This window comes from Rhopalosiphum maidis, chromosome 4 (assembly GCF_003676215.2).
Source record: "Rhopalosiphum maidis isolate BTI-1 chromosome 4, ASM367621v3, whole genome shotgun sequence".
Lineage (NCBI taxonomy): Eukaryota > Metazoa > Arthropoda > Insecta > Hemiptera > Aphididae > Rhopalosiphum > Rhopalosiphum maidis.
Window position 1 is genome coordinate 17,511,172 of NC_040880.1, and position 67,240 is coordinate 17,578,411.

At 29.0% G+C, this 67,240-nt stretch overlaps 5 protein-coding genes across 9 annotated transcripts; 3 read left to right on the forward strand and 2 right to left on the reverse strand.

The window, feature by feature from the left end:
• The first annotated feature begins 408 nt into the window (after positions 1 to 408).
• On the forward strand, positions 409 to 9,996 carry LOC113550341 (protein kinase C and casein kinase substrate in neurons protein 1). 3 transcript variants are annotated; one of them, XM_026952093.1, is made up of 9 exons: positions 410 to 919; positions 6,846 to 7,224; positions 7,369 to 7,557; positions 7,643 to 7,869; positions 7,933 to 8,053; positions 8,249 to 8,362; positions 8,540 to 8,670; positions 9,001 to 9,179; positions 9,271 to 9,994. In XM_026952093.1, exons 2-9 carry the CDS (start codon positions 6,862 to 6,864, stop codon positions 9,378 to 9,380), a joined length of 1,434 nt encoding a protein of 477 aa, XP_026807894.1. In that variant the 5' UTR covers positions 410 to 919; positions 6,846 to 6,861; the 3' UTR covers positions 9,381 to 9,994. The 3 variants fall into 3 exon arrangements, with proteins under 3 accessions (XP_026807896.1, XP_026807894.1, XP_026807895.1); XM_026952095.1 differs by lacking the exon at positions 8,249 to 8,362 and having other exon boundaries at positions 409 to 919; positions 9,271 to 9,996; XM_026952094.1 differs by lacking the exon at positions 410 to 919 and having other exon boundaries at positions 6,862 to 7,224; positions 9,271 to 9,995.
• A 3,134-nt stretch (positions 9,997 to 13,130) lies between these two features.
• LOC113560994 (peroxisomal membrane protein PEX16) lies at positions 13,131 to 18,345 on the reverse strand. The gene is made up of 6 exons (XM_026967155.1): positions 18,095 to 18,345; positions 17,764 to 18,034; positions 14,859 to 15,022; positions 14,628 to 14,728; positions 13,763 to 13,866; positions 13,131 to 13,671 (listed from the first exon to the last, which is right to left on the reverse strand). Exons 1-6 carry the CDS (start codon positions 18,219 to 18,221, stop codon positions 13,425 to 13,427), a joined length of 1,014 nt encoding a protein of 337 aa, XP_026822956.1. The 5' UTR covers positions 18,222 to 18,345; the 3' UTR covers positions 13,131 to 13,424.
• On the forward strand, positions 16,346 to 17,416 carry LOC113560995 (mpv17-like protein 2). Of its 2 annotated transcripts, XM_026967156.1 has the most exons (4): positions 16,346 to 16,459; positions 16,569 to 16,770; positions 16,831 to 17,165; positions 17,232 to 17,374. In XM_026967156.1, the coding sequence occupies exons 2-4, from the start codon at positions 16,698 to 16,700 to the stop codon at positions 17,364 to 17,366; spliced, it is 543 nt and encodes a 180-aa protein (XP_026822957.1). In that variant the 5' UTR covers positions 16,346 to 16,459; positions 16,569 to 16,697; the 3' UTR covers positions 17,367 to 17,374. The 2 variants fall into 2 exon arrangements, with proteins under 2 accessions (XP_026822957.1, XP_026822958.1); XM_026967157.1 differs by lacking the exon at positions 16,346 to 16,459 and having other exon boundaries at positions 16,466 to 16,770; positions 17,232 to 17,416.
• Positions 18,346 to 28,723: 10,378 nt separating the features above from the next.
• Positions 28,724 to 41,410, forward strand: LOC113560701. Of its 2 annotated transcripts, none has more exons than XM_026966735.1 (9): positions 28,724 to 28,902; positions 29,302 to 29,423; positions 29,501 to 29,724; positions 30,614 to 30,879; positions 30,967 to 31,169; positions 31,246 to 31,370; positions 35,302 to 35,471; positions 35,596 to 35,797; positions 37,441 to 41,410. In XM_026966735.1, exons 1-9 carry the CDS (start codon positions 28,824 to 28,826, stop codon positions 37,772 to 37,774), a joined length of 1,725 nt encoding a protein of 574 aa, XP_026822536.1. In that variant the 5' UTR covers positions 28,724 to 28,823; the 3' UTR covers positions 37,775 to 41,410. The 2 variants fall into 2 exon arrangements, with proteins under 2 accessions (XP_026822536.1, XP_026822537.1); XM_026966736.1 differs by having other exon boundaries at positions 35,596 to 35,836; positions 37,441 to 37,523.
• Positions 41,411 to 45,319: 3,909 nt separating this feature from the next.
• On the reverse strand, positions 45,320 to 54,670 carry LOC113561174 (transcription factor MYB120-like). The gene is made up of 2 exons (XM_026967447.1): positions 54,078 to 54,670; positions 45,320 to 46,523 (listed from the first exon to the last, which is right to left on the reverse strand). The coding sequence occupies exons 1-2, from the start codon at positions 54,364 to 54,366 to the stop codon at positions 46,378 to 46,380; spliced, it is 435 nt and encodes a 144-aa protein (XP_026823248.1). The 5' UTR covers positions 54,367 to 54,670; the 3' UTR covers positions 45,320 to 46,377.
• Between the last annotated feature and the right edge of the window lie 12,570 nt (positions 54,671 to 67,240).

The window sequence follows — 67,240 nt, forward strand, 5'->3', positions numbered from 1 at the left end:
ATATTCCTTAGAAACTTGCAAGGTTCGGGTCTAAAAAAAAATTTCCTCACTTTTATAATACGGATGTCGTATACGGGATGGTATATAGTATATGCTATATATATATATATATCGAGACACCTGTCCAGAATAATATTACCTATCTATGCTAAAATCACGGACATAGATACTATATAGTATCTATAGCCGTGAATTATATACAGTCGTTGGTAAAGCGTATGCCGCGTAATTCACATTTTCAAAAATCCGTCGGTAGATGGCGCGCGCGATTGGCAAAGACGTCGGAATCAAGTCGGCCGGCAGAGGAAGGAATGAAGGAAATAAAAATGTTTTAAAAAATACCTCCGTACCTCGCGAACGTGTCCACGCATCATCATCCAGCCGCCGCCGCCGCCCGACCGCCGTCCCGTCCGTTCGTTCAGTTTCGGCACTACTCGGCGTCACCACAGTCGGTCCGTCCGTCGTCGTGCTTCGTACCTCGAATTCTGTATTATTTTACTGGTATATTGTAATAATTATTAATTATAACTGTCGACAGTTTTTTTCCTCGTTACGCCGAGCGTGTTGGGTGTCGTTTTTTTTCAGTTTTTGATAGTGAAAAAAAATAAGAATGTGTTAAAAATTACAGTTATGTTTTTAATGTTAATAACAATGCCATAAAATAACATGATATGCCGCGACGACGTGAGGAGGTACCCCACACCTGTGCCATGTCAATAATATTGATAACGGTTTGATAAAGAAGAGTATCGGAACGTCAAATATTTTTATGACCGTTTTATTGTCGTACTAAAAGCTGTTGTTGTTTCCAAGTAAAATATCATAATTCCCAATCGACCGTCCCGGATCCCTGACGCTGGACAATCGGACCATCAGCAAAGCCGACACGGTCAACGTTCAACGACGCTTTGCGCACCAGGTAATAATGATAATCTTATAAAAAATTATCTGCTACCCGTAAACCAGCTACGTGTGTATTTCGATAGGTGTATCTATCTAACACAATATTCGCTACTGTGTAATTTATAAATGAGAGTAGAGACACGATTTCCGTCCAAAATCTTGTATGCGAACATTGCGAACACGCTTCTATTAATATTGGCTGTAGTTATATGTAGGTATAGTGGTTTTTTTTTTTTATTATTACGTGACCCGACAAAACGATAACGATGTATTATAAAAAATATTTGGTAACTGATTTATGAGCGGAAAACTTATAAATCGTTTATAATATGGAAAATTGGCTTAAAACTTATAAGGTAGTACTATCTAATTGTTAATATTGGTTGGAAAGAGAATAAGTACGAAATAATATTTGTTACTATTAACTAAAAGTTTACCATCCATAAAAAATACCTGAGATTTTATTTTTTAATTTATGCATACATTTCACATCGATCTGTGACAAATTTGGATTAAGTAAATTGTATAGAAAATTGTTAGTGCATTTATAGAATCATAATAAGTAAAATACCGCATAAATAATGTAAATATTGAATAGTTAAAATTATAATTAAAAGATTAGTTTATTTTTGGTCATCCTTGTCACTTTAACTTTTTACCTAATCCCAATGAGGTACTAATTAAACAATTGAACAAAAAAAAATTTCAATTTGGCATGTTAAATATTACTTAGTGTAGAAAATCTATATAGAAAATAGAAATACAATATTACTTACTGCCCAGTTGAGAATTGGTATATTTTAGTCAATTTAACTATGTCAAAAATTGGATTACTTGTTTAATTATGAATATATTTTTTAATTTATATATGTATACACTATTCTTTTTGCACTGTTGTTCCATTTAGTAAGTCAACAATATGCCTGGACGTGTTAAAAGAACACTATCCAGTAGTTCAATTAGAATATAAAAACAAATTGTTTGTGTTTCAACTACATTTAATTCATTATCTTCATAATTATATATAAGTTTTTATTTCATTGATACTGTATAAGTGTGTTATTGTGGTTAAGATTTATTTTTGAAAATAATGTTTACTTTTTTACTTAGAATGTAATATGATTTAACCATTTAATTTGAGATACATTACTCATCCATTAAATTAAGTATTTGGACTTGATTTAGCTAAATTGATGTTAATATGAAGTAGATAGGTACCTAATGTTCTTATATGTATTCTAGCAACTTAACCTTTTAAATTATATCTTTTTTGTGAATGCTAGTTAGATACTTACTTCAAAATCTCCAAAAACTTTAATTACATTGGAATGTGTACACAGGTGTACAATGAGCAAATAATTGAAGTATGACTAAGTAGGAATGTATAAAGAAGAGCGTGTGTGTTGCATTATTTATAAATAGTATATTAATAAATAATAATCATTTAATATTTGTATTTAAATATTATTCATTAAAATACCCGTTTTTTATACTATTGTGTTTAGTGTGATCTATCATATTATATACTTAATAAACTATTTTTGAATTTTATTGGAATAAAAAACAACCTGATAACACTTATACAATATTTAATTATTGTTGAGACTATCCTGGATTAGCGTTAATAATATACAATTTTGATAATTATTCTCTTTCAAACAAAAATTATAGGTAGTTAACATGTAGGTAAACATAATTTATATTGAATTTAAATATTAAAAATTATATATAATTTATTACTTAGTATCCAGAAAATATTATATTGTTTATACAAAATATTATATAACTAAAATTAATTGTATTTATATTTATGATTTATGAATCTATTATGATTAATTTCCCATATAATTATGATAATTAATACATTGCTTGAATATTAAATAAAATGATTAAAGATTAAACAAAATTTTTTAATTGATTCAATTTTATTAACTGTTTTAAAGTAAGTTCCAAATAAATTAATTTGGGAATTTTACAGTTATAATTTCTTTATAATTAGTTAATAACTTACTGTAACATTAACTATGTATATAATATTAGTTTTATTTCTATTATATTTAAAATTTAAATAATTGTTATTATGTGTATGTTTTTGAAAACAATCAATAAGGTCAACACTGGTGTGTAAAAAAGAAGACCTACAAAACTTTTGCCAATTGAAAGGGTATCCCCATATTAATAGTTGACTTGTGTAAGACCATACTTAAAGTTTCTAGTCTGATAAAAAAAAATATATATAATAGCCATATCACATTAACCCTAGTTGTTTGTATTAGCCATTGCTGATGAAGACTTAGTGTCTTAGTCCAAATGTTATAGGCAGAGTCATTGAAATAAAAAATGAATATTGTTATCATTAAATGGTATCTTGGTACCAATATAGTCATTTACACGTGCAATATCATCAATAAATTGATCTGTATTTGCACATTTTTTTATACATTGATATAAGAAGAGGCCTCTTCATGTACACTAGACTGGGTGTGGCCTAAAGGGTCAAGGACCAAATATGCTGCAAGCTAATCAACATTCCACCAAGGATCATATATGATAATATTCTTCCTAAATACTATTGATACTATCTAATTTCTAATAAATTAAACTAATGTTATAAAGTTAACCATTTATTTAATTAATCAGTAATATTAATTAATATTTATTACATTTATTTAGGAAAATACTATTTATTTGTTTTTAGTTCATATTTATTTAACTTTACTATTTAGTAATCGCATAAAATAATTATATGTAAATTGTTTTTCTATTATTTTTGGTGGTCCCAAAACCCAAGACCCTTAAGGTGTAATTAGTTTTTGAAATCAATAGTTGTTAATGTTTTTGTAATAACTTACTCTTACAAATTCTAATTTTTTTATTTTTTATAATATTTTGTTAATAACTGATATATTATTATATTACAACATATTTTGTTTAACAAAATATATTTCAATTAGGGTTATTATAATTTATAAGGTATCACTAATTATTATTTTTACTTCTGTTTCCCCATTAAGAATACGATTTCTTTCCCCCTACTTTTGCAATCATGAAAACCAAAAAGTACGTTTTGTTATATAACATCACATTAATATATATTATTAATATTGGGTTTGGTTTGGTTGACAATTATTATTATATTAGTTCTTCTTATCTAATTACAATTTACATTATTTTCGTGAAATTTTTTATTGTCTTAAGATTTCCTTAAATAAATGGTTTTATCTTTCATAGAAATGTTATTTTTATTTGTTAAAATCAGAAAAATATTTCTTAATACGTTTTATGATAGTCTTTGCATGAATTAGAATATTTTTTATCATTAATAAGACAAGGAACGTTCATTTTTTTTTTATTCTGCAATTTATCATAAACTAACTAAATATTTTGAACTATATTTCTATTTTAATTTCTATTTACCTAATTTTGATGTTGGTATAGGTTTTCTTTTAGAATTTTAAAATAGGTATTTTAATCCTGCTATTAAAGGTGAGCATTAATTATAAATCAAAAATCTCCATTTACATGGGAGGTATAGTTTATTCTAGCGTATTACGTTTACATTTCCGTTATCATTTATATTTTATTATGAATTATGTTATAGATATATATTATATATTATATTGTATAATACCTACCGGTATACTTTGTTAGTTTGTTACCATTTCAGTTTTCGTAGTATATTTAACAACGGTATGTTTGTTTTCTCACGATGAATTATTAGTTAACGATGTTTATCTGAACTCTACAGGGAAAAAATATTGAGTTTTAGTTATGTTACAAAATGTAATGTTTTATTTTTCATAATTCCTATAATATATAATTTATATAATAACATGTACCTTACTATGAAATATAGATATTAGATACATATATTTTTTTAAATTATGATTTTTATGGAGTTAGGATCATTTAGTGTATTATTCTCATAGTTATTGATAATAAACTTTTACGGCGTCATTGTTTATATAATACTTTAAAAAATATTGAAAAGCGTTGGTCTTTGGTCGTCATTGAATTTTTTTTTATACATTTATTTACATTAACCTATGTTTCCTATTTCGGCTGCAATATTTACATTAATGTATATTATGTGTAATATATAATATACAATATTATATAACAGTTTTTGCAAGAGTTTGATGTTTATGATTGTGAACATCCCATTAATATTTAACATTGACCTACGCAAATTAACAGGAATATAAATAATGCCTTCCTCTTAGTGGCTATAATAGTATTGGTTACTGGCCAGTTCTCTACCTATATTATGTTGATTTAGACTAGTTCTAGTAAATAATACACAAATGATATAATTTTCAATAAACTCGTTATTTAAGTAGCTATTATTGCACCTATGTACTACATAACTATAGGTACTTAATAATACTATATGTAGGTTGGTGATGACTTTTCTACTAGAACAAAAATATAATTTATTCACGAATTTACAATTGTGTAAAAAATAGGAGCGTGAATTGTAATAATCGTATAAACAATTGTATGATTATTAAGTACTGCCTATAGTAGTAGGTGGCGTCACGTAGTTTGTAAAATATACATTTAGCGTACTACTAACATGATGTTCTAGTATTGCAACACTACGAGTACTCATACGCAAAGAAGTATCGCATAACAAAATGCTGACGGTATATCCAAGTTGGCCGTAAAATTATTTTATAAATTTAATCTAACATTATGTTAAGATATCGTAATCTCATTTTGATTAGGTTTATTTTTGATACACTCGTGGGTATTTATGTATTTATGTTATAAATCATAATAGATGTTCGTTTTGTTTATTTAAATCAAACTCAGGCGTTCAAATTTCAATTCGTTACCTATTTTATATGTATAAACGCGCTTATGTACGTAATATTTATTATATTATGTGATAGTGTCCAGAAAACATCCATTACACGACGTAGGTAGGTAACCTCCGGTCTGTCCGGTCGTGAACATTGATATCGTATTTAATAGTATTAAATATTAATAAATAAAAACTTATTATTCTTGCGCCGTTCAATATTATATTAAAAACGTATCAGCAATACCGTCAAGTTACGATCGTTATTATTATATTGTGTTCGTCCTACCGCAATGTCTCCGGTCGTCATCGTTTTTATGCTCGGTGGGGATGAATGAATAGAATTGAATATGCCATCATAATATTTCGTGCTGAGAAAAGCTACCGTACCCATATAGCATAATAATATTAACGGTCTAATTGCCAAATGACATCATTCGTTATGATGATGATGATGATATTGTGTGTTATGTATTTATGTATTACCATATGGAGAAAACGATTTGATACTTTAGCTAGTCAGATGGCCAAGAATATTTTAACACACGTGTATCAATAATGAATAACACCTATTGATTCCTTTTAGGTGTTTGACGTTCGTTACACGTTACAATTATATTAAATACGTTGTTATGCTCACCGTTGTTTTTTATAGGTACACAACGAATCGCGAACAGTAGTACCTATGTTATATTACAGAGGTTGCATCTTCGGTTAATGTATTCATATTTTTTTTTTTAATCATTTTTAAAAGTATACTAATAAAATTCGAGCACGAACAATTAAATAATAAATAAAAAAAAACCTCGTAACACTTAAAAACTGCGAGATGTTAATAAATGTTGATACGTTTTAAAATTTAAAATTAATAATTTCTCATTGAACCCAACATCTACATAATATAATATAATTACACTTCACCGTTAAAACTTTAGATTTAAATTTGTCATATTTATACAATTTATCATTATAAGTGGTTATTAGCTGCATAATTGTTTATCCCTCACTGTGTAGTATGTTCTTTGGAAATGATTAATTTTATAATGAAGTAACTAACGATGACTCGCTATCAGTTTCAAGTACTCTGAATCATATGTTATTTATATAATGCATTAATTGAGCATATTTTTGTGTCTAGATAAATATCAGTAAAAATGTCACATCACAGTGATGACAATATGTTAATAGCAAGTAGTGATTCGTTTTGGGAACCCGGCAATCACAAACGCACTACTAAACGTATCGAAGATGGTTATCGGTTATGCAATGATCTTATTACCCTCATACAAGAAAGATCAGATATTGAAAAGGCATACTCTAAGAGCTTAAAAGGATGGTCAAAGAAATGGAACGAAATTATTGAAAAAGGTCCAGAATATGGAACGACAGAAGCAGCTTGGAAGGGTGTATTAGTTGAAGCTGATAGACTTTGTGATTTGCACATAAGAGTTAAAGATGACTTGTGTAATGATATAATGCAACAAGTAAAGACGTGGCAAAAAGACAACTATCATAAGGTTTGCACATCAGTACATTTTTATCACACACATAATTTGTTTTTTTACTTGATTATATTAGTAATATTAACTTAATACAAAAATAAAATGTGATGGTACATTTTTATGCGCTTTTACTCATTCAATTTATATTGTTTGCTTTAGACTGTTTTGCATATAAAAGAACGAAAAGAAATGGAAGAATCATTTAAAAAAGCTCAAAAACCTTGGTGTAAACTATTGACTAAGGTTAACAAAACAAAAAATGAGTACCATATTGCATGTAAAGCAGAAAAATCAGCAACAAATCAAGAACGAAATGCATCTGCTGACAGTTCCTTATCTATGGATCAAGTAAAAATATAATTATTGATATTTCATTATTCGATTAATTAATATATTTAATTAAAACTCAAAATCTAACTTTATAATTATTTAGGTGAAAAAAATGCAAGACCGTGTAGCTAAATCGAAAGAAGAAGTGCAGAAAGCCAAAGAAAAATATGAAATGGCTCTACAAGAATTAAATGCATACAATCCAAAATATATGGAAGATATGACAGTTGTATTTGACCGATGCCAAGAAACAGAAGCTAGAAGATTACAGTTTTTTAAAGATACCCTGTTTACAATACACAAGTGTCTAAATGTTTCTCAAGACCCCGTGTAAGATATGATAAATTTATTTATTTGATTCCAAATTAAGTAAATTTTTTTTTTTTTAATTAGGTTGCCACAGATTTATGAAGAGTTTTATCATACTATCAATAATGCTGATCACGAGAAAGATTTACGATGGTGGTCAAATAACCACGGTGTCAATATGGCTATGAATTGGCCCTTATTTGAGGTTTGTAAAATTACAAAACAATTATTAGTATTATTGCTTGGTTATTTTAACTGTAGCAAGCCATTTGTGATTTATTTACTAGATGTATATATTATTTCTTTTTGGTTTTGCCTTGATTTAATTTTTAATAATAATTGTAGTTAAGTCAAAAAACTAATTTGTGTGCATGTGTGTTGTCGTGTTATTCTTCTATAGGATTATATAGAAGAATTCCGGGATATATCCAAGGGAAAAATCAAGGAATCTATACCTGCTGGAACAATAACATTAATCAATCAACGATCAGTCGGAGAAGATTTGCATGTAAATGTTAGTGTGCATTTTTTCAATTTTTTGTTTACTTATTATGTATTAGTTAGATTATTATTAGCGTATGAGACTTATATTATATTACTTAAATATTTATTAATAATATTAACTTGCTTCTTTTTTTTTTATTAATTTATTTTATTTATTGACATTTTTGTTTATTTGTAATCTTTTTAGGATTTACATTCAACTCATCCAAAGGTAAATAGCAAAAAGCAAACTGTTACATTATCACGATCGGATGATAGTACTGACGATCATAAGCAATCTACAGAAAAATCAAATGGAACAAAATCGCATCCTATAACGTGAGTTACTTTATAAAATATATATTTCAGTTAAGCAAAACAATTATTATTTTTTATAAATGACACCTAAATGTCGTGTCATTTAGATTCCTAATGAAGGGGCCGTGCACCGGACCTTACATACCTGTGTTAATCGGTAAGAACGATTACACATGTTCCATTTTTCCTTTTGTACTTAGAAATTCCTTTTAATTTGTAGTTTCATTAGATACAATTAAGAAACCTTACATTTTATGTTATTGGTATAATTCTATTTTTATTAAGTTAGTGATTACTTTCCTGATTATTATTATTTTATGTTTTTATAATAACTTTTTATAAATTGAATAGCAATGGAGCGTCAAACAGCCAAACACCGGACTCAAACCCTTTTGAGGAGGAGGAATGGGATGAAGAAGAAGGAGTTGGTCCCGATGGTGCGCTTGTGGACAACGGTGAACCCGGTGTACCTGTAAAAGCACTGTATGATTATGAGGGTGCCGAAGCTGATGAGCTCAGTTTTAAACAAGGTAAAAATAAATAATTTCAAGAACAAATTGAATAGATTATTTATTTATCAAAATAAATTAGTTGTAATTACATTTTTATTTTATTTTATAGGAGAGTTATTTGAAAAATTAGAAGATGAAGATGAACAAGGCTGGTGCAAGGGACGTAAGGATGGTCGAGTTGGATTATACCCAGCCAATTATGTAGAATCAGTATCATAAACAGAATGATTAGTTTTAAATATCAAATAGTATGTATAATATTTAAAAATGAAAACAACAATGACATATATGGACTACTATGTACTATGTCTGTTCCTCTGCCAAAAAAAGATGTTGTGATCCAATTAATATTTTTGGAGTATTGGTTGTTTTTAATTTAAATTGTTTGTTTATTTATATTTATTTAATGAAAAAAAGTTTATTGTTATATTGAGGGAACAATTGGTAGATAGAAACAGATATTTTTATTTGAAACAATTTTTTTTTCTTAATACTCCATTAATTTTAATAATAATTTATATACTGGCATTATCTACTCTTATCAAATGTATACTAGAGAAATGTGTTGATAGTTACATATCTACTTGAACAGCATTTAATTAAAATCAGTAATTTATTATTATTATTATTATTATTATTACTATTATTATTTACACAAAGGAGTGATCAACGCATTGAGCATTGAAAGTATGTTTTAAATCAAGATTTTATGGATCAAATCAAAATCTGAATCAATAAATTGAATAAAATGAATAGAATAAACAATTTTACTAAATACTTTTTAGTATAATGCATAAAGAACAATTAAACAATTGTAAGTGTTTAATTATTTTATTATTGAGCCAGATAAAACATGTAGTTGAAAATATTAGTCAATATTTAACTTGATTTCAATTAAATTATTTATTTCCATTTTGTTATGTTACTAATTTTATTAAAATACAATAGTATCTGTTACTACATGAATGGTAGGCTATTGTTATTTTCTTAATGGAAATGTATTATTGATAATAAATTGTTGTTAATTGTATTTTTTAAAGAAACATACTAATAATACTTATTATTTATTATTATACAAATATTAATTTTGCCATTAGATTGTAAAAAAAAATACTCTGTTAACTATTTAATATTTTTTTAGTTATGTTTTGTACATAGAATATAATATTAAATATAATATTAATAGCATTGATTCATGTATGATTTAATTATAATTAATTAATTAAATTTTGTCACATGTATTAATGTAAAATTAATTAAAAGTACTAAAGGTGATTTAAGAAAGTGTCAAGATCAAAGACCAAATATATGATACGAATAAATACTGAAAAAATTTATTGGAATTCTAAACAACAGTATATTATTGTTGATAATGGAAAATTATAATAAAAAGAATATGTAACTGTTTGTTTAAATTCAATAAAAAAAAAAGCTCATTTTGTCCTAGGTTCAAAAATATTATATAACATATTTCTTTAATGATACATTTCAAGTTTATTTCCCTATTGTATATTTGGAAATAATACAAAGGAAATAGAAATAATTTTTGCTATTTTTTTTTATAGTAGGTATATTTTATGAAATTTGTATTTTATTTTATAAAATGAATAGAAGTTGTTTACTTTACAAATAAAACAAAATAATGTTGCTGATTTTTCCCATAACCAACTTAAATTTTGATTATTATCTTTTCAATGTTTAATCTTCTCTAAAGTAATAATTATATGTTCAACATATGTAAAAACAAAACAGAAATCAGAAAATTTGCAAAAATAGGTAATTTTTACAAAGTTAATTATAAACATTGTGCGTGCATTTATTTAATTAAATATGTGGACATAATTTATCTTTTGATAATATTACTATACACCAAAGATCATTAAATATTTTTTATATCTCTTATAATATGTTTTTTTTTTTTTGATACATTACTGCAATGAATCTCATATGATTGAAAGAAAATTATTACTGTTATACTACCCTTGTATTAAGAAAAAAATGTGTAAACATTATTAGTATATTATGATCATTTTTACAACAACTTATTTATAAAAATTGACCAGTTATGAAATTAAACGATTGTTAAGAATTATTAAGAGGATAAAGTACTTGCATGTGCTGTTTTGCTCATACATAACATGCCAATTTATGTATCAGATTCTTATGACCATTTATTTATAGTTAATATTAGTCAAATTTTTAGGGGAGAATATAAGCTGAGCTCAAATACAATTAATAGTCAGTATTTTTCTGATATTCATTATAAATTTACTGTAGATAGAATTAGATATATATATGTATTTTTGTGCACAGGTGGTCATTAACTAGTTTTAGTTAATTTTCTAATTAACTTCAGAACTTAACTGCATACATTACTACTACAAAGTTACATTGGCTGTTGAAATAACTTGATTTTCTGTTTATTTAAAAATCAAAAATTTTTTACCTTTGTTTTATTCATTAAGTTACTTTATACATGGATTTGTAAAAAGAAATAATCTAATACTTTAATAATAGTTGTAATACTATAATTTTTGTTATTTATCGATAAAAAAAATGTTTATTTCTCACTAAAAATTTTGTATTTACTTCAACTTCATTAATTATATTAACTTTCTAACATTGTGTGCCATTCACACACTACAACACATGTAGGTACAATATCCTTTTAATGTTAAAAAATTATGAATTATGATTATCAGTGAAAGCATTCCGGTAAGTTTATCTCATATACATGTACAAAAAAAGTTAAAATATGTAACAGAGTAAATTGAAATTTGCAATTCATATTTTATTCCAAGGTCATAGGTTTAACTTGATTATGAACAAATGGTAGCAATGTAATACAATCACAATAAAAATTTGTTGTTATTTTTTTTTTTTTTTAATTATTATTTGTCCATAGTATAGTTTAGAATGTTTAGATTAGATAAAACCTCATAGCTAAATCACAAACCTCAAGTTAACTCACGTATTACGGCTTGTTAGTTCTTAATTATACTTAATTAAAAAAAAAAATTCTTAAGACAAATTTTTCTTATATTGATGCTCTATTATCCATCAATATTACCATTGTAATTTAATCTGTTATAGATTTTAATTTTTAGAAGTAATGAACAATGAACGTATATATAAATATATTTAGAAAGGAAAAAATATTTCAAATTAAATAACAAATTATTCTTACTTAGTCATGTCAAAAAGAAATAATTTTTGAAAATATTTTGGTGTACCTGGGACCTGGGTGGAGGGGTTGAACCTAACCTTGGATTTTAAAAATCAATAACTGAGCTCTACACTTGGCATAATACGTTTGTGGTTTATAATAAGTGTTTGAATTGGGAAAAAATTAATAGAGGAATGTAAATATAAAATATGTGTGTATCTGAATATTTAAATGTCTTATTGATTAGGATATAATTAGAAAGAGTATGATTGATATTTTTTTTAACTCAAGAGAGATTGCCTTCCCTCAATTATTCATTTTTATACACAATATCTGAAAAAATATGTAATATTTTACAAAGTATATTTAATTATCAGTCTTACTTTATATATTATATACATGCATGGATTATGTATTCATGTACTTGGCAAATTTATAGTACTTAGTTGAAATCAAAACCAAGTAAACTTCTAATTTATTCACCATATTATATAATTATAATAACTTATAGTACCAAACTACCAACCTATATAAACTGCATCATAACTATTCATCATGAATTAAATATATATTTACTATTTATTTTAATTTATGCTTTGCAACAAAACATCTTTAAAATAACTAAAATGATACTCAATATTATAGTATTGGAATATTTATGTTTAACTGGTTTTTAGAAATATCACATCATAAAATTATAAAGAGATTTATTCTTTTACCTCGTTTAATTAAGTGAAGAAATTCAATAAATTATCTTAATTAATACATTTTGTTTTCTAGTTTTACTAAATAATTAAAATATTATATAAAGCACTTAAACCCTGTCAATGAAAATAGTAGGTACCTATATAATATAAATAGTAAATAATTACAAAACTTAAATGAATAAATTACATTGTAATTGAGCGTTTCCTACAAAACATTTATATTGTAGTATAAATATAAAAAAAATCACCGTGTACAACAACGCATACCAAAACAATTAAACCAATAAAAAAAAAAAAAGATCAATAATTTAATAGTTACCCCCTAAATATTGTTTTTTTTTTAATTTATAAAAATGTGTAAAACCAAATAACATAGTCCCCAATAACATGTTAGACAGACCAAAGATAAAAATATGTTTCCTGCCATTGTTTCATGTATTCTAGGAAAGGGCGCATTAGTGGACCAACCAACGGCACAGAGTTAACAAACCAGTGTAGGAATAAACGGATATGTTTTTCTGAATAGTTCTCGAAGAATGGTGATCTCACAATATACATGGCCAAATTTAATGATCGTTTTGACAACACCAAACGTTGTTGAGGTGATAGATTTTTTAAAGACTTTAATCTCTGCAAACTAAAACACAGAAAAATAAAAATTACAATCGAAACATTTTGATTAAGTCAAATATCTGCAAGTACTGTCCATCAGTTAACACAACTATTACCTAATATATTCAATTGTTATAGAAATCAACCAAGGCTTCCATGATTGCTCACCAAAAACACACATACTGCCCAAGTGAACTATTGGTTTCATTATATACATTGTCTGAAATAATAAATAATAAAACATTTAAAACCTTGATTATTATTGCGCAAATAGTTTGGAATATTTTTTTAGATTTAAATTAAATTGATTTACTAATTAACAATGATTAAAAAAAAAAAAAACTAAAAAATTCAGGGTATGAAAATGAGTATTACTACACTCAACACCTTTTATACAGCAAAGCGAATTAACTAGTCTTTTTTTATTACAATTATTTTACTATTTTATTTTTAATATTCCCAATATTATTAATTTCAAACATGTATGGAAATAAAATAACGTCAAGAGATAATATGATTTATAATAGTAGACTCAACTGTTTTTAAATGGCCTTAATATATAGGTAATTTATATCTATAATTAAAAGTTTTCCCATGGAGGCATGGAACCCACCCCATTATTTCATAACATATTTTTAACATAAAACACATAAATTATTATTATTCATTGGTATATTTTGAGCCATAAATACGATTGTGAATTAATTTTATATAATGTTGCATGTTATTGAATATTTCCTATTCTCAAATCCACAAGAGTATATTATGTATGTATGCATTTTTAGTGCATTAAAATCGCAATTCTGATTATTATTATAGTCCCACACAGATAATTGAAGTTGGAAATGATCAAAATTTGTACAAGATTAAACTCTAAAACCTCTCTTTGAAAATAGAGTCCAGCCTGTGCCAGATTATCATAAATTCATAACGATCAAAGATGATAATAATACAATAATCATGTATTGTACTACGTAGTACCTCCGCCACGATGTGTCTGTCACTCAGAGTTCTACCGGGAATGCCGCCGAGCTTGTCTGCCCTTGGGGGGGCTTCCCATGTGCGTCGGTTCATCGGAGGGGCTGAAAATGGAAACGGAAAACAGTTAGTATTGAGAGCGTCATCGATCACGTCGATCCGAGTCGGATCGAAACCGAACGGAGTACGAGAAATCACAATATGATTTGACAACGGCGTATTTTATTGTATTACCATTGTCCAGTTTGCGGATGGTCCGTCCCGACGGCAGCGTTATGACACCGTCGACAGTGTCGTTACATTTGAGCCCCACAGATTTTCGATCCAAAGGTTGTATAGGAGGCGATTCGAGTATGTGGAGCTTGTGCACGTGCAACAGGTACAGACGTGCCATGCATCTGTAAAATAAGTCGTAACGAAAAGCGTTAATAAAACAATACTAGCGTTTATAATCAACGGTACAACGAATACAAATATGAAATATTTGTTAAACATAAGTTATTAATTAATTTTTTATTTATAATGTACTACACAACCGTCACAACCTACAGAGACAATAATGAACAGTTTCGACGTGTTTAATTTTTCTATATTTTTATAATAATATGGTTTAATTAAGTTTATCTTGCCTAACAATTACTGTATTGTTTCGACCTTTCCAATAATGTTTGACAACGAAACAATAAACAATAATTTATAGCAATTATATCTATGGCAATATAATTACAAAATAATATTAGGCATGTTTTTTTGTGCGAACTACGAGTCGAATTACCCGAAACGGAATTATTTGCCTACCGAGCAGGCACATACACGGAAAGTCGAAAACCATTTCGGAGATGAGTGAGGTAAACTAATGTATATAAATTACAAATTAAAAGTTATTAAGTTATAATATTATATAAACATAATAAGTTTTCGTAGACATTTTTTTTTTTTTTTTTGAGAGGAGGAGTTAAACCCCAGCAACTCTCGATACGTGCCAGTTGTGTGTCCTTTTGAATGTACACTATGGTAAGATAATAAAAATAATAAAGGATAAGTCAGTTAAGTTCGATCTCTACAGGAGACCGGAATGATTTAAAAATAGCAGACTATAGCTGATAGCGCAATAAAAATATTATCATGTAATATTTAAATATTGAGACTAATTATACTAAATTATACTAAATAACATAGTATGAACTACTAGACAAATGACAATAATTATATGTCTTAAGTATAAATATCGATATCTAATAACAAGTCAATTTTGAACCATTGACGACATTTCTATGAACATTACCTTATTTGTTAATAATTTAAACAGGCTAAGATGTATTTATATAATATGTAGTAGGTTGTAGGTGTGTATAAAAATTGAATATGCTAGGCGTGAGTGTAAGAACGAATATATTATCGAGTAGATAAAGTAAAAAAGAATATTCATAAATCATAAGTCATAACATTTGGTAGATACATTAGTTGATGTACACCTAAAACCAAAATGACTACCTACAATTGTCCAATGTATAAATAACTGAGGATATTTCAAAAACGAAATTAGACAACATTAATATTAAAAAATAATATCTATAAACATCCCACGTGACATGTCAATCATAATCATAACTGAACAGTGTTGTTAGTTATAAGCGGTAGTATATTAGTATCATTCGGAACGCTCTGTACGCGCTGACAACGTTTTAGATAAGACAAACAATTTTATCAACCGGTTACAACTAACAAGTAACAAGTTGCAATCAGAACGGTTTTGAATACAATTATCAAAACCGTGAATATTGAATTTTGATTAATAGGCAAGTTATTGAATTAAAATTTGTGGTAACCATGTGGTAATAATCTACTAAATATCTATCTTTACATCGTTTTAATTGACTAACAAAAAAACTGTAACAAAAAAAAAATTGGAAAACTATTAATGTTTAACTTTGATCTGCACAGGTGATTTAAGCTATTAAAATCGAAATCAAATAAGAAATTGATAAAATCAAACATAACGCAGTGAAAACCAACAGTAATCAGTCTTCATATTGATAGAATACAAATCATAATCAACAACTAACACTAAAAATGGCATCTTTTCTTAAATGGTACAGATTTTACAGCCACACATATCCAATACGGACCAATCTCGTTCAAACAGGTATGTAATCAGTGTAAAATTGTGTATAAATATAATTATTATTGTCATTACATATGTTAGGTATATTGTTTGGTCTCGGGGACTTAATGGCTCAGAGTGCAGTAGAAAAGCGTAAACCCGATGAAATCGACTGGTTACGTACTGTTCGCTATGCATCTATTGGGTGTGCAGTCGGACCAACACTTACTATGTGGTATAAATCGTTGGACAGATTAGGAACTAAAAACACTATACCAATAATAGCTAAAAAAATATTAGTTGACCAAACGATTGCATCACCTATTATAAATGGAGCTGTAATGATAATGAGCAGAGTGTTCAGTGGCGATGAATGGCCACAAATTCAAAATAAATTAGAAGACAACTATGTGAAAGTTATGCTTACTAGTTACTTGGTAAATACGTTGAATGTAATTTATTTTTAAATATTTTATCCTACAGTTGTTTTTTTATTTTTTTAGATTTGGCCAGCTGTACAGATAATTAATTTTTCCATTGTTCCACAACAATACAGGGTTCTAACAGTACAAATAGTTTCATTAGCTTGGAATACATATCTTTCATTTATGAGTGTGGGTGGTGAAAAATCAAAATAATCATAAAATTAAAAAATATGTATCAATGCATCTAAGGATGTATAATTTTGTTTATAAATTTAAATTTCTAAGTATATTTTACATATCATTTGATGTTTGAAATATATATAAATATATAATTTTTTTTTTTTAATATGAATCTAATATTTTCTTATATTATTAATGTGGAAAACTATGAACGTATAGTTTTAATTTTAATTGTATATTATCATTTATGTTATTAATAAAATTGATTGAGTCTTTAATCTTTTTTTGTGTACAAATTAAATTGAATTATGTGTGTAGAAATATGAAATAATTTCAACATGAACTATACAGCTAAGAACTCTGTATTTACAGAAAATCTACAATCATAAAGAGGTAAATAGAAAAGCTTAATAATTGAATAGGTAATTACTTTACAGTCTGCAGGAGTACAATTATAATCCATCGTCCTTTGTTGCCCCATAATTTTTTAGCAGATACTTCTATGAACACTTCGATATAATCCACGGTAGTAATAAACCGCTTGATATTTTCAGAGCTAAATATTTTTTTCTTTCCTTTATCACTAACTGTTACAGGGTTAGGTTTGGTAGTACTTAGTATGATTTGATCATTGAATAACATCATGAAGTTGGACATGGAGTATATGAGCTCGGACAGCAATGTCGAGTTGTTGATTCGACCTGCAATCATGCGCTAAGCTATAGTGAACAATTGGATTACACGACTAATAAACAAAATACCGGCTAAAAAGTATGATATCCATTTTATTGAAGCTTCCAGATCTGTTGTCCGTTCTGGATGTGCACTGACCCAGTTCACGTAATGTTTATATAGAACTCTTAACGTGGGTATAGATAAATTTTCCATTTTATATTGATTTAGTAGTTCGGCAGCCGCTTATGTTGGCGAAAAACGTAATCAGCAAAAACAAAGGAATGTAAAATGTAATTCACAGTACGAATTGTATATTGTTATTGTACATTTTTTTGAATCTATGTGGTTGACGTTGTTGATAATACAGTACGTGCTGAAGTTAGCAATAATGCCAGTTATTATTGATAAGGAACTCTCATATCAGCGATGGCCTAACGGTACGATGAGTTGCCTATAGCATGCCCCTGACCAAAATGATGCACAATACATAGAAAGAAATCCCGAACGAAAATAATATTATTATTATTCGATTATAATTTATAATATTTTATAAATTAAGTTCAAGCTAACAATTGTCCAATTTCTAAAGGCGAAGCGAATAAATAAAAAAAAATAAAAATGATTTATGGGTATTTTATTTAACTTTCAAAGGTAGGTATTTAACATAATAGACTCGCGTTACAATAATAAATTAATTTTTTTATAGTTATTTTTACTGAACAAATCTTATGTTCTATTGTATGTTAACCTTCTTGATGTTACAAAAATACTTGTATATAATTTTAGATTTATCCCTGGATAATAAACCTTAATCGTTAAGATTTAATTTTGTAAATCATGTCACATGTTTTCGAACATAATATTTTATTTTATTCATAATGAAAAGAAAACTTTTTTCTTAGAAACACAACAACAAAAAACAATTTTATTAAAGGTTTACATGTATTAAATGTGATATATTTGAACACCATATTGTACAATAATAATAATATATAGTAAAGAAATAAAGGATTTTTATTATTTAAATGTCAGTTGCGTCAGTGCGAAGCATGTCTTCAAAATCAAGCTATATACCCAGACACCTGTGGGTAATTAGATGATCGATAAACTAATGCTGACTGAAATAGATACTTTGAAAAACAAATCGAATACATTATTGGACGATAATTAATTGTCTTTGATGGACAAGAAGAGCGTTGATTTTATTATCATTATTGTATCAGATGTGGAAATGCTGAATAATTCGTATAAGAGGTTGAGCAATGAGCATCAACGTGCAGAACCTTAAAAAACAACTAATTTCCCTTGGAAATAATAAATAATAATATGATTAAATTATTCATAAAAAAACAAGTATAAAATATGGATTACGCAATTCCGTTTGTTTAGGAAACACGGAGAAGCCGGTTCAAAAATATGGAACGCTCAAGACCAAAATTGAAATCCTTGACAGCAATAAACTTAAAAAATTTTATGTATAATTATTATAAAGTAATTATAGTAATATTAATATACATAGTTATATAGTAATTTTTACTAAACACGTGGTTGCGTGTGTGCAAGAAATGCAATGAAGAGCTCAATGCTAATTGAGCTAAAAAATGGGTCATTGATATCGGACATTGTACTGGTGAGGCTGCAAAGAGTGCCAAGTTTTAGACTGGCAGTTTTCTCACGTTCCGACTAGTCCGGATTCATTCCTAAAACGCTATCCGATACTCCATATTCACCGGCGTTGGTCGGTGTGTCACATAAGTAACGGAGTCTTCTCCTCCCCCAAACATTGAAAAATCTATTATCGTACACCGAATTATTGAAAGCTGTTGTCTTAAAGCATCGTGGATAGCGAAAAGTTGGAAAACTGATCTTGGATCATAAAATAAAAGTTAAAACGACTTATTATTAGTCATAGAAGAATGAATTTATGCGTGTACACGTTTACTATATCATTGTAATTAATAATTAATAATTGATAAACACGCCATTTGCGACAATGAAATAATTTCAACAACAAAAATAAATATATTAATTATATTTGTTCCTGTATATAAAATAATACTAAGGTTTATGCGTGTTTCATGTGCAAAACATTCATGTTACCATCAATTACTAGGATTTTCTATACTATATTTTTATACACAGTTTGTTGCTAAATGCTAAAACACCTGTTCATATACAATATTTGCGATTAGTAAGTTGTTGTCATTTGCACCACGAACGACCAATATTGCAACATGAATTTATATAATTTATAATATATATTGTTATATAACAATCGTATTTTTATAAGTCATTATACTTGTGTATTAACTATTATTATATTATACGTAATTATCGAATTTTATAGAGTATTTGCGACATTTGTATCATTATAAAGTCTTTGAATTTAGTATCTATCATAATAAATACTTAAAAAGTTCTGAAATCTCAGACAAACTAAAATAAAATTTTTTAATTTCGATGTTTTTACGAAGTACCTTTCTATCTTTTAAAGTCTACTTATTAAAATTGTTTTAAATATACGGATTGACGATCAACCACAAGATTTTTTCAGAACATTGGTTAGTATAATTGGTTAATTAGTAACATTGGTTGGTAATTATGGAGATATTTAGCTACAATACATAGTTTTTTACGACTGTCATAACATAAATTTGGTTTTGTGGAAGTACTTCCATTACTAATATATGTAATACGTATATATATGGGCATTATAAGTGAACACAATAAATATATCACGTTCGCGACCAAAACACACTTCACCCCTTTGACTTGAAAGGACTAATCATGGTTAAATACTATTTGATATTATCAAGTTCGATACCCGATATTACTGCTAAGGAATAAGGATAGTTATACATAAATACATTGTTAATAACAAACAATATTGTATTTAATACGATCATTATAAATATAAAAAAAGAAGAAAAATTAAAATTTATGAAAAAATGTCAATATTTATTATAATTTCTGTAAATGAAAATAAAATTGTCAAATAAAAAAAATGTGCCTCTTCTTTTTATTTTGTGATAAATGGTTAGGTATATATCTTACACGGTTTAAGATATACATTTATATATCTTAAACCGTGGTATCTGTAACCGTGACAACCATGGCTGACCGGCTTATTCGGCGCAACGTATAGGCAATTTAGCTACATCGCTGTGTAGATCGACAAAGTAATTATAAAATGTGTAATCAACACGTAATAACTGAATATGATAATATTATATTTACAACGAGTATAATAATTTTATTATTTGATATCACGATGTATTGTGTCTATATGATTAATGGTTTCAAATTGTGACATAGCGTCACAGAATGTGTATAAAGTTACGTATATTTACTTTCCGAACGGATTTGCATAATATACATCATAATCTGTAATGGTGGCTCTTGGGAGAGTTGTATTTTATGGCAGTGGTGCAAAATAATAAAACACAAATAAATATTTGTTATAAATTGAATAATATCCAAATATGTTATATAAAATCGTTACAGTATAATAATAAGTTATTATTAATAACTAAGTTAGTTACTAGTAAGTTAATAACTTATTAACATTCACATTAGCTCATTGAATTACACATTGTATTTAAATATTCATTTTTAAAAATAAAATGTGTCATGAATCTACTTAAAAAAAAATAGTACATTTTAATATTATTTTTTTTTTTTACCTGAAGGGTTTCAGTTGAGTACCTTTTAAATACTTTAAATCTAATGTTCTTGAATTCCGAGATAAATTTTGTTTTACATTTGTCCAACAGCTGGAGACATAATTGAGTAATCAATGTAATCAAACTATGAAATATTACACTCATAACGTAATAAATATTTGTAAAAGAGTTTTTGTGTAGTAGTGGAGGTAAAATAACTTAATGTGCATAAACGCCAACGATTCAAATGTTATACTACTTAGCATAGCAGTCAGTCTTGTAAAATAAACAATACATTCGTATAAGTATGGTCGGTATTTATTGGCTTTAAAAAACGACGGAAGTAAAGAACGACTTCTGCACTACTATACAATACATCGTATCGTGTATCACGTCACTTTGTAGCAGATATTTTATTTTTATTTTTGGACAAAACATTGTTTAAAATAAATTAAACAAAATATTATGCAAAATAAATAAACAAAGAATGGTATTGTAACAAAACATAGTATTATTGTTGTAGAAAGTGGAGTGGTGCATAATAGTAATATTATGCTCTTGTTCACGAGTCATTACTGACTATTAAGTCATAACATAGAGTCTATTTTTTGTATTACACATTTTAGTACAACACAAAAACACTTAGTAGCGATGCGGACTATTATATTTTTTGAAACACAGTAGGTATATGTTTTGACCCATAACAGGACCAGACTTAAAAAAGGTAAATATATAAATTTTTAATAACGAATATTTTACTACTTACTGACTTTCACTTTCCTGGGCACCAATCTATCTAACTTCTACAAATTCTAGAGTGCCGGGCATCAAAGAGATACAAATACTCTGCAATTGCGAACATGTAAAGGGAGGAAGGAGTTTTCCCATTTTATTCAATTAAAAATAATCATTCGACATAGGCAATATAGAATGTTTTTTAACCTACATAGGTTATGTATAGTCAGTTTTTGAAATGTACGTATATTTAATCCAGACAAACCTATATAGTACGTATTAGCTGGTAGTTAAAAGCTAATCTGATACCGTGGTCTTAACACACTTTTTAGTAAACTATTTTTCATTCCATTTCAATTTGATATTCAATCTTTGTAAACAGGTACAAATTGATTTTGCATAAATATTTCTGTTTTTTTTTTCGTTTTTCTCGATTATTATCTATTGAATTTGTAGATTTTTAGAGAATTTATACTTCAAAAATAACTATATCCCAAAATGTCAACTAGATATAAGATCAAAAACTGCCTTCGAAGTTGAAAATAAGAATATTTTTTTTACTATAAAAAGTGACTTACAACACACGTAAATAAAAATATATAATGGTACAATAAACAAAAAGAAATACATGTATAATAACTGTAAAACCAATTCATTTATGCTCTTCTAAAAATTTAAAAATCATCATAAATATTATTGATTAAATTATAACTTTTATATAGATAAATAAAATGATGTGATTTATGTCCTAAAAGCTGATTAAGTACGTACGAGTATTGAATAAGCTCTAGACTTTTAACAAGAAATCGCAATGTGAATAGTACCTATAAAAGTTGAGAATTTATTGAATAATTTCATGTTATTCCGCTATCCCCTGAAAGTATTTTGACTATAATACGCGTATTGTATAATAGTTGATCGTATACAGGCCAAAGTAGACGTAATAACCACTCATCGTTATATGGCCATATTAAGCTAAAGTTTAAGCCAAAAAAAAAAAGCAATTCTTATGTGGCATGTTGGTTTTTATAGGCGTAGGTATATACAAATTTATTTATTGCCTGTATTTGTATGTATTAACTATCAACTAATGCGGTATGGTTTTTTTATTTAGGTCGAAAGTACGTATTTTAATTATTATAGACGAGTGTCGAATTCACTATGACTGCAGTGTAAATATGACTAAAATTATATGGGTAATAGCCAATAAGCATTATACTTCAGTACTTTTTTTACTTCGGTAAAACATCATTGAGGTAACCTCTACCTTTTCAGTTTTCAAATATTTTCACGAAAATATGTAACGATATTATTAAAAAATATATTGGTAAGAATATTTAGGATATTCGTGGTAGATGATAGTAATAAACTAATAATAAATAGAAAATATAATATAATCATAAGTTACCTATATTTTAAAGTTTATTAACAATGTAATATACGATAAAAGTAATACCTTTTTTTTACTTTTTTTTTTTTAGTAAACATTTTTAAGATGACTAAATAAACGGTCTAAATTAATTTATTATATCATTAAATTATCGTTTGTATATAGAAACTTGCTAATCGCTATATAATCTATATAATGGTTAATTCAATTTTATACTTAACCTAATTCATAGTTGTTTAAACGAGAAGAATTTTAGCTGTCTATATACTTATATACGTTTTTTAAATTATTTTTAGATATTTAATAGTATAATTCAATAATACCTATTTTAAAATCATTATTAATACACATTAAATATACACTAGACGCAAGAATCGTTAAGCATATAATAGGTATTGGGTACTTAAATACGATTTTAAGTTCCGAGGATAATATCTTAAATTAATTTTGATAATATTATTTTGCAGTTTTGATGTAGTTAAATGATTGAGGATTAATTGATTATAATAATCAACGAAGCCTTCAATATTACAGTCTAAAAATATAATATACTAAAATAAAATAATAATGAATTTATACGTTTCTTTTGAATTAAATCGTGGTTAACATATACATTGTCCTTTACTAACCTCTCCCCCATATTATTAGATTTAAAAAAATGTGAACCCACACAAATCATAGTATAATGGATAATATATGAGGTTTTGAGTGAAACAAGAAATGATTTATCATTGAATTCAAATAATTTAACTGATTTATTATATTGTAATCAACTCAATAACGATCAAAACTATACATTCGAAACCTACCGTACAGCAGAACAAATTTGTCGGTTTTTGATAGAAAATAAACGAATCCTGAAACCATATTAATTTAAGTAGAATATCGTCAAGTATAAATTATGAACATTACTCATACGGTGGGTATTAATTTTAGATGAATAAAATCACTAAAAAAAAAAAATCATACCTAGGTAATTGCTAATATTTGAAATTTGTTAAATTGAATAATATCATATTGAAACACTAAATTGTCTTACATACCTAAAAATATTATACTTAATAGAAACAAAAGTTTAGCTGGCAATTTTTAGGTATACAATGTAAAATAAATTGTGACAGTAAAAAAATGTTATTCTAACAGAATCGAGTTTTTAGACTTTTTTTACGGAGAGACCGGAAATTTAACTAAAATATATTTTTAGTAATTTAGTATAGTGTATAAATGATAGTATAATAATATAGTTATACATAATCTTACATCATATAAATATGGATCAAATAGATAGGGTTACTTTATCGCCACAGAAATACAGAATTCACCATAAAGCCTTCTGAAATTTCGGTTTTTTATCAAGCAATACATAGGTGCCTACAATAGTTAATCTTTATTGTTTTATATTATTCATTCAACATTTTTGGGACTTGAATATCCATGTGGAATGATTCTTATGAAGTCATCATAAGTAATACGTGCACTATAAACTCAAGCATGCACAACTAATTGAGAATTATTTTATCGTATGGTGTCAATCGAATACAATACGATAAACTTAAAATTATTTACACATTGTTTATTTGTGCAGCGTATAATATAGTTTTCAATAAAACGACATTTATTAAACCTTTTATTACAAAAATAACTTTGAAATAATGTATTTTTAAATTTATTTATTATTTGTCTCTTACTAATAAAAAATAGGCCACCGTCAACAAACGTTTGACAGGATAAAGTACTTAAGAAATATTGATTTCGATTTTATTGTTTTATATTTTCAAAAATGTATAGCAGTATTATAGAAAACATTTATTGAAAATAGCTGGCACGATTTTGACATCGCGTGACTTTATGAGTATTACTTTATTGCAATAATTGTAATAGGAATGCCAAATGGTTTTAATCTAAAAAAGACCGTCTATTCATTTTATGTATACATTTAATAACTTTATTTATTATCATATATTAGCATTTTTTAAACACTGAATATTTTTAAAAAATTGTTTCGCTTTTAATTATAAACTAAAAATCTTTAAAATATTATAATAATAAAAGTATTAAAATTTTTAATTTACATTAATATTACATTGTGGTAATTGAATAGTATTGTAACACATTTTCTTTTTTAAATTTGATTTTTCTAAAAAAAAATAAACTTAATATAAATACCATATAAAATATACCATTAGAAATTATTTTGTTGTATAGTATAACTTAGTTACTTTCGGTTTCTGAATTAGGTATCTACCATCTAGAGCCTAAACTTCTAAAGTTATGAAACATTTGCGGTAATTTACTTCACATGGGAAGATGTATTAAAAGAATGTTTAGATTTTAGATAATTAATTTAGTGGTTTTTACTTTACTTTTAACATATTTTCCCATTTTAAAGAAGATCGAGATATGCGATAAAATTGTTAAAAGGGCGCGTCGGTATGGCGGTATACTGCATACCTATATAGATATTTGTCTACAAAAATGTTTAAGCTTACTATGCTATTGGCCTCAATATTAATGTTAAGATAATAAAATAAATATTAATGAAATAAATGCTATGATTTTGGTATGATTAATTTTTAATTTTTATAAATATAAACTAGTTAATTTGTGTATAGAAAAGCAAATATTCAAATAATTTATCCTTATTTTGTTGTTCATTTATTAAACATATAATTTTTTGACGGAAAAAATAAATATGCAACGTTTATACTATTGTCAATATATTTATAAATTAATTATACTATGTAGTCAACAGTTTTGAAATTTAATATATTAATCGCATCATCATTAATCTTGTATGGTAATAATGTAAGAGAAAAAATAAACAATAGTTTAAGAATATAATCATCAATGGTAGTAGCGGTAGTACTTATATTGTATATTATACTAAACGGTGAACTTTAAACATTTAGATATCTTATTTGACCTAATCAGACACATTTTATCAGTCATTTAAATGACGTTTAAGTATACATGACCTTTTAAATATAAAGTTTATCATCTGTTAATACAGGTAACCTACCACAAGATTTAATAATTTAATAGTCGAATATTGTATATGGTACAGCGTGTTTAAAAATATGGATACCTACCTTTATTCAAAGAATATGTACTTGGTTTCGTAGATTGATTATATTTTATTTTAATTAACATATTATAAGCTTTACAACAATATGTCGATTTACTTAAATATATGGAAATATTTGTGGGGCAGTATATTATTTACTTCCCAAAAAACATAATTTCATTAGGTATTGGATTTAATAGCATATTATAATCAATATAAATCACCGACATCGATTGAGTAGTAATAGTCGATAATTGTGTGGTTTTATGAAAAATGAATGCCCATTATATAATATGAACGTAATTATTTTGTATTTATTATTATACTTATTAATGTTATAGTTCATAAAATTTCATTCAACATTTTTAAATTGTAATCTATATAAGTAACTAAATTCGTGTACGTATATTGTAAATTGTATATAAACTAAGAATTAACACAATATTCACTTTTGAATTTTTCCTATTATATTTGTTACGACAATTTAAATGATTTTATTAAAGTTATTTCTTATTAATTATGATTATTTTTATGAAATATTAGGAATAGCCAATACAATATTGTTGTTGTGTTTGTAAAAATTATTATATCGATAGTTTGGAGATAAAACTAGAGATTTTAATAAAAGCTACCTATGACGTTGGGACTCAACTTACTGGTTAAAATTTTGGACGTAAATAGTATATACACCGGTTCGTAGTTATTTAGTCGTTTTACGTATCTTTTATTTGTTTTATGACTAGATTTACAAGAATGTATTTTAGAACATTTATTTAAAAATATTTTATTATACGTATACAAAGTACTTGCATAGTTGTATAGGTGATAGGTTAGAATTGACATGATTGTTTTTAGTATTTAGGTTAATATAACCAATTTATGTAATGCAATTTAAACGAAAGCTATTTATTTACAATGATAATTATAAATGTTTGCAAAATATAAAAAGTATTGCTAATATTAATTTTTTGATATAAATAATTGTATTAAAATTTTAACGTCAAAAATTGTTTTTATAAAAATTTTTAATTTATCGCTAGGTTATGTACCTAGTTAGTGAATCGTTTTAAGACAATATACAATATATACGCATTTATAATGTTATAGATTATAAGATATTTTTATCTTCCCCCTTATACATATTAATTGTCATTAATGCTAGGTGTATAAATATTTCATAGGTGATTCACCAAGCATGTTCGCGCTGAACATTGGCTCCATTTTTCAAATAAGAACTTTTTTTTTGTAAATTATTTAGTAAATGATAATAATTTTTTTGAAAATTATGTTGTCTCATTGTAAAAAAAACAAACGAGTAGTTTCCTAGTTATTAAAATATCCTTTTACAAAAATATAAAATAGATATAATATAATTGGATTTAGTATTTATTATAATATGTTGTCATTATGTTGATAATTATAAATACTAAAATGTACTAAAAATACTATGTATACTTTAAGTAGGTATATTTTTAATACTTCCAAAAATCAGAACGTAGATGAATTCATTATTAAAGGTAAAAATGGGGGGAGGAGTATTGGTGATTCACCCTGTATATACTATATATATATATATATGTATGTATATTATGACGTATACCGATGTTAGTTTTAATGACCACTGATCCACACGGTTTACATTTATTATGTTATGTGTACAGAACATACTCTCTAGCGACTAAAACTAAACTATATACTACAGTCGTGCGGAAGTCTATTTCCTATATGCACATTAATTATTATTATTTGGGTGTGTTGCCAATGGATACTCTACTTCACGCATTGCACACACATGCGCGCACGCGCATATACTGGTATACTTGTTTCATTTTTACTATTATGTATAAATGGATGAAATGTCAATCAAACCGAACGTTTCCAGCAAAAAACTAAATTCTGGACAATACAATGGAGGTTGATGAGACTGCCTGTCCAAATGCAAACAATTGTCTTGGAATGTATACATGGATATAAGGTGGTTAGGTTTGGTGTACATAATAATGTTATCTAGCTGCAATTTACAGAGTGTTGAACAAGAAGAAGGTGAGTGAACGTATTAGTAATATGCTAATATTATGTATCACCAATATTTAACCATAACGTTGAAAATAAAAACATTTATAAATTCACTGAATTAAATGATATTCGTCTATTTCTTAATATTTCTAAAGTAAAAGATAAAATGGTATATACCATATCGTATTTAATATATCACAAATTGTAAAGATTTAGATAATTACAGTTATTTTTTATTTTATTCCAAATAAACAAAAGTACTTTAATAATAATAATAATAATAATATATTTGATTGTAATATATTTGTAATATAGGGATTACTAACACTGTTTATTTTTTTTTATTATTATATTTCGGTGTTGTTAAAATATGAATCATAATTAATTGTTGTAATAATATATTACATATTATTACTACATTTTCAGATAATTTAATAGACTCCATGCACAACTACACAAATTTGAAAATATTTTTGTGGTCCGGTTCCGGAGATGGTTCAAATGAACCAACACAAATATCAACAACTAAAAAAATCCCATCTTATTCAGTAAATCAATTGACTTATGTTTATGGTGACTATTGTAGTATAATAAGAACATAAATTAATGAAACATAAAATTTTAGGAAAATCCCGAGGATTGTATAGGTGGGCAAGATTGTAATATTCAACCAACGACGTCTATTACGCCACATCTCGGGGTTATTGACATTCCACAAACTGTCGAAATACCAAACAAAGAATATTGGATAGTAACAGAATTAAATTTCGACTCGCCAACGGATGTTCGTATTTCCATACCAGTCATAAAAGAAAAATTGGCCATCCTCTACAAGATTGCTTTTACTAGGTATTATACGTCATATTTAAATTATTTAATGCGCACACTTTTTAAACACGGAACATACAAAAATATACGAAAGTGGTAGTAGGTACGTACAGCATCCGCTAATGCGCGCGGACAATAAGAATACCACGCACTATGTATTATGTAACTATATATAAAACAATAAATAAATGCATGTGAAACTCAAAACAGTTAAGATAGTTATAAGCTAGTATGATCATAGATTATTCAAGTACTAGTTATTAACTTTGATTGACCAAACCGTTAATTATCAAGACTAATAAAATAAAATTTTTTGTTTTAATTTATGAATGCCACATATAAAATAAGTACAATTTAGACTCGAGTTTTCTGAGACAACATGTTTTTATTCGTCAGATACATATATTATTTAAAATTGTTGATACAAATGTTAATTTGTTTATTCAATGCTAATGCTGTTACAGTGTGAGAGTAGAAAAATTCAACATAATCTTCCATAATTATCGTAGCTTTATGTATATAAAGTAGCTGAATACAATTATTATTATCTATATATCTATATGTCCTATACATATGGTTTTAAAATGTTTCATGATCTATAGAAATTGTATATCAAGAATTGATTGCAATAATTATAGAGCAGTTACTATGACCTAATATATATATTTTTTGAAAATCATTCAATTTTAAGTCATATAGTGGTTGATTACCGATTGACACCAGATATGAAATGAAGTTTCGATAATGCATTGTTACGAAGCGAACGTTTGATCAATAAAATAATATTGTATACTACTTCAAATACGTATATCCAAATTAGTTGTCCATAGAACCACATACGATTAAGTTCGATTCATTTATAATATATCTACTACAAGTACTAATCACTATAATTTTATTCGTCCATCAGACAACAGGCTCGGCATCTCGGACTAAACTCGAACTGGACCGAGGATGAAGTGAACTCAGATCGGAATCGAAGATGGGATACAAACGAAAAACCAATTAAAGTCAAAGTAGACGTTCTATCCGTAATAAACAAATTGGATTTGGTTTATTTCGTTAGCGTAAATGACCATCCCGTATCTGCTGCAACGGCAGTACGTGACATGAACCTTGTCACGACACGTGAAGCTGCTGATCATTTGGGATATGCTGTAAAAATCAAAGCCCGACGTAAGTAAAACATTAGTATATTATATATTATTATAAATAAAATATTTTATTAGTTTTCAACATTTAACATCCGGTATTCTTATGTAGCTTACCTGGATGGATTACAGTTTCAAAAAGTGCGTGGTGTAAGTTATGGCGAAATTTGGATTTTCATCACTGCAACATGTATAATTATACTAGTACTCGTAACTGGCGTAGTCGTGGCGCATAAGAAAAAAAGAAGAAAAAACAGCATTAGCTCCGACGGGACTAACATGGCGTTTTGTGAAAATCAAACACCTCATCACGATGTATTTATTTATTTTCTAACGTATTATACTAAAAACCTTAGGATAGTACAGTTAAAAAATATTCACTATTTTTCAGGTAAAAACAGAAGCTACGTCTACTGAAGATATTGGTGCTCTTCACACGCCCGAACCAAAGCCGAGAAATAGAAATAAAATTTCAAATTCATTGCTTTCGATGCAGGCAGTTAATAAATTTCAAAAGTTAGTAAGTCAACTAAGTATATGGAATAAAATAAGGGTTCTACTCTAAATAATAATAATAATAATAATATTATAATTAATAAAAATAATCTAATGAAAGAAGAATTGATACATTTTTTTTATGTAAAAATTCAATTTATATGTATAAAACAAAACAAGGATCAAGTATGTGCGTAATTTGTATATATTATCATATTTACTAAAAATGTTTATTCATTAGAAAAATCCAATAATTTAAAACTTGACGAACACCTTAAAGACGGGTTGAACGATTTTATCTTAACGTGAAAAAATTCCTGGGGCGTTTTATTTTAGTGAGAAGTAAGTAGCCATTGAGATGAGACTAACACGATAAAAAAAAAAAAAAACTAAACGGTTAGGTCGCTTGATAGATACGATCCTGGTATCCCGGGGTGAATCATCTCAGAAGTAATATTATACTAATATGATCAACCGTTACATAGTCTTATAGACGGATTACACAGTAATAATTTAATAACAACAGATGATAATTTATTGTTTTATTTCATGAGTGGTATTTTTTTTATGAATAATCATTGCCCATAGAATTATACCGCATAACAAAAAAAAAAAAAAAACGTAACAATACTTACAACAAATATGATCATACTCGAATTAATAACTTCACGCAACATTATCGCATGATCACGTTCTTATATAAAATAATTAGGAGTGAATAAAAGTTTTAACTAAGTACCTATAAAAACAATGTCATTCAGAGCTACGTTTGTTTTAATGTAATTACATTTTTAATAACTTTATTTAAAAATACAAAACTTACATTTTATATTTAAATTGTACTTATTTACTTGTTGATATACTCGTACATTTACTTATCGGAAAAACAGCTACAATTTTAATCAATAATTATAAAAAGTGTATCTACGTATACCCGCGTATGTTATTCTTATTTCTCACAAAATTGGTTAACAAAATACGTAAATAAATAAATAATATTAATTATTATAGTAAGATTTAACGTCATGTATAATATTATTATATAATATTATATTGTAATAATATAGATATAGTAAATAATTATTTTTAAAATAATTTTATGAGGTAAAATTTGAACTCGCTAAATCATCATCAAACATAATACATATTAACGTTTTTCTAAATTTGGTCCCACATTTTAAGCTACAACAAATTATAAGTATTTTTTCATTAAAGTCTCTAATTTAAATAATACGAATTTAATTGATTTAAAAATGTATATATTAAATGGTAATATATTTATTATATTATTTGGGATTAAAATACACAATATTATTATATGTTATTTTTAAAATAATTAACGCAACATAATATGGCTTTAGAGATTAGTATTACTTGATAACAGATATGACATTATTATAAATAAGTAATATTGTAAGTATCTTAAATGATCCGAACCTCGAATATTTTATGTTAATCCAATTATTCGGATATTCGTTTACTTATTCTCAGTTTTTCGCCAAATTATTACAATTACCTTGTTAAAAGTAGTTTTTTTTCTAATTGTAATTCTAAATATATATCCAACTAATGAAAGAATTTTTGGTAAGAATGTTTACCATTATAGTTTTATTGGTTTTTAATATTTACGTATAACAAATGTGAAACGAATCATTATTAGGTATACTAATTATTATTATTATTATATTGTGATTAATTTTCGAATTAAATTAAAATATAATTATTGTTAGATTAGTAATATGCTACTATATGGAAGCAGTTATTGTAGCTTTCTATCGAATATATACACTATACAGGGTATCTCAAAAAGAACGCTTTTTTTAAATTAACTAAAAAAACTCTTTTTTTTCTAACAAATACAAAATGAGGATATGTACAGATTCAGTACAACATTCGGTATACGTATGAAAAATAATATCATTCGATTGTCCTTTCCTTGCTTGTTAACATGCCGACAAGCCGAAGTGCGATCGAAAAAATCAACAAAAACTTCCTCTCAGTTCTCCCTGGTGAGTTTCAAGAGGACACCTAAACCTAACCGGGGCCCAGTTTTTCAAATTTTTTATTAGCCAACGAATCGACGACACATTGGGAGTAGCGTCATATCCGAGTAAGATACGAAGTCGTCGCATGGTCTCCACACCACTTTCGTTAGATTATTGAAAGGTCTTAACAACCAACACACTACACACGTGTTTCAATTGACATTCGATTCATGATGTGATACTTGACAAAAACTGATTACACAACAACAAACCGGAATGATAGATTAAAAAAATAATGAGAACAATGTTGTAATCATAAAAACTAAGAAATGGCAATCGATTTAAAAAAAAAGCGTTCTTTTTGAGACATTGAATATATCTACATGTAACATGAATACATATATATATATATATAAATCTATATAATATTTATTTTATTAATTTTATTTTGTAATTTGACATTAAACTGAGCTAGCATGAATAATTCATTAAATAATCGTATTTCTTTAAATTTTATTTAAGATATTTATAAAATTTGAAATGAGAATATATAGCCACTTTATTTGAGTGCCATCATTATTTATGAAGTTTTATTTTTAATAAAAATTATGCTATATGTACTATATATTTTACTTATCTGTGTTACACTGTTTTGTTTTTCTTTTATTACTACAGTTTTTCAATAAAATTTATTGTAAGCTACGTCTTACTTACATATAAACGTAGTTTATAGTCATTTGTAAATTAATATAACTCTGCTAATATAATAATAATATTATTTGTCTAATTATGTATTCTTTATAAAATGTCTATGGGGTTAACTTAATTTTTTTAATTATAATTTATTAAACATCATAAATTATATTACATAATACACGGGTACGATAATTGTTTTATATAGATCACATAATTCTCATATTAATTATTATATTGGGCCATTACCATTTACCACTGTTATTACAGTTTAGACGGGTACTTCTAGCAGACGTATCATAAATAAAACGTTGTAAAACTGTATAAACCATAAAAATATCAAGTACCTATGTAGACGTGATCTTAAAAATAAGAGTAGGTTAATCTATTAATTATTAAGCTACACAGTAACCAAAGTAGGTGTTCATCACGGTCTGTATACAGTTTAGATATCAGAATTACAGCTTGGTTGTGTAAATCAACTATAGTTACTGTAAGTTTGTGATTTTTATTTATACATTTTTTTTAAATAGGTAATATTACAGTAGAATTTAAACATCAAAAAAACATTTTTTATTACATTTAAACTTTTTTGATACCCTTAAATTAGTGTAGATTTAATATTTTTTGTTTATCATAATCATAATATAAACCTAAACACTAATTAGTATTCGAGCTTTCGAATTAAGATTTAAATAAAATGTAAGCCATTCTATACTCACTACTTAGTATTTTGTATTATTCATTAACACTCGGAATAAAATAATTACAAGTTATAGTATAATCATAGTTATTGTCTTGTTTAGTTGCAAAATACTCGCTATACAAGAAAAGTTCATCAAACAAAAAACAATTAAATAGTTATTTGTTTGATATATTTTATTATCTTTTTGTAGATAGGTACGTAGTATAAGTTATATGGTATAATTGCATGATTCGACTTATTTTATTCGTATTTCATTATGATTTTATGCAAGCCAGTTGCTCAGCAACTATTTATTGTTCAATATAATTAAATAACTTAATACAATAATAATAGAAATGAATTCGTTTGCAACAGCTGCGGGTATCATAATAAAGGGTTGTTGATAACAGCAATAAAAACCATCGTTATATTGTTTCAAAAAAATATAACTAGATATACATATTAAACAGTCATAAAAGTCCCCACTAGATATTATATCAATCTATAGAATATACCTATTTTAATAAATAATAAATATTATCTCGTGAAGTGTTGAAATATTCGTCAATTTGTATGTATTTATTTTTAGAGATTCGATACCTGGACCGTTAACAGATGTATTGGATGGATTTAATGTTAGTGAAAATAAAAATACATCACGCACAATTACAAGGCACGAGAGTATTGGTGGTCAAGATCCTGGAGTGGTTGGACCTATAGTTTGGGATTTACACTGTAAACAAATGAAAATAAAAAGTAGTAAGTTTCAATGAAAATAAAAAACATGTCGTGCCATGCATATAAATAAAAATATAGTTATCATGAATAGCATTTAACGTTGTTATATTAAAATATAATCGATTAACATTTTAAACAATCGCAGACGAACAGGATGACGATTCGTGTTCGAGTTTTGACGCATTCAACGCCATGGACACTAATGTCACAAAAATGCGAGAGAAATTTCACGAATTACTTGACGATGCATTCACGTTGTTCGGCAGTCGAAACTCGAGTTTGAACAGCGACGAAAGTAACCCGTCAATAAGTAACCATGAACAGAGATCAAAATCAGCTCCATTTAGGTGAGTTTATGCGGACATACAGGGGCGGAAACAAGAAGGGTGAGCTATAGAACCTAAAGACCACCCCTTCTCTTGGAATCTACAGATTATCCCTCGATTAGATTATTAAAAGTACAAAAGGTTGTAATACTTTTGAGTCGTTAACAGTACCAATCAAAAAACTTAAATTACGTTAATGGCTTACATATATTTTTTAATACTATTTACTTATCTATTAGTATTAGTATTACTAATAAAACTTAAACACATATACATCGAATATCGAAATACCCAAAAAAATATTCTGTTATGTTATATAAAATAAAAAATGATTATTGTCCTTCATAAAATAAAAATAACTATTTTATTCGATTATATATTAATATAATTAACTCATCTAAATCACGATTTTTAAAATTTTAAGTTTACTTAACGACTTGCGGTCGTCAATCCACAATTAATATATCTATTCCGCACAGTTTTCCCAAAATCAAAACGTTCAATACCGCACACACTGATAATATATGTATTAATGAAGTATATATTCAGCTAAAATCATATTTAATCAAAATCACAAAATCATAACTAATGAAATTACTTTAATAAAATATTTGAAAATAGTAAGATGTATAAAATACATTAATTACTCCAATCTAAGTACCCATTGAATTATTTTTACAGCAATTTGTCTAGTAACAAAAAAATGTTTAATTTTTAACTGCCAATCGAATGTGTGCGGTTTTGAACTATCCACCTTCCAAATTTCCTTTTTTATCAATAGGAAAAATGGGTGCGGTATTGAACATTCTAAAACGCGTGGATATGAATGGTAAATGTGCGGTTTTGAATGACGTCCATATTTTAAATTACTTAGATTGATATACGATTTAAGATGTGTCTGACTACCCATTTTATATTTTTCATAAGAAAAATTTTTAGTTTCCATTTTACTGGAAACTGTTCATAAGATAATTTTTTTGATAATCTACATGTATCTAAATTAAAACTCAAACTCAAACTCATAGTTTCCGAGAGTTATTAAAATGTAAATACTATAATGATAATAATACTTAGTATGAAAATGTATGCACAATATGTGGAATATAATATTTTAACTTAAAATTTATTACATTTTGATCGTTTTTATTTTATCAATTATAATCGATAAAATGTTGATGGATCATAATATTATTATAGCAATTCTCATATCGTCCAAACTCATAATATCGTTAGCGTTTAACTCGAAGTCGAATAACTCAAGGCCTACTCGCCCGGATATCGATTTAGACGAAACGGCATTTTCGAAAAGTATTATGGTCAACAGTGTGTGAAATCGAAAAGGTTAAGAACGTTAAAAAAAAAGTAATTCTGTATACCAACAGAACACATCACGTGCCTCGAATGGAGGTGCACGACAATCCGTTACAGTCATATTATATTTGTTTGAAATTATGGCCCCGGTCTAGTGCAGGCACTTACTCGTAAACTCCAACAATCAGAATTTGAATAAATCCATAATAATTACAGTAGAGGTGTATAAAAACATGTAACACGGTGGCCATCACGGTCGGTGAATTACGTCGTACATAAAAATAATAGGAGTATTATGCATGGCATTACGTATACACAAATATGATATACTAATGGCTGTGACGTTATTGCAGGTGTTCAGCCACTTCCAGCGGACGGCCGACCGGCCGGCCCAAGACGTCGGCGGACTCGAGCGGCCGGGCCGCGGACGACGACCAGCTCGCGGCACCGGCGACGGCGAGCCCGTGCTGGGCGCTGTCGCCGGGCGAGGCGTGGGCCGGTTCGGACCAGTTGGTGTTCGTGCCGCGGCCGCTGAGCGCCGGCCCGTTCCACCGGCCGGCCGTGCGCGCCGAGTTCATCAGCTCGGACGCCAACCTGTCCCCCCAGGACCCCGCCGTGCCGCTCATCGAGGCCATACGAAAGGAACTGGACAGATTCCCTTCGCCGCACGCCGACTCGTCCCGGTGACTCATATTATATACGCACACGCGTACGCGCCGCAGTGTTATTCTGTGCCGATCCATTATTATTATTATTACTATTATTATTATTAACGTCATCGATCGTCGCCCGTGCGCGCACGTACACACACATGCTTGTCCGATGTGGATTAATCCACCTCGACTGCACCCGTGCGACGAACCCCTCGCGTCGTCGCCGCCGCCGCACGCAGAGACGATGATTCATCGCCGTTTGACGAATGATACGATTATTATTACCCATATGATATTTTTAAACATTATTATTATTATTATTATTAGCCTCGAGGCCTCCTCAGTCCTTCGCCAGTCTTACGCGGCACATCACGTCGTGACGTATATACGTGTATTGTGTAATTTTCTTCACCCCGTATACGTACATGATGGTATTATTATACCATATGATATTATAATATCGTGTAAACGCCTATGAGTCGGTTCCCACCCATAACCGAATCGGTTCCCGGTGAATTGTCATCAGGCGACATGCGAATCGGTTCCGAAAAACTTTCATTATATAATTATTACAAAACTGTGATGAAATAAGATCTTTCGATATTGTTGCTAGTTCTAGGTGTACGTGGACTATAGCCCACTACGCACTCAGCATAAGTCAGTCCATTCACAATAAAATAATATTCATAATAAGCTATATTTTCTGTATTTGTCGTAATAATAAAACGTGTATATTAGTATATTATAATAATTGTGTCAAGTCTAAACCAATATTAAATATTAAGTCGAAGACAATTAAAATAAATATTAATAAAAAAAATAATGTTGTACACGTTTATTACGCGATGTACATTATTTACAAATCGTATAAACTCGACATCATTTAATATTGGCAGTGATTCAATTTTTACGTCTGTTCACCAATTAACTTTCCCATTTCAGCTGTTTTTCTTGAATTTAATTTAAGTGTGTGCTCCTTTGTGTCTCTGATGCGTTTCACATTGGATTTATTTCCAATTAATAAAAATATATTTGTGCGGAGCAATAAAATTCTAGATCAAATTTTCCGTCTAATAATACGCAAAATATTGTAATTCGTTCTAAAGTAAATAAATATTCGGCTCACTTTTTTTAGTGGAAAATCGCAGGCATCACATTTTAATAATATCATCTATTTTTACGCATGGGAACCGATTCCGTATTATCTTATTATGTTATTTCTGCTTATATAGATTATTATTTTGGACAGTTTACTCCCAACTAAGTTGTAAGACTTCTCTCGTTAAATTACGTTATATAATTTGTTTTGAAACTGTTGTAGCAAACTGAAAACATAAAAATATAATCGGTTAGGTAGACATTATTGAAATTTAATTCAGTGTGTCCTGTAACTCATTAGGATGACTACGCGCCATTTGCTGTGTCTTTCTGTCCCACGGTTAAATAACATAGGTAATTTCCATTTTCATTTATCCGTTAATATTATGGCGAATTAAACTAAAACCAACTTTAAGGTTAGAATAATGAATATTATTTGTATTTGTCTTATACGTTGAATTATTTTTACGACATTGGAAATTTCATGCGAGTTATCATAATGAATACCTATGTAAAATATTACAATTTGATAATGACTATATACATTGCAGACAATTTGTTTATTGTAAAAATCAAACTTACAAACTCAGATAATTGTATTAATGTTCTTAACTTTAAGTTTGATAACAGCCAACAGATCATTCTAGCATACCATTAATTATATTATACGCAAACAACATTAAATTGGTTCTACTGTACGATACAGTTAAACGCAAAATTGCTCAGAGAAAAAAATCAAATCGAGCGCTGATATCCTCTTAATTTTGAAATCTATTTTAGTTTTATTCTAAATAGGTGATTGCAATAACAAATGCCAAATAGTTGTATTCTATCTAATGTTCGCAAAGTTTTCAACTCTACTATATATACTATACAATATTAGTTTTAAATCTACTGCGGCAAATTTAAATTATTTTAATTTTTTTTTTTTTTTAATGAAAAATATGGTCAACCTGACTTACTATAGGTCAGGTATTATCTAAATAACACAATATTATCTTGTAACACTAACTTAATTTCGAATGAGTTTAATTTTTATTTAAACGATTGCCTAAGCCAATAATAGTCATATGTTTTTGAATTTAGTTGCATATTGCTTATTTGAATAAAATAAATTCAACTCTTTTCGTACACATTTTAACGTGAAACTTTAAGGAAATCAAATACATATTTCTATAAACTCTTTACAATTTTTACTCATATACATTAGGTATATATTTATGTAATGTAAATTTAAACGGAGTCGATAAGAGCAATAAAATATAATATACATTTTAAATTATACGGAAATAATTTAAATTTTAAGTATTAAAAAAAAATCAGTGAATTCTTAATTTACAAGTTTTATATGACAAAATATTAGATAAATGGAGAGGAAGTTAAAAGAGGAGAAATCTTGTATAATCCATAAAAACGAAAATATGTGTTATGTAAAATATTCCAATAGTAAGAGAACAATTCCCAAATTCATATAAAACATTAAAACATACCTACTAAAGTAACAATAATAATTATTATTATATAACACTATTTGGTTAATATAATTTTATATAATAATAGGTTAAATTATATGCTGGGACAATTAAGATGAGTAAATAGATGCAAATCTGATCAACTTAGAAGTTTGAAATTAATCGTGGGATAAAAATGTCTTGTACCAATATACATTACAAAATGTTTATTCATTTTAAAACCACGGTTTTGTTCAATATACCATACTATACAATTATATAATTTTTACCAATAAAAAAACAGTACATTACTATAATGCTGTATACGTTAAATTTACATATTGTATAATAAATAATAATACAAATTTATTGTCATGTAAAATGTAATCTACATTTACGTCACACGTTCAATCACAGTGCACATGTATTGTCAAAAAGATAATTTCGGCGCTTGCTTACTCTTACAATCTATGCTTTCGTAGAGGTTTGTTGCAAGAACGCTGATCTCAAGTCATTAATTAATTTTTGGAGAATTACCATCAAAACATTTTTAAAAATAATAACAATACCCTAAAGTATAATACATATTGTAGTTGTTAAAATATTAAAAATTATCTACTCACGTTGATGAGACTTTTTTTTGTAAGCTTTATAACTCAAAAAATATATCAGCGTTTTTGAAACTAGCCACATATAATACTCGTATATTGTATATATTATATTATTATGTATATATATTATTTATTATGTACTATAATTCATGTATTTGTGCTCATTTACTATTTACAAGTGAATCGTCTACAATTTCCTGTAAACTCATCTCTTCATGTGTACAGATGTTGGACGATCAGAATATTATGCAAAAATATTATACAATACATGCGAAAAATATACGTTTTTATTATTATATAAACGCGCTCACGATAAATCCATTGGTAATAAAGGCTATAACATTCACGTGCATAATATGTCTCTGCAATATCCCATACTCTCATATACAATGTATGATTATGAATACATTTATTTAATGATATATCATGGTGAAAACATTATAAATATTTATATTGTTTTTAAGCGAACCGTGATCAATAATAAAACATAAGTGTTAACAGTGTTATATATTATAAATGTACACGTACACACATTATACATTTATGCAATTATATATACATATGTGTAATTATAATAGGCATTTATGGACAATCATGAAAAAATTCATAATCAAATATGTTGGTTTGTAATCTAAATTATATTTTTATCTAAAATTCTATGTGTTATACGGATTTTATTTTGAATATAATATCGATTTTTCACCTTTACCTATACCTGTATAATATAATTTGTAATACAATTATAATATTATATGTTCAATTTTACTATTTCTGTAAATATTAAATTAACATCATTGTACGGTATAGATTTACTGTAATAAGTGTAATATGTACTCTGTATAATGTGACAATATGCCTAATACCGAAGCGATTATAAAATAAAACAATACAACATTACAACCCATCAATTATGTACGTAAATTGCTATCTTGTTAGTTGTTGCTCCTTGAAATAAAAAAAAAATGAAACTATGGCATATTATTAAATGAATATTTTACTTATTTTATTCATTCAGTAAATCATAATTTTAATACAAAATACAGTTGTATAACAAATATTTATGGTGTGAACCTGTATAAAAACATAAATAAATTGTACCGAACCAATAGAATAGTAGATACGAACTAATAGAATATGGTAGAATAGTAGATATTATGATAAATTCTAAGTCTAACCGATGGAATGCTAAATACTAATCGATTTGTATACACAAGAACTCTACTGTATCTACTCTATATGATCATGATATATTGTTAATACAAATTCACACTTTTATATTATTTAAATATCCCTACATACACACGTGTAATAATATCGACGTTACGCATACGCGTTGTTCGTTTAAAATATTAGATATGATTAATGTTTATAGGCTCGTCTGTACCTAACGCAAATTCTATTGTAGTGTTTATTCTTTGTAAGACACGCGCAGTGACATGGTAAACTCGATAATAATAAAAATTGTCTACGGTATTTTATCCAACAACATCTATAGGTACCATCTTTATCACCCCTTTTCACGAACGACAATTATCTATATTCATTATCCAGGTGCTTTATAACTTATAAATGTATTTCAAAATAATCAAATCTGTTGTTTAAATTATACCACGTTAGTGTAAATAACAATTACTATTTATAAAAGATGATGGTAGTCACCTAACCAGGTTAACCGTATGGAATGGAATAATCATAACAACTATATATGTAATATGTACTACACAAATAAATGCAAAATAGAACGTACGTTTATAAAAACATAAGAAAATCACGAAGATTATATAAATAACAATTAATACGAGTTACAATAGTTAAATGGTACAATAATTGCAGCAATAAATAAATCATAAAAATGAATTATTATAGTCTTAATACGTAAAACGAAAAACCCGACGTCCACGATTCTCGATCAGTCGTTGCATTGCAACCCTTAAGAAATCGCTGTGAAACGAACATGTCAATTCGCGAACATCAATACCTCTGATCCAATGAACACATCCGAAGATTACACGAGTCGATTGGGTATTTTCATTATATTTCCAGTAGAAGTTAAGATTTTTAAAAATTTTTTTTTTTATATTCTTTAGAATGTCACTGGTCATAATATCACAATTAACGAAAATCCACTAGAATACTAGATACTAGAATGTACGTTTATAATATTATGATTTTGGACGGTAATCGTTTTCTGTTTGTCATCCTATCTACGTCTATTGTTTTAGATATTTGACTTTTATATTGTAATTGCATGAGTGTTTTTTTATTATATTTAGTAGGTAATTTATTAAATAACGCAATCTAAGTTTATATTTTGTATTTAGTATAAATTATTGTAAAACTAATGAAGGAAATCATAATTCATAATATAGGTACCAATTCAATAATTTAAATATAAATGTTAATCTGAGCAAATATAGTGTCATAATACTCATAATCAATATCCAAAATATTTAATAATGTTGCCAATGTTGGTATTTACTTATATAACGCGCAGGGGATAGTTCTTTTATACGAATTGGACTGAAATATTGACGTGATAGAGTAATATATTATGATTATTGTGTATGAGACTATACACAACCAAATACATTACTATAAGGTGAAAACAACTTTTATTTAAGTTTCTCCCGTCCTAAGTATCATTAAACAGGTTGACGAAAAGAAACATTTTTAAATTCATACAAGCTGTTATACAACATTATATTGTAAATACAAATATTAACGTTTTTACCGGTTTTGACTTTTATAAAATTTGAAATTTGAATTTTTAATGCATGAAAATTGGATACATTTATACAAGGCTATATATATTTATAGTTAGATATTATTATTGTAATGTGTGACAATCAAATATCTACTACATATTATAAGAACATTTTTCTAAAGCTCGGCGTTTATTGGCAAAATTCCGCCCGCAAGTTTTACGTGCTGTAACTCATAGCTAAAAATTACAATATAAAAAACCATATAAGACCGTTAAAAAGTAATGATCTACCTACTCATGATATAAACAGCACATCGCATACATGAAGTAAACGATATACAAAATACAAACATAATATTATAAGTTATAACTAAAAGTCATGTCTTAAATACGATTTGCAGCGACCGAAATGTACCGTGTGGCTATGTATAACTGACATGCACACCGGCAGGAGTAGGTACCACACACGTGTGCCGCGTACACGAGGGGAACTTGAGTAATATTATTTTTTGATTATAATTAATGGGACGCGACGACGAAGATTTATTTCGCGGCGGACGTAGTACGGTCGAAGACGACGATGTCATCGCAAACCGCAAAACCGGATACGTGCGCCCAGTCTATAATACCTAAATACACACACACCGTGTGACTTACCGTCAACGGCTGGCATGTATTACACAGTACACACACACACATAACGGGCGCGCGTACTACCGGATGCGGACGTCATGTGTTTTGTCATCTCCCCGAATGCACACGGATAGAGAAGGCGACCCATTGTAGTCGGTTTATATATTTCTTTAACTTATACATTTATTATTATTTTCACAAACGTGCACTGCACGTGTATATACACCTAGTTTATAGTATATAAGACACGCCGCGTCCGCACTTCCTCCGCTGACGTAAAAAAAAAAAAAATGATAAAATACGGGCGTGAAGGTGTTTTTTCTTTTGTGTACACACGTTGAGCCTCGTACGCCGCGTACCCGCTGCTGCTTCTTCTTTTTCTTAGTCCCTATACTCGCGGAAACGCATCCGACCCTCGGTTAATCATACACACACACACACACATGTATAACACTGTTTTTTATCTTCTTCACAAGCGCGACTTATGAGTCACACGGTCGTACAATCGGAAAAAAAATGTCAGTACGGCGACCAACTTTCGGCGGGAAAACTACTCTCTAGGGAAACGTCTCTGGCGCTAGTACAACGTACTGTAGAAATGTACTATTAACAAAACGAACAATTAAAAACACAAAAAGTTGTTAATATATTTTTTCGTCAAACACCAACGTATGTAATATATAATAATATAATTCTCAATGACACTTTCCGCGTGTTATATTATTTTTCTACACACTACTTTCTATAAATATATACTACTTATAATCTAAATATATCATCAATATCGTCTAAGTTTTAATAATAATTTAAATATTTAAAATAGTCAAAATTAAAATAATAATAATAATAGTTAATGTGTCACAAATACAAATCAGTGTTCATGTGTAATAAAAAATGTCAATTATGGCCGTATATGATATTAATATATCAAGTAAATAACCATATAAAATAATAATAGGTATCTATATAAATATATGCATATTAAAATCGCTAATTTATTGATTAGAAAAAAAAATATATAATAATAATAATAAAATAATAATAATATTTGTAAATAAATATATAATAATCTCATTAATGTATATGTTTAATATACATTATTTTAATAACGCATAAATATTTTTTCTCACCGTAACAAATTGGACTAGCATTTATATTGCATATAATATTTCTTTAACAGCTAATATATATAGTCATATATAGCTGCGATTGAGTATCTGGTGATGAATACATTTTAAAAGAGAGAAAAAAGGGAGTAAATGTGTTTAAAAATTTATATAAATTAAATATATATGTAAAATCTCAGCGTTTTTGGCCTAGCGATGACAGTACACGAAGACGAGACGATAAAAATAAAAAAAAGAGTACAACGAAATAAAATTAAATGATTTTACGATTATTATTCGAATCTATAGTTGAACCGAGTTGTTTGTTATAGTTTTATTGACCTTTTCTATCTGAGTTCGTATAGATGCAGGAGTAAATAATTATTACGTACGTTGTTACACACACAAACACTACTCAGGACGATTGTTAAGTTGTACAAATATTTATGTGTCGAATGTTTTCTCTTTTTTTTCTTCTTAATACTCGCATTAATATAACGTAATATTTATTTTACATGCATACTCGAGCATCATGTATTGTGAGTGTAAAACTCGGACAACAACACGCAAATAATATAATTTAATAAAAATAAAAATAATATGAGTACTCTGTTACAATAAATTACGTTGTGGACCCGTAGTGAGCGTCAAGTTTCAATAAGTCTAAACAATATTATTATAGGTATTAAAATATAATAGGTACAAAGTGGTCGTTAGCAAACGTGAAACCATACGCCACGAACACTTTGAACGGAACGAAAATGAAATAAAAAATTAATACACTTTTAATATTAATAACCCGATTATACACCCAAAAACCTTAATTACGCGCGGATTTCGTGTAGCAAATGAGACGATTCATAACGTAGACAGATGTAGAAGGAAACGGACAAATGGTCTTTTCTGTAGTTGTACGAGTTGTGGGGCTAGAGATCGTTGCGATTTAGGTACAATGTTACACAATATATTATAATATCGATTACGATTTATGATACATCCCCCCCATCACGCACAATAGTTGGTCAATTTCGTAGTCAATTTCTTTCGTCGTCGGGTGGTTGATTGAAACTATTGTTCTTTTGCTGCTTTTGTTGCTGGTAATAGTGATGATGGTGTTGTTGTTGTTGTTGTTGGTAGTGGTGATTGCGATTATCGCCTTTCAAATTTTTTGTACTATGTTCTGAAATCAAAAAACACATTACATTTAATTAAGAAGAACAATTTATTTTAAGAATATGGTATGGGAACATTTTGGAGTGTATAAACGTAAAGAGTAGGATGTACACAAATTAATTTTGCTATAACACGATGATAGTCTGCAGTTATTTTGCAAAATTTTGTTCAAACATAGAATTTGTTTGTTTTTTTGTTCAAATTTAAAACTAGTAATTAAAAATAATAACGCGACCTATTTGTACCTATGTACCTATTTCGAATAAAAAGATAATTATAATATGTACGTTTTACTGTTTGGTCTATAATTTCGACCGATCAAATAGTTTAGAGTAATTTATAATTTATATTTTTAGAGCAATAATTATTTACTTTGATAGCTCCATTTATGTGAAATACGGAGTGCGGACATTTTGTTTATAATATAATTATAATTTAATTACCATACGCGCATTAGAAGTATATAATTTTTCCTTGGCATTTATTATTTTCGGACTTTGTATAAACTATTGTCTAGGACACAAGATTTGAATATTTGCGAATGATAAATACTACGCGCACTATATACTTTCGGATTTGGACTTAGGACACCGCCGAAATCTATATAGTTGAATAAAAGAGGGACGGTGGCGGCGTGTCATGATAAATATTTAACCGCTTCATAAACGCAAGCGATAAATAAATAAATGTGCCCGTTTACCGCGTCTAAATTTATGGCTCAGTTATATTTTCTAATAGAATATTACAACAGCGGATGACGAAGATTTAGAGTTTAAAAGCCATCAATGTTTCAGCCGTGATAAGGATATTATATTATATTACATTTTATGACATGATATATATATATTTATATATAATATAATGAATAACCGTAAAAAATATATAATTGTTATTGATATTATCAATAGGTCTAATATTATCGTAATGCAAAATAATTCACGATGACAATAATAATAAATAGCTGAGCGGATGACAACGTACTAGCCGGCCTATATTATAATAGTAGTTTATCAACAGCTTTGTTTTATTCGTTGGGTACCGTAAATTACAACGTGTTACTTATACGCCGACGGAATCATTGATAAACCACAAAATTGGCGGTTTCCGCGTTAGAGCACACGTTGTTGGTTCATTTTAGTCGGCTTAAACCTTGACATTACGATACTTGTAGTGTACACTCGTGCGATTTAAACGTCTGAACACTCTGAACCATCTGATGTATTTACGATACACGTTGACGGCGATTCTCCGTTATTGAAGTATCACGTACTTTGGACTTGGAACATTTTACCATAGTCTATCGATATTAATACATAATAATAAATTATGATATAGTTTTGTATAGAAAAGAATTTTTTCTCCTATGGTACGTATATTATATTAAGTTATTATATATATGCACGTGTGCTTATGCATATATTGGTTTATCTCTGCTCTTTTTCGATAAGAAGTTATTATAATTGTACAACATTATTATAATAATGCGTACAATAATAATATGTAAAATCGTATTTACGCATATAGATAATATGGAGAGAAAAAAATGTGCGTGATATGTTGTTACAAGAGTTATTATTATTACGATGCACACTGCTTGTTGACGTTTTGATTGTTAACAATTTTTTTTCTTCAAAAAATACATTAAAAATATTATATTGTAAATATAATACCACTTTTTTTAACATTCAGTTAGATGTTATAATAACGTTAGAGAAAAGAACACAATTATTTACACACGATTATTATTATTATATTAACAAAGTTTATAAAAAAAACTGTCATAAATTTATCTTTTACTTTCCAAGTGACGGAACCTCGTAAAACAAAAATTCGAACTGTCTTAATTCACTATGCTTTTAATATTTACGGTCATAATAATAATATATTGTACAAATTATTTATTTAACAGAAAACTGAAACTTTTTTCTGATGTCTAAAGAAATTGTAAAAAAAATAAAACACATCATCAAAACGTTAATGTTTAAATTGTAATACAAAAAACCTTTAACGGCTCCAAAAAGAAGGTATGATAAATTTTAACAGTAAAACAAACACTTGTATGTTATATCGGAATATAGGTATATATAGGTGCATATAGTACAGCTAGGTTAGTTATAAGAACCCGGGATATGAAGTCAACTTATACATATACAATACTATAAATTATTCATCGATATCGTATATATTATCTATACTATAATATTATTTTATACACAATTGCATAATGTCTTTACATTCGTCAAAAACGATCTATAAATATATACATATGAAGTTATAAGTATTATTACACGACAGTGGTGATTTAATCATTCTTCCATATACATCGTTTTCATCAAGTGTTAGATAAGACATTTGATATAATTATGTTGTTGTAATCTTGCACCAAACAAAAACAGCAGAAACTGATATTGATCATCTAGTTCTAAAAATCTACGAGGAATTCACAACAACCGACTAAGATCCCCAGTCTGCTGCAATCAACTGTGTGAAAACTGACTACGGGATAGTCGAGAGATAGATAAAATCATTTAAAATTCAATAAATGACATAAAATGCATTTTCGAGTGCATCTAATTAAACAAATCTGAAGACTTAAACGTCTTTAACATTCAAACACGATCCCTGCAAGACAATTTGCAAAGTGTCCAGCTATAGGGACAAACTATCAGTGTTTGACGCTCGTTGTAAACATAATATACCTATATATTTATTGCATTAGGTTTTTAAATAGAAAATTAAAGTATCGCGTATAATCTTATTTAATTAAACCAAATGGATACCGGATTTAAAAATATGACTTAACGGAAACACGAAAAAACTATACGCGTGTGCATGTACCAAGAATCGCGGAGATGACCTAATCCTAATGATGCGTGTTCTGCGGTGAGCACATCCGCAAACTCAGGAAACACGCTGTGTATTATATATCATGATATATACTATGTGCAGTGCACGCGTAACATACGACGGAAAAGAAACGGTGGGCGAGAAAAAAAATCTACTCGTTTTTAATGTCCTCCGCGGCAGCAGCAGCTGCTCGACTGCAAATTAACCACCTGTTGTACAGTGTATGTATACGTGTGTGTGTATGCGTTCACCATCTGCAAATTTTTTTTCTTAACTAAATCCTTGTGAGAAGGATATGGATGTTTACTTATTTATTATTTTTTTTTTTATCTTTTGTCCTCTGTGGCAACAGGTTATATGCGCGAGCGAGTGTTAGATAAAACACACACACACACATACACTGCACTTGCAGTGTATACTGTATATAGGGAACGACGTGCATTTCGCCATTGTGTTTCCGAACGAAACGCATTATCGGGGATGGATATATACATCAATTCGCAGACGTGATACGTCTCTCTGAAACGGGACAGTTGAAATAAAAAGTCTCGCAACTACTTTGCCCTTCACCACCAACCCTCTCAAAGAGGTACACGATTGATTTTTCTCTTTGGAATCGCATCACGTATTACATTCGCACATAATAAAAAATAATATAATATGATATGTATATCATAAACATATTATATTACACCCAAGTACTTAGCGGATTAGGAGGGACCTTAAACGATATATCTAGTGAATTCGGCGAGGAAACGGAGCAGTTGTTAGGCGCAGCATCGGCATTCGGCGTAACAACAAAACGTTTATCTATGACCTAGACCTTTGTGACGGCTATAACCTTTTGTCTATTTTTTTTTTCGTTTTGCCCGGCCAATAAGAGAAGCCACTGCGATAAATACGATTGTACGGGGAGATAAAAGAAACCCATCGAAACGAATAATTCGGCATTTTGGTCCGGCAGCCGGTTTCCTCGTATCCTACTTCCATTGTTGGGTGCACATCATGTTATACATTACTACTATCATTGCGAACGATTATCGACAATATCGATTGCGTCACAGGACGATGAGAATAACGTACATTAGATATATTAGGCGCGCGAGCCGGACAAATTGTGCGTGTAATTACGACGTCGCGGTGTAATTATGTAGGAAAAAATTTGGAAATTCGGTGCGCCTGAAATCGGAACGATAATATCAAACGGCTGTAGAGAAAGAGTAAAGCGAAAACTGTACATAATATTACTGTACTATAGTCGTGATGACGATCGGTCGAAATATTAATTTTTTTTTTTTTTAATGGTGCGCACGATGACAAAATACTATAATATAGGCGAGGGACGGCGGAGCGCGGAAACGAACGTTTTCTAGAACAAGCTACAAAGACCCGCGGTTCAAAACAGGCCATTATGTTGTATTATTGTTTTTCAAGGTTAAACGACCAATTATTATTTTGTCTATGATAAAAAAAAAGTAACAATAATACACAACAGACCGATAGGTCGTCGTCGTCGACCGTCCAATTCCGAGAATCCAAATCAGATTGTTTATCTGGAAAACGACAACGTGTTACAACCGGAAAAAAACGTATCATCGTGAAAAAAATTATACACGATACAAGTATAGCACAATCATAATTATTAATATTAGTATGTACTATAATACATGTCAAAAAATATTATACACATATATATTAGACGTAATAAATAATAATAATCGGCGGAGAACGACCGCGGCTGCTACAGATAACGGCGACGACGCGCAAACGGAATAATAAAAAAAAAATTTATCACGTGCGCAACACATCAACTCGCGTACCGAATAGGAGAGAGAAAACTGCTCGATAACAGTATCACATAATAATAATTATAATATAATCGTAAAATAACATAATAATGTTCATTATTTTTTTTTTAAACCAATATATCATTAACATGGCAGTCGTGCGCAATACGAGGAAATCCGCCACCGATCGAGTATTTTGATTGCGTTGAAACCCAACAGTTTGTTTCGTCACCGCAACGACGGTCGTCGTTGTCGTAATGTTCATAATAATAATTATTAGTATGCACACATCGGTAAGAGCGCATATTAATATGATAATGTTTAGTATTATTTTCGTTTTCCACAAAACGTAAACCGGTCGACGTCTTTTTTTAAATTTTTTTTTTTTATCTCGTCGAACAGAATGAAAAAAAACCGAAATACATAAAAATTAAAAAAAAAAAAAAAATAAAACGATAATTCAAACATTATACGCGCGCGCGCACGCGCTCCGTCTTTCTCTCTCGCTGTAATCTAGATGAGACGGTGTGCGCGGTATACGGTGGTGAGGGAGGCGTAGGTCGGCGGCAGGTAGGAAAAAAAAACTCGTCGAAAATAATAGTAATAATAATCATAATAATAATACGCCTTATTACGAGCTGCGTCGATCGCGTGGAGAAGGTGTATACGCGACGACCGATCATAAAACATAATAATATTCTACACGAGCGTACGTCGAGTTTTTCCCGCCCAATTTTTATTTACGAGCGCGCGCGCACCGACGAAACGGTAGCTGCCGTGTCGCCGGCGCATTATTAAACGGCCTTGGCGGAGACATTCTCCGCGCGCGGCCGCGTGTGATATCGGCGACGCGACAGGGACACGCCGCTCCGCCGATTAGTGTTTTTTGGCCGCGCGCCGTCTAAAACCCGTTTTGAATATGATTTTTTTTTTCTCCGCAGATTTCCCCTTTTAGTCGGTGACGCTTTTTATTCCTTCGACATCGCCGTTGTTACATTCGCATTCGGTTTTTTACGCGGAGCGCGTGCTACGCACAAGTTTCCCGCCAATTTTTTGTCACCGCGTACGTCTCATTCGCTTTCGCGTCGATTCACTCGTATACATTATGTACACACACACACACACACACACACACACACACATATATATATATATATCACTCATCATCACCACCCCGCCAATGAAAAAGGCCTTGAATTACTGTGCGCCGTATAAGTCGATAGGTTTTTTTTAAAAAAAAAAACAAACGTGCACCGCGGACACGTTATGAACAGTGTGCGTGCTTTTAATGTTATTCCAGCGACTCCGGTACGAGAAAACTATCCGGGTGTACAATAAAAATAACGATGGCATGTATTATGTTGTATATGTGTACGCAATAGTTTTAGGAGAGAAAAAACTCCAGCCGTCCGTTTACGGACACGATGACACGTCGTCTCGTCGCCGTACGTTTTTTCGAAAAAAATACCGGTTTTCAAAAGTGTCACGTTCGATTTCGGCCGAGCGCGAAGAATGAAAAACGCGCGTTATTATACCGGTCGTATATATCGATCGTCGTTGTACGCGCGGCGCACGTCTCGTGCATTTTAAAATTTCAACCGACCCTCGCCCCCGCCGCACCCCCGACCATCATGTCGACGCCGACCTACCGACACACACACACAACCATTATTATACCTAACCTAAAATCATAAAAAAAGGATTTTTTTTTTTTTTTACTTCGATCCCGACGGAGATCGTATTGTATACTACATGTATAATTTATAATATAATTTATGATCATGTCGGATTACCGAGCCGGGCAGATGTGGCGGGTGACTACCGTAGAGGTTTTGGCGGCAAAATACGTGCGTACGCCTTACAGTTCTTACATACGCTACCACCGATGTACGGCGTACGCGGACCTGCCGCGGGGCCGACGCCCGTGGTTCGTTCGGACGAGTACAACCGCAATCTCCCTCCATTTTTAAAACAATTTTTTCCGACCTGTCGTTTCCAACTTCAACCATAGACACGGCTCAACGCGCTTTGTGAGTGGTGATTTATTGATAATTTTTTTTATTATTTGTGGTTATCGCGATTATTATATCGCTAAAGGTTCACCTCGCGCGTGCTCGCACACATACACACACTCACACACACACACACAATCGGATGTAATACTATTTATTTATTTAATAAAATACTTTTCATATTAATAATAAAAATAACAATAACCTCGAACGCCGCGATACGTGTGTTTACCGTTTACGTAATACAACGACAACGACGACACCTAACCTTGCGCGACTCTATAGCCAGAGCTTTGTATTCACATACATACTGCCTGAGCACAAAAAATTACCACTGTCGGATTCTCGACGACGACGGGAACTCAAAACGGTTTTTGGAGGGACAAGATCGTATGCAGCAACAGGTGTGTAGGGACCGAGAACACGTGTTTGTAGCGGCCGATCCGCGGATAAATAATTTTTTTTTTTTTTATCGTATACGTTCGGTTTTTGTTAGTTAAAACGTTTCGTGATGCGCTGCGACCGATCACAGCAATTAATAATAGTTCAATAAAAATTATTTACTACCTGTCTAAAAGCGCACGAAATCGACAACACCACCAAACGCGGGTACGGCGAGTCATGAACAATATGCATTTTATTATTGTCGATCGACACAATACTTTTATTTGTTACGAATACGAATTATCGCATGATACATTGAAACGTAAAACCGCGTGCCTTTCGCCGATTTCTGGTCGACGAGGACGATCCGATTTTTCCCGCGCGTTCGTCTGCCCGCCCGAACGCACGGAATATCGTAACAGCCGGCGCCGACGCGCCCGTAACTCGGCGAGAACAACGTCTATAGCTCCGAACGCGCGGCGGCCATATTATCGCGCCAACTATCGCAGTGCCTAACGCCCGTCTACTTACCGTTGTTGTAATGATGATGATGCGACGACGTCGGCGGTGATTTGATCAGTCCCGCGAAAAAGTTGCGCCGCTCGCTCGGCGACATGCCCACCGGCTCGTACCGGGCCGCGAACTCGATCCGTTTTCGCTCCATTTCAGCCTCGTTCCGCATGATCACCATGAGATGGGCCCGTTTCTCGGGTGGCCCGAATATGCATCGGACGGCCGATGCCCGCTGCCCGTTGCGCTGTCTTAGCCACCGTTCGGCCGCCGATTTCTTACCGTTTCCGTTGACGTCCGACAACACCATGGTCGTAAGTCCGTGTGCTAGTGGTGTGTATGTTACTTGCTCGCGCCTCTGTGACGACGAAAGAATTGCACGACCAAGTCCGCGCGTTTATGTGTTTCGTGACTCGTGAGCCGGTCGACGGATGGCGGCGGTGGTAGCAGCGAAAAACGACGGTTTGAAAATATTTATTTTTTTTTTTAAAGGAAAAAAAAATACAAGCTGTTACGTTTTTCGCGCGGACGACGACGGCGAGACGGCGGCTGCTGCTCGGCGGTCGTTGACGATTTTGAATTTGAAATTCGGTCGGTTGGATAACGGTCGCGCGCGCGCTCGACTGTGTCGATCGTTCCCGGGGGCGGACCGGCGGGGCGGGCGGCCGGTGCACAGTGTTGCCCCGACCGGTTTTGCGCGGGAAATCGACAACCGACGCGCGCTCTGCAGGCCGCCGCCGCCGCACCGTAACCGCTTCGCAGCCCGCGTTATTGTACTATAATATTGGGTTAATACTATTACTATTACTACTGCATTTACTATTACTACTCCTAATACTACTACTACTACTACTACTACTACTACTACTATTACTACTACTACTTCTACAGTACTGTTACGGCCTGCGATGCGTTTTCGCGGGCCGTAGTCGCCGTCGAGTTAAACGTTCACCGCCGCGAGATCGGTCATTACTTATTATAATAATTTTTATATTATACACGGCGGCCGTTAAAGATGTGACGCATTTTCAGACGTCGTCGGGTCGCAATTTCCGTTCACCTTTTAGTAGTTTTCGTTTTCATCGTCGTCGTCCATTATTGATATTGTTGTTGTTATTATTATTACTGTTATTATTATTTCACTATTCACTTTGCTGTGAACAGCATTGCAATAAAAAAAAATAAACGCTCCATTATGTGCCGGTAGTATAGATATACGATTACACGAACCGTTTGTAGTCTAAAATAATAAAATTTATTTATTTAAGATTTTTTATCGGTACCTATCTACAATCCAACCCGCGAGTACGGGTAACATTTTTTATTCAAAACCTTAATCTGGACTTTAAATTAAGACCCAATTTTTAATTGGATTATATTGCTCTGCAAACGGTCTTCGCGATCAATAAACAACAAATATTAAACATTATTATCACGTCATTCTTGTACTTAATGTTCTTGAATTTTTTATTTCTCTTCCTCTTAAACGTTTTGGATAATCGGTTTAATTGTTCAGGCCGTTGGTATTTAGGGCAAACGCTGTGCGTTTAGCGTTATAATAGAACGGCCCTACAATGACCGCATTTAAACCGCACTACGATTACAAATCGGTCGTTTTGCAATAACGCATCGGTCGTATATTATATGCCTACCCAGTACCTATACATAATATACGGTTATAATTTTTATTTACTGTGGCATTATAATACGAGACGCCGTGGTGCGGGTAATATACATAACGCTACTACTATATATTTTTATTAAAATAATTTATGACACGTGTTTTCATGTTCGGTGTCTATCGTGGCGTTCGTCGGTGAATCACGGGCGTGCAAGGGTAACGCAACGCCGCCGTAACATATAATAAGTCGTAGTTACCCGCGTAATACTATCGTACTGTGTAATGTGTATACCATCGTGTACCTATGTCCTATATACGTTATACATATATTATTAATATTATACTTAATAATGTCTGAGACTCCGGGTGGCACGATATACCACCGTAGATTCCACGACAGATGGCCCGAGACTTGTTTCAATATTAAATTATAATTTAACATCAAAATAAATTATAATTTAATAATTCCCTAATCGTAATTCGATTAATCCTAACAGACATATTGAATTCAAATAATTAACAAATGTACCTAATTAAAATAATTTTAAAATTAGCGATTGGTTGATAACATACACATGCATTATTATCATATTTAAATATTTAATGTATTAATTAATATATTTTTAAAAACCACACTTTTGTTTTTTTTTTGGTAGTAGTTACTTTATTATAGGCACCTATTATAATACATAGTTGTTAAGTTTTGTTAAGTGTATATACTCTTGCTCTTTTGCAATCTCTAATATAAGAGGTTTCGCCTCAGCGGAGAGCAATGCTAGATTTCCTAATTTATTAATATTTTACTATGTAAGTATCATTAATTAATTCAAGCATTAAAAATAATTAAACGTAAATTATTTTCTTGGATTCGTTTGGTTTGTATCTATTTACGCCATGGTTCCACCTCGTCATAGATTTAATCTGCAGATGCAGACGGGCGCCCATGTGTACTGCTGATACACCTGGACCTAACCTATACGAGTACCTATTTATACATATTACGTTCGTGTATAACAATTATTAAAAATTAATCGTTCGTAGATCTCATAAATCTCGTTCAGTGCAAGAAGATTATATGACTGTGGGCGTAAACAAATATATAGGTAACCGCAGGCTGCTTCAGGATATAATAATCCAGGTGCAGGAACCCGCGGTCGATCGTATATCAGTTTGGTTCTCGCGACTATCACAATACCTCCGGTTACAGGTATGGTGGTACATTTATTTAAGGCTATATATAAATATTTAGATCTGTGATGAGTTTTTTTGAACATAAGACTCATTATTTCAAAAAAGATCATCGTTTTTAAAAATATTAAAATAATTATATTTTCTTGTTATTTGAACTTTTATTTTTTTTAAATCATAATAGCATAGGAACATTTTTAATTTCATTTTCCTATAAGCAGAATACTGAATATTTTTTAGAGAATTTTGATAAATAAAAACGAAATTTGAACGATTTTATATTTTATTTTTTAACAAATTTGCGGTTAGAGCTTTAGAAACTTAGAGTATAAAATTAAAAGTAAATTGTCATTCATTCATTCATTCAAAAAAAAATTAAGATATTAAAAATGTTAGTAAAATGTCATTTTCCCTTCAAATATGTTGTAATGATTTCAATTTATGTAAAAAAAAATATATTTTTAAAAAAATTATTACTTTCCAAAGTAATGAATATTAATGTCTGTGATATGTTTTACGTTAAGATAATTATACACTGTGGTCTAAATATAATTACGTACTCAAACTATATTGAATACTTTCTATGCATATAAGATTGAAACCATCATTATGATGCACGATTATATTTTACAAACAAAAAAATTAATAATTAAAATGTAAAATGGTTATTGTGATTATAAAATTGTTTTAGAAAAACCATACAACTGAAATCGAGTAATTATTTTATTATATAACTATATTATAGTATACTATTGCCTTTAACGAATTATAGTTTATTATAATTTGAATATTCGTTATTGACTTGCTTACTGCCACTCGAAAACCACTACATTATTATATTGCATACAATTTATAACAATAAACATTAATTTAAAACACATTAACGTATCGTAATATATTATAACATGGTGGTATATAATATACTATAAAGGATACCGCGGGAGTACACGTGTAGTCTAAATAAGTGTAATAGTGTTGGCCGTTGGTGCTTTTAAGGACTATCCGGGATGGGATGATTGAGGCGGCGGGGTAACGACTGCTGCAGATGGAGTTCCGAGCAATGCTATCGGTTTAAAAAAGTTTTAACGCTAGTGGGGCACCCTATATCCGGGTAACACATGTACCGCATATACACGTGAATATGTTCATTATAACTTGTATATAAGTACATTATAATTTATAGATAATATACACGTATATACAATTTGAAATACCTTTTCGTCTACAGGATCCATTAATTGTTGATTATAATGTGTGACGCATTGTAATATATATACTCAATAGGTAGATACTAATAAATAATTTGCGTCCTGTAGTTACAACCTGAAAAGGGTTTTTTTTATACAAAACTTTAATATTTAAGTTAAATAGGCATGTACTAAGTTTTCTCAATATTGTTGGAATAGTATAATTATTATTGAAGTATAAAAATGTATACAAAATAGAATTTTGTTACTACTTTACTAAGACCTAATAAATGCGATAACGTAAAAAAACATAAATTTCTACAGTATAACAAAACAAACATTAGCATTAAATTCACAATCTTATTATTTTGTGTAGTTAAAATTAGTAATTTGATTTTGTTGTGTTATATTGTAGACTGTATTGTCTATTTTTTTTATAAGATGCATAGGTATAATGCAATAGTATTGGACCATATGTAATATATTTATCATACATACATTTTTCAAAATACCATAGCGCATTTTCTATACAAAATTGTTAAAATTAAAAATATAATTTTCCAAAAAGTATAAAGTATAAATGATTTAGGCGTTGTTTTATTATTTATTTCAATGAATCTTATTTAATTTAAATACACGGACAAATTAAAAAACAATTAAACACTTATATTAAAAATCAATATGTTTTCAAAATTTCAATTACTTTTTAATATGTTGTTTAAGATCCTTAAGTATTACAAATATTTAAAGAAAAACAGACTATTTTTTAATAACCTTAAAATACTTGTAATAGTCAACTCTATAAAATAAATTATTATTTAAAACTTATAACTTATAAAGCATTAACTAAAAAACTAAATTATGGTTATAAATATCTTTTACCTATAAATATTGTTTATCATTGTTTACGTGTTTATATAGCGAATTCTAAAGAAATGCATTGCAATAATTTACTCTATAATAAAAAAATAATTGTACATATATTTTATAGTCAGAAATATGAAAAATAAAACTGTGTAAGGTCTGAAATGGTTATTTGAATCTGATTGATATCTTATCTAAAACATTTTCCGAGTAAAATTAATCGATATGCAAAGTCATGAAATGTATCTGGTTATAGCAGTTAGAGCTGCTTATAATAAATAAATAAAAAAAATGTATTATATTATTTTAAGAATAATGCTTTTTTTATTACTATTATTTAACATCGTATTGTTTGCGTTTTTTTACCCTCTTCTCGTTAAATTTGACAATACTTGTATTATGTTGACTATCTCGATTTTCGAGTTAAAAAAAAAAATAACTCTTGAAAACAATTTGTTTAGCCAAAAGCCTTTTAGTGTGCATATTGCATCAAGTGTTTTATGTCAACGTTTTAAAAACAATTCAAGTTCACCCTACACTCTTATTAGTTCTTATACATAGTACATATAATGCAATCGTTAGAAATATTTTTAAAAACCATTTAAGACCATGGGAGTTTATTTACAATATAATTTTACGCAAACACTTCTGTTGTAAAAAAAAAACACATACACTTAGTTTTAGTGAAACCTAACCCTCTAACTTCTTATATATATTACTTCTTATTTATATATATATTACCTTTATTTATATATTCTTGTATTAACTATCAGATATCAGTCATGTATAGTCCATATGAGTATATAGAACTTATATACTACAAGGTTTTTTTTTTAATTTATCAGAGTATATTATACGACGATTAGCAATGTATGGCATATTTATGAACTTATGATTAAAATTTGTAATAATTTAAATGTGTAAATATTATCTATAGGTTGAGAGATTAACTTCCGTTTAACTAAATGTTTTACTTTAAACGATTTTTAAAAAGTAATAAGTAGAACAATTTTATTATCGTTTATAAATATATATATATATATATGTATAATAGTATCTATTATTAGATACCGCGAATGAAAATCAACACTTAAAAAAATTTTGAATGTTATATTATAAACATATATTTATTTAAACAGTCTCATTTCTCGCAAATTTGTGGGTATATTTTAAATTTCTAATGCGCCATTATACTTAGTATTTTTGTCTACCTAATAGTATATAATATACTCATTTTAAAGATATATAATATAAATATATATTTAACTGTATAATTTCCTGTTTCCTGTTTCTATTCAGTTATGTAGATTCTAATATTTTTATATAACTATATTTTGGTTTATCTCTATTCTCCAAAGTTGGATTTCTTATTTTTCTCTATATCGTTTTGCACTGTCGATACTTGCCGCAAAAAATGGTATAATGTTATGTATATTATTATATTCTTTAAAATATACCATAGTTGTTCCGTTGTTCGTCTACTCTACATTAATAGAATTTAAAAAAATTGAATATACTTAATGTAATGATTGTAATGTATATAATTATTTAACCCATCATACTTAAATAAACGTAATATAAATTGTTAAAATAACAATTTTGTAATTCAATTATCCAGCAATCATGATCTAAAATTAGTTTTACTTATCATGGTTTGCAAATTCAATCGTGAAATATTAGATGACAGATATGTACAGTATATAAAAGAAACACAAACGTGTTGTATCACCAATTTGGAAAAGTTCGTGAAATTTTTTTCATTTTGTCTCCTATTTTTCGAAAAACGGCGAATTGTCATTTTGGTGACGTATAGTGTAAACACGGCATAATAATGTAATATAGCATGTGGTCCATGTTCTCGACTATTTAATGAAATAAATAAAAACATAATATAACATAACCCTATACTTGCACGCAAAATATTATTATTTCGTATAGAAGGGCTCTTATATATTTATTTGTACTTGATAAAAATTTATAACCGACTTTATGTACTGTATTATGACGGTTGAAATGTTAAAAAAGAATACATGTTAAGCTGTAAGGATTTGTATTAAACACAAAAACCAAACGATTTTTTAAGAGTTCCTACATCGATTGTTTACCCACCTACGTGAAACGAATAATAAAAATATAATAGCCGTGATCCCGTTTCCGCTTGATCCGCCCCAATGTGGCTACCAAATTTATTTTTGAGCCGATTATATATATATATTTTAAAATATTATTATTATATTATGTGTAACTAGTATACGATAACTACTGAAACCGAAGGGGTTCGGTTTAAAAACCAAAATCACGGGTTTATATACGATAAAAATTACCTTTTTTCACCACTTTAACGCGCTCTTACGGTTAAAAAAACAGGCAAGGTGTAATTTACCGGAAACCACAAAACAATATCGTTCTGTACCTATGTATAATAAATGTAGTGCTACTATAATATGTTATACATACGTGTACTTTCAAACAATAGAGTTAATATATTATTATTATACATATAATACACATATTATACATTTCAAACATCAATACTATTATTATTAAATTGTTTTGTCCAAAACGAGATTGGTGATGTGTGTGTTGTGTAAACCGCAAAGTCCAGCTGCAGGTTTCGATAGTCTCGACTTATTGGGCGTACACTTCCGACGTGACCGCAAAAAAAAAATAAAAACGTATAAAACGAAAATCATATATACGGGTAAACGTATTATACGTTTAGAAAAACAATAATTAATAATTGACCAGATAGCACGGTGTAGGCATATAACTCTTTTGTGCCAACCCTCGGAAATAAAAAGGGTAGGCGAGTACATTATATATATATTTTTTTATATACACATCGTCGTGTTATTAACTTCCACCACGTGCCCGGACCGAACAATAAAACGCTTTGTTATAATAATATAATGTATATATATATATAGGCACCCATATATAGGACTCATAGAATAATAAAAAATAATTATCGGTATTATCGAAATTGTGATTGACAGCTGATGATAATCACCGCCGAGTGTATATTATTATTATACACAGACAGTATACTATATATTTAATATTTATACGTACACACACATGAGCGTATATGGAAAACCAAACACCTGGACCGACGTCTGACGATTACATAGGTAATTTTGAAAATTATTATTTCGTGGACCAATCAAGCGTCGCGTCTGCCGCGCGTGCATAGACTTCAGTGATTTGGGAAAGAGGGTCGTGAGAGGGACTCTTCATATAGTCTATACATCGAACGAAAAAAATAGTGAATCTGTCGAAATTTTCAATTTTAAACTTAGGTACATTGCAGTTCACGTATACACATAAATGCACTATAAGACTACTTGTCCACGTAATAATAAAACGTATTAATCATATTTTGATCCATTACTTATGATAAACGCATTATTATTAGTGCCTTATGAATAAATAAATTAACTTACTGTATAATTTTATTTGTGATTTATTTTTGATAAATTTCAAAATGCTGTTGATATTTAAATTAAATATTTAAATAGGTCCAAATGTTTTTACGTGCCCGATATCACAGTTTATTATATTATATGTTAGCATTATGTAAACGTGAATTATGTGCTCATTATTATAAAGATTAAACAGTAAACACAATAGAATCTAGAGCTTACACCTTCGGTTTTTGTATTAAAAATACCGCATAAGAAACCAATTTTATTCCTGGTCAAAAAGTTCAGTATATAAGTACAAAAAAGTTCATCGCGACTTGTGATGTCATCTAATTCCAATCACTTGGCAACAGTCGAAGGTTTTTTAAATGCATATGCTAATAATTATTCACGCGTTTATTAAAAATAAAGATTGGAATTCTAAGAGTCAATTTTTTATAATAATTATTAGATTCAACAGAAATTTATAATTTTTATTTAACACAATATTGACAATATTTTATGCATTCACCTAATTTTAAATGCACTTGTATTTTAACTTGAGTATATTTTTTTGTTAAGAACACTTTAAGAATAAATTACATTTAATTATGCATTAAAATGAGTTTAATTAAAAAAACATAATACACTTTTTCAAATTCAATATTTATTATACTATATATTATTATTATAAAATATCAGATATGAATATAAATATTTTGACGGTTCAAAGTTCCCTCTTCACCGGTTGTATGACGACAATCATTACAACTGTTAATTATATTACATTTAATTATTGCCAATAGACATTAACTATATTGTAACCTTTAACCAGTAGCGTCGGAGAAGAGGGGCAGAGCAGGCAATTGACCCATCAGATATAATCCAAAGGGGCAAAAGTATACTATTGCCCCCCCTCATACTACATTAAAATTAAAGGGTATACTCGTAAATTACGTTATACGTTTAATTTATACGTTAACTTATTCAAAATTGGTCTCATTTTTCTGTATGTGCGTAATAATATTATTATTTCTTTTATGTTTAATTTATTATATTTATTTATATATTTATATTTATATTATACTATAATTATATCAATACATTCATACAATTGAATAATTTCTATATTATTATATACTACCTATATCAACATTAAAAGAATAAAATATCAAGAAAGGATTCGTGTTATTAATTACAAATATATATATATAAATGTATTATAATTGTTATTAGGTTTTTATGTTTTACCCCCCCCCCCTCATGAAAAATAGTTCCTGCGCCATTGCCTTTAACTTATGTAATTCATATGGTTTTTATATAGAATAACTACAATTGAAAAAAAGTATTTTTGTATTTATTCTGTACTTTAAGGGGATTGGAAGCGGTGACTTTCTGTCTTTGTCTAACACACGTAGAACATAGCTATACGCCTGACAAAAATTAAGGTACTTCTAGTTGTTCGATTTAAAATATGTAAAGATGTTTTAATTGGTATACAAGTTTACTTTGCATCGGTCGAAGCACTTTTTCGATTGTTTTATTATTTAAAATAAATATTTTGATGAGAATAAATATTTTAAATTTTATAAATTTGTCAATTTTTGTTATTAAATTTATTAAAAATATTAAAAATATGCTTCGACCGATGCAAAGTAAACTTGTATACCAATTCAATCATCTTTACATATTTTAAATCGAACAACTAGAAGTACCTAAATGTTTGTCAGGCGCGTATAGCTATTTTTCCTATGTTCCACGTGTGTAAAACAAAGACAGAAAATCACCGCTTCCAATTCCCTTAACTGAAAATGCCTGTTATGCTATAGAATAACTAGGTTGTTATTACAAACATAATATATAGAAAACTGCAATTTCATACATTGACATATATTATAGTATATTATATGGTATATAAATATATAATACGTATACCAATTACTCAAATATTCAAGTATAATATGCAATATGCAAGAGTAGCAGTAGTAGCACTGTCGCAGCATCAGTTTTATTGAGTTAAACGAATAATATCATTACGCTCACGAGTGGTCTAGTGGTCATGACTATGCGAAATAAACGTCAGAATTATGTGCGTGTGTATAAATGCGTTACATAACTACATTTTCGACGAAACGACCGCGCATTTATGATATTTGTATAAATTCAAATATTCAATGATGTTATAATCATTGAAAGTAGTTAGGTATATATACGTACATGAAAACGAAAGGTATATCGAGTAATATTCATGACGGTGCACGTTAAACACCGGTTTCTGTTTAGCGTATAGACGAGTATATGTGTACGTAAATGGAACTCGTGTAAATAATATTATAATCGGAAAGGGGATCCTTTACGAGACGCACGCGTGCCAAAAACGTGTCTGCCGTTCGCCCCGTGCCCGAAAGACACTATTTGTATTATATTTATACATTATAATTTATATATCTTGCATAATTATCATCAAACCAGCCGTTTGGACATGGTTTGGACGATATTTTTTTGGAAATTGTACGCGCCGCTGTTTACATTATATTTTCCGGTCCGTTTTACTGCAATATGTTTAATTTAATGAAACGAACTACCGTGTAATTTTATACATCACGAGCCATCATATATCGATATGATATCAAGATAGTACGATATAGTTGAACAAATAATTAATGACAAACCATTCGGTCTTGCATAACACCCATATGGTCCGGGGTTCTATATATAATATATTATACATATATACAGATAAAATGCTGCGGAAGACTAGAGACGTGTATATTTTATATATAGAGATAAAAAAAAATAATAACCATCAGTAACGCCTTAACGAGCGACAGTATAATAATATTAAAGTGTGCCAAATTCGAACGAGACCACCGTGATGTTATTCGTATTCAGTATGAGGCTATTTATAAATGTGTAGTAATATATATTTTTCTGAATATTATCTATCCATTGAAAAATTATCAACACGATAAATCATCGAAACACCATTTAGATTTTAGACCTTCTATAGATAAGATTATAAAAAATAATAACAAACGTATCGCCATTTGAACCATTTAATAATATATATAACATATGATATATCGATTAAGTGTATGTATAAAAAATGAACCTTTTTAGAAAGTATTTTCACTGTGTTTAATGTTTAATATATAGTATGCGACGCAAACACATTTTCTAAACAAACTATAACTTGTATTGAAAAATGATTCACTGAACTTTTATGCAGTCCATTTCTGCGTCATCTACACATACGACGTCAAACAAAACAAAATGTTATTTGCTTTGTGCCGAAAAAATCAAAAACATGTATTGTTTATCGCTGTTCGTAACATTATATAGGTACAGCGAGAGAATCACAAAAGAGAAAACATGTGTTTACACATCCAAAAAAATTTGAAATTAAACGTATTCATAAGACTAATATAGTATTGTATTATTGGACAAACGTAAATTACGCCCGGTACTTCTCACTTTTTCAGGTATAAATTTCTATGTAGTAAAGTGCGCCCCAAAGAAATATTATTTTTATGATAGTCATTTAGCATTTCCCAGAGGACACCACGAGGAGGCGACTATCACTGTCCTCCAAAAAGTTGCTTGTTGCTTAGTTTCTTGAAATAAGGTAATTAGTTAATAAAAATTAAAAAATTATTAGTTAGGTTATACAGTAAAAAATAATAAAATATTTTTATAATAAAAAACAGCTAAATTATATAATATATTATATATAGAATTAATAGTAAATGTTAAATGCAGTTCGTATATCCGAGTTATCGTGTGGTGCGAAGAAAACGTACTAAAATATTAATAGGTAGTCGTAATATGCGTAAAGTCATTATATCTAATATCATAACGATTTTAAATAATTTTGTACATTTATTTATGTAAAAACCGAACGATAAATGAATAAATCTACAAAAGTATTTAAAACGGATATTGATGAATTCCAGGTCACTATGGGCACATTTTACTACATAGAAATTTATACTGAAAAATACCGGTCGCAATTTACCATACTATTTTTACTATTACCGGCTCACTAGTCACTGTGAATGCAATTTACAATCGCCGATATTATAATATAGTATATTGTATACCAAATTACATTTTACATACGAGTTAAAATAAATATATTTTAATTTATTGAAAGTAAAAATGTGTATGTTATCATCAATGCTTATTTGATGGCACGGTATAATTAATAGCGTCGAATAAAATAAGTGCACAAGGGTTACGGATAACGGATTATAATATTTATATAATAAAAATCTTTACGGTTTCGTTATATTATTACTTTCGTGTAATTATTCAATTTTAAATTTTAATGCCACCCTCTCGTATATATGTCTGCTGGCAGCTGCCACTTGCTAAATGCTCAACCAACCTAACGACAGTCACGTAATTTTTACCAAATTATCAACGTTTTATTATTTCTTACAATGGTGTGGTAATGAATTATGAATCAGACTATTATTTTCGCAAACGGTGTTTGTCATTACATTACATTATATTTGTTTGTAATTTGTGTACATACAACAATAGCCACACACATAACCGCGTGGGACGCGAGTGTAGGATATTTGGGTAATTGGGTACACTAAATATATTTTACGAAGATTTGACAATTTTCTTTGCCATAATATAGAAGAAGTGCTGATTCAACGAGTTTGGACTCATAACTCAATAAAAAGCCATTTATATTTTTATATATAACATGATATTTATGTAGGAAATAAACCTGTATTATGAACATCTATTTTTTTATGTAACAAAGCAATTTTTCGCTCGTAATTATTTTGGACTAAATCGAAATCGGTTTTTTACAAAATCTAAAAACGATGAGCTAAATATGAACGCAAGGCCTACTTCAATTTTGTTGATAGTTTGTCGTCCGATTATACAATTTTTTATTAAAATAAT

Bases quoted from the DNA above. Each gene is read 5' to 3' on its own strand.
- LOC113550341 (XM_026952093.1), top strand. From the start codon at position 6,862: ATGTCACATCACAGTGATGACAATATGTTAATAGCAAGTAGTGATTCG. The intron at 7,558-7,642 runs GTAAAAATATAA...ATAATTATTTAG, and splicing joins GTTCCTTATCTATGGATCAA to GTGAAAAAAATGCAAGACCG. The intron at 7,870-7,932 runs GTAAGATATGAT...TTTTTTAATTAG, and splicing joins AATGTTTCTCAAGACCCCGT to GTTGCCACAGATTTATGAAG.
- LOC113560995 (XM_026967156.1), top strand. From the start codon at position 16,698: ATGGCATCTTTTCTTAAATGGTACAGATTTTACAGCCACACATATCCA. The intron at 16,771-16,830 runs GTATGTAATCAG...TACATATGTTAG, and splicing joins GACCAATCTCGTTCAAACAG to GTATATTGTTTGGTCTCGGG. The intron at 17,166-17,231 runs GTAAATACGTTG...TTATTTTTTTAG, and splicing joins TTATGCTTACTAGTTACTTG to ATTTGGCCAGCTGTACAGAT.
- LOC113560994 (XM_026967155.1), bottom strand. From the start codon at position 18,221: ATGGAAAATTTATCTATACCCACGTTAAGAGTTCTATATAAACATTAC. The intron at 15,023-17,763 runs GTAATTACCTAT...CTTATTTTACAG, and splicing joins GTACTCCTGCAGACTGTAAA to ATGCATGGCACGTCTGTACC. The intron at 13,672-13,762 runs GTAATAGTTGTG...TCTGTGTTTTAG, and splicing joins ATAACAATTGAATATATTAG to TTTGCAGAGATTAAAGTCTT.
- LOC113560701 (XM_026966735.1), top strand. From the start codon at position 28,824: ATGGATATAAGGTGGTTAGGTTTGGTGTACATAATAATGTTATCTAGC. The intron at 29,725-30,613 runs GTATTATACGTC...TTCGTCCATCAG, and splicing joins TACAAGATTGCTTTTACTAG to ACAACAGGCTCGGCATCTCG. The intron at 31,371-35,301 runs GTTAGTAAGTCA...ATTTATTTTTAG, and splicing joins GCAGTTAATAAATTTCAAAA to AGATTCGATACCTGGACCGT.
- LOC113561174 (XM_026967447.1), bottom strand. From the start codon at position 54,366: ATGGTGTTGTCGGACGTCAACGGAAACGGTAAGAAATCGGCGGCCGAA. The intron at 46,524-54,077 runs GTAAGTAGACGG...TTTTGATTTCAG, and splicing joins TCATCATCATTACAACAACG to AACATAGTACAAAAAATTTG.